The sequence below is a fragment of the Prosopis cineraria genome, unplaced genomic scaffold (genome assembly GCF_029017545.1).
Source record: "Prosopis cineraria cultivar Desert tree isolate PC_DT_omini unplaced genomic scaffold, ASM2901754v1 PC14, whole genome shotgun sequence".
Classification (NCBI taxonomy): Eukaryota; Viridiplantae; Streptophyta; class Magnoliopsida; order Fabales; family Fabaceae; genus Prosopis; species Prosopis cineraria.
In genome coordinates, this window is record NW_026555345.1 from 25,456,660 (window position 1) to 25,519,346 (window position 62,687).

Below are 62,687 nucleotides of genomic sequence, written 5' to 3' on the forward strand. Positions count from 1 at the left end.
ATGAACCTGCAGGCAACTAGTTTGCAAGAAACAAACTGCACGCATGCAAGGCACACTATTTTATTCAACATTAAGACTCACTTGCATACAGAAACAAAGCTGGAAGACAGCTTTGCTTAATTGGACGAGACTAGACGATAACATGCATGCTGCCTAATCAGCTTATTCGTAATTGGGTGCATGCCATGAAGAGATTTAGATACATTAATTGGAGGAAGAACAGGGCTCATAGCAGAAAGTGGTGATATCATAGCAACTGCATGAAGGAGGCCATGTCAGCAAACAGAAGCAACTCTTACAAGCAGAGTGGCAGGTGGTTCCCACATCATTGCACTGGCATTGAGGTGGGTTTGATTTTGTGCAGATGCACTTGTTGCAGCAGGCGCTCGTTGTTGATTTCACTATGTAATTGCCTTCGCCTTTCATCATCGCCTCCGCCAACAAAGTGTTAGGATCACGGCGAGCCTCCCCGCCGGTTGCTGCGAGGGCCATCAGGAACAGCACCAGAGCCACCTTCAGCATCACTTTCTTCTTCAGAGACATCTTATCTTTTTTCTCTTCAGCTACTGTGTTTGGAAAGCCCAGCAAAAAGAGAGGGTTCTTTATAGGGCAACTTGAGGGTTTTTCTTTCTTCTTTCTCTTTTTGATATATAATTATATGATATTCATTCCCAAAGAAATACACACGTGAAGGAAAAGGAGATCAAAATCAAAGGAAAAGGAAAACAACACCGACGGTTGAGATTAGATTTTTGAGATTTCGATAAGTAAATTTGGAAGCAAGTACTGCTCCGTGATAGCTCATTGTGCGGTTCATATGGATATAATTACTCATCACATATATCCATCTTCTCATTGTGGATCTATTTTACGAAAGAAAATCTTTATTAATTAAGACAAGTAGTTAGTGCTTTAAATTTAAAAAGGGGAAACTTAGATACTTAACAATATTTACTTAAATATATAAAATACTTGTTTCCAATTAGATGAAGACACATAGATTCTTTATATATTACTTATTCAATAAAAAAATCTTGTTATTAATATTAATAATACATTAAAATTCACTTACTGATATGATTAGATAAAAGTATATTAAGTATATAAGGCTAAGTATACTCTCTCCGTTAAAGAATATAAGACATTTTTTATTGAATCTCACTCCCTAATAAAGTAGTTACCTACTTTCAAACTAATCCTATCTTTTCATATTTACTCCCATTAAACACCCTATAATAAATATAAAATCATCATCAACAGGGGGCACTTTTGAAAAAAAAAGCAATGATTACACCTCAAAACACTAAAAATGCTTTACATTTTTTAATATCCAACTCCTTAAAAAATATCTTATATTTTTAAACGATGGAGTATAAGTTATGTTATTTAGAAAATTATCTTTTTTTGGTATTGAGATTGCAAAATAAGTTTTTCAGGGGGTAGATAAATAATCAGGTGTCCATAATTTACACACAACGCTTTGGGATGTCCCTAAAATTTCAAGATTTTTTTTAAATGCTTGTAAATATTTTAAAATAATAGAGACATCTATGGAATTTTTTATTCGAAAAATAGTGCTAGTCATTGTTTATTTAAATTTCAAACAAAAAATAAATAAAAAAAAGTCTCGCGGGATATCTTCAAAACAATGTTTTTTTGGGCTAGCCGAAACAATTTGGACGGCTGAGTTTGAGTGCCAGGACATTGTCTGCACAAAAATTGCTTTTACGCTTCAGCGTCGAAGAATAGAAATAGAATTGGGTTTTTTTTTTTAGGAAGAATGATAATTAAAGACCCTAAAAAAATTAGTGTAAAATAAAATTTTTTAAGTTGTAAATTCCTAAATTTTTAATTGTAAGAAGTCTTTGATATTTTTCAAAAAAGGCCTTTATTTGTTATTATTTTAATAAGGCATTCTTCCATTAGGAGGATTCGTTAGGGACGGTCATGGTCTTCAAATTTTTAATATTTTCATGATATTATATAAATGTTATACTTTTCAAATCTTTAATACTTATTGGTTCGTATTATATGTGTGGGCGCCTTTTTAAATTTTCAAAAATGACAATAAAATTTTCTTAAATTATATAAGTGACATATTAGTTCTTTAAAATGCCATAATTTTCCTGAAATTTCTAGAAACTTTTTTATCATTAAAAAATTAATATAAATGATCAAGTTGTCTTTAATTCAAATATCAATTGTTATTTACAAGTTTTGTTCCCAGATCAAGAATTCAATAGCAATTCTTAAGTTCGTATACAAAATCATGATATTTCTCAAATGTTGTAAATATCAATTACTATTCACAAATTTTGTTTTAAGATTTACAAATTTTCTTGTTAAAATTGTAAGAATTCAATAGTTATTTGCAAGTTTGAATTAAGGGCAATTTAGTTATTTACATTAATTCTTTAATGACAAAAAAGTTTCTAAAAACTTCAAAGAAATTATGATATTTTAAGAGATCAAAACGTTATTTATATAATTTAAAAGGATTTTATTATTATTTTTTCTTTAAATTTTGACTCTATCCCCAAGTTATATGTACTCCATTGGATCTACAACATATGACATTTTCTAAAAGTCTTATTCGATTTAAAATCTAAAAAATATTGAGTACTTTTTAGAAATATTTTTTAAATATACCCCTACTTATTGTTATTTTTTAAAACATAAATCATGCATTAAAATTTTAATCATCATTATTAAGAAATTTATATAAATGAGGATATAATTGAGAAGATGCACAATTTTTTTAAAAATAAAGATTTCACCAAACTTTTTTTTAGTATTCCAAAATAGTTATCAATATCCTATATTGTACTCCCCCCATTTAAAAATATAAGATATTTTTTGAAGAGTTAGATATTAAAAAATGTAAGACATTTTTAGTATTTTAATGTATAATTATTGTCTTTTTTTTAAAAGTGCCTCTATTGATAATGACTTTATATTTATTATAGGGTGTTTAATAGGAGTAAATATGAAAAGATAGGATTAATTTAAAAGTAGGTAATTACTTTATTGAGGAGTGAGATTTAGTTAAAAATACTTTATATTTTTTTATAAAGGAAGTAGTACAAAGAATATTTAATTGTGTAGCATGCCTGCACTCGTTTAGAATTATATATACTCCCTTCTGTGCCTAATATAAGTCAAATTATAGAGATAAAAAATTAATATAAGACAAATTTAGATTAATTAATTTTTTTTTAAATTTATTCTTGTTTATTTATTATGGTTTAAATTATCCTAAACGATTATTAATTATTAATTATAAATAGAAGTAAAAATGGATTTACTGCAAGGGCATGCAGCACGGATATTAGCTTCTTTATCGTAACGAATTTCTCTCATTTTGATAAGTTGTTTAAATAAAGTTTAAGAAAAACTATTATTAAATACAGTTAAATTGTCTTTGATGTTAGACCACATAGGTCACCCAACGTTGGCTCCCCCATTGCACCGACTCACCTATTAAAGTTCTTCATTGTTATTCTCTCCCTGTTTTTTTTTTTTGGGCCAACGTTATTCTTCGTTTTTAAACCATCCGAAGCAGATCAAATATGGAAACGCATGGCCCCGTGCTCATCTCTCTTAGGGGTGATTTGAACCTTTCGTTTCTCTTCAAATAATCTCTACCATTAACTTAAAATTATTTTTAAATATTTTTATATTATATTTATTAAAATAATAATTATAAAAAATGATAATATTAAATATGGATTATTTTTTATGCTTATTAAAGGATAAATATTATGATACTTGTCACTCCTGAGAAGATTTAGATAATTCAAATTTTATCTTTTTACTTTTTTTTATATTTATTAAAATAAAAAACATGTAAAAAATATATAAATATTTAATAAATCTGTTTATCACCAATCTAACTAATACAAATTTAATTTGAATGATCAATTTAATATTATTTTTAATAATTTTTATAAATTAACTATTCAGATGTATTCTGAATAGTACAAATATAGTTTGAAATGTTTAATTTAATATTAAAAATTTTATAATTTTAACCAATTGATTATCTAAATATACTATGAACAATCAATAAATACTATAATTTTTATTTTGATAAATATGATATAAAAATATTTAAAATATTATTTTAAATTAACGGTAGAGATTACTTGAAAAAAAAAAAGGAAGGGCCAGATCACTCTATAGGGGTGATATTAATGGGCACCAAATGCCTTGCCGATCAAACATATATTAATCAATCCTCCTCCCTCTTTGTGCGCGCGCGCGTTTTGAAGTTCGGTTGTGACGTGGTGAACAGCTAGTGAGTGCTCTCCATCATTCACGAAGTGACTCGCTGATACTATAATACCACATGATTTTATTCATGAAATTTGAATAAAGACAACCAATAAGTAAACCATACATCCTAGTATATTACCTCATCACTCAAATATAGGATACTTATCCATATCCTCCCCGTTTTTTATTATTTAAAAAATTATCACTTTAATTTATATTTTTTATAAATAAAATTACTCATTTCAATAAACATTAGTCACACATTTTTTAAATTATTTTTTATAATTTATATTAATAAAAAATAATTAATGCATGATTTTAGTTCACCTTTTTATTTTCAGACATAATTATTATAATTAACTAACTTTTTAAATTATAATATATTTTTTCTCTTATTCATAAAATTTTCTCTTATTTATAAAAACGGAGGGAGTATATATGTTTGGATTCTAGAGAAGTAATTAATTTATTTCACCAATACCATTCACTAATTAATTACATGGTCAAGTTTTTCTCACTAAGGACAAGAGGAAGAGAGAATATCTTTAAGTTATTTAATTAAGGTCATTTTTAGAAAAAAAATTAGCCGTCTAAATTTTTTAAAATTTTGATGAAGTAATTATTGGTGGCTTAAATTTGAAAGTGGAAGAAGTACTTCTCCCCCCTCCAACCCTTTTTTTATTGCACAGTGTTCTCCTTTATTTTCATGATTTTTCGGAAGAATTCCAGATTTTTTTCCCTTTTTAACGGACTCATTAGCATCAATTTATGAAAAATTCTAATTAGAGTCTATCAGCATGAGTGACAAAGGTTTTCATTATTTAAACAAGTGGTTGAAAATTTGAACCCCAACTCTCATGCATATAGCAATTTAACTGTGAAAGATCTATCCATTACTTTTAGTATTTTGAGGGAGATATTTTCTGTTATCATCAAGCTACTCCTTATACTTAATAAAAAAATTATGAAAAATGAGGCAAAAAATGCTTTTTCCCAGTTGGGGTAGATAATATTGATTTTTTTTGCTGATTTATATATTAATTAAATTGCAAAAATAATTAGTGCAAGCAACAGGGGATTAATTAAAATAGGGATCAAGAGGCTGCAAGCAATTACGAGTTTGCAAAATAGCAAACTCCACAAGCATGCAAGGCACAAGAAATTTTATTGAATCAACAAGATAGGGTTCACATACACACAGATCAAACAGAGCCTGAAGTAGCTTCAGCCTTTGCTCGCATAAGATGAAACCATTATTGACGACGACGACGACGACGGAGGCGCGTGGTGATCAGTTGGCCGTTTTAGCGGTGGAGGAGCAAGAAGGGTAGCAGAAGTTGGTGGTGTCAAGGCAGCGGCACTGTGGAGGATAACTGAGAGCGCAGAGGCAGAGGTTACAGGCGGAGTGGCAAGTTTCTCCGATGTCTCTGCATTGGCACTGAGGTGGCTCCGACTTTGTGCAGACGCAGTTGTCGCAGCATGCGGTGGTGGTGGACTTGGTGATGAAGTTCTGTTCGCCGTTCATCAGAGCCGAGGCCAGCAAGGTGCTCGGATTGAGGCGAGCCTCCGTCGTGGCGGCGAACGCCATCAGGAACAGCACCACGGCCACTTTCACGATCATCTTCTGGTTCAAACTCATCTTCTTCTCCTCTCTGCCTCTCACTCACTGTCTCGTATGCTTGTGTCTTTGCTTGTGAAGTGGTGAGCATGTACGATGGGTTATTTATAGCAAGATTTGATGGATATACAATGTCAATTTAAGTATGGCAATGTAAATACCTCGACAAGAGTTAAAAAAAAAAAATCATATAGAGTATATCAACGCATAAAATTTATATCATATTATTAAATTTTAAGTTTAATTTTGAATTTTTAAGGCATACTCCCTCCGATCCTATTTATAAGTTACATTTTAAAATGTTTATTTGGTCTTATTTATAAATCATGGTGCGACTTTTTAAGTAATATTTAAAAAATATTCTTAAAATTACTTTTCATAAGAGAGAAAAAAATAATATATATAACATTACTTTTTGGATTTATTATATAGAGACATAATTGAAATTCTATACATTTATTCCTTTATATTTTTTTTGCATTAGTATTAATGAGATTAATAGAAATAATTTATAAAGAGGACCAGATGAATATGGTAGAGCTCATTAGAAGAGTACAAACACATATGAGAGAGATGTAATTATAGGGCTGTGTTAAAGTAATGGGCATCTTAGGTATTTGAAAAATTTATAAATAATGCAATTTTGGTCCAGATTGAATCTAGCATAAATGATTAATCTCACTAGTGCAAAAAGCAATTTTCACCATAGTTAAAAACTTATTTTTATGACACAAGATGGTATGTAGTAAAAATGAGTATAGTAATGATAGAAGAATTTTCACCATAGGTCTTAGTGGAATTATAGTGAAAATGAAGTAATTACGGTGAACAACCATTTACTGCCACGGTTATTTACTACAACTGTGGCCAAAATAGCTATTTATGGGATGATTGTGGCTGTAATTGCTATTTTTTAAAAAAAGAACCAGCTTTTGTAATTATACATCGATCCGTTATTTATAAAACCTAATAAATACATAAACAATGGCTCTAGAGACTAGTATAAATATATCAAATACAAACATATCAACTGAAAGTGATCTACATTTCGAATACAAATATATATACAAAATTACGTTAATCTTGTTAATTTTAGGAAGAAACTAGATCAAATATTATATATATGTCTCAACTCTTACTTAAAATATGGCTCTAAACTTTTGAAATATTGTAAATTCAACACAATATATGCATGAATAATAATTCCAATGTAAGGCGTGCTCTAAAATTTAAATAATTATTAACGAATTATTATCTGATCAAATGAATAGAAAATACCTTTATTGATAATTTCATACATAAAAACATCTCATAATAACCACATTCTACACTTCTTAGTTGTCGAGGACACTATTAAAAAATAAAAATAATTAAATTTATAAAACCACTAATATAATATGTAAGATTCATTCTATTTATACACAGTTCAAGCTTAAGATTTTTAGGCTTACTGTCAAATTCAAAAAATAATTGATCAATTTCTTTTCGTTGTAGAGAGTTAGTTGGATATCGAACCATACCATTAATTTTTCTTTTATCAACATGTCATCTCAAGTTCTTTGCCTTATTTGTATTAATGAATAAACATTTAAATCTTGATATTATTAAAAGATACCATAACACCTTCACTAGATGCCTCTTAATAATGGAATCATTACCATCCGTACTCTTTTACTTTGTAACATAATATCCCATAGACTGGATATGCATCCAACGCTTCAAAATTATTTATATACAATATTACCCTTCAAAAGCATTATCCCTTTTAACAATTTGAGCAACTCTATGAAACTCTTATTGCTCCACTCATATCTTATTTTCAAGTTGAACAACTTTAACACCATTGTTAATTACGTATATTTTGTGCGCCCTAGATACAAAGGCATTTCTGAATCATTGCACAAGCTATAATATTTGTGTACCTTCTCGTCTGGAAAGCATTTATCTAACTACAGTCTGTAGTTACCTAATTCAAATATCAACAAATAATTTATGATTTGAATTTTTAAAAAATTTTAGAGCATAACAACTTATAAATTAAGACTCTCCAGACACTAAAACCTCTAATTCAGCCTTTTGATTTCTAATAAATCACCAATTTCAGCAACATGACAACTTAATTTCATCAAATTAAATCCAATGCATGATATTATCCACTTATCAACTCTAATCAAACACACAATTAAACTGGTAAAAATAAAAATTATATGATTCATTTTAGCCAATTCAAATATCAACAAATAATTTATGTTCTAAAATTTAAAAATTTAGTAACATAATGACTTGTAAATTGAGATTTTCTGTGCATTAAACCCCCCTCCCAATTTGATCAATTTAAGCACATCTTAATGAAATTATCAACTTCAATCAACAACCAATTCAAGCTGTCACATATAAGCTACCAATTATAAAAAAATTTTAACCATCAAATAGAAATCTAATTTATGATGATGGGTGTTCAAAAATTATCTCAACAAACAAACTAAAAAATAAAAAATAGTAAGAAAATAAAATAAAAACAATAAAATTAATTTTTGCCATAATAAATATATTAAAATTATAAAATTCATTGTGTCTGGTTTCAGACAAAATTAATCTGTCTGAAACCAGACAGATTGAAAATTAATCAGTAAATTTAATTTTAATAATATACTATTTAATTAATGAAGTGATTGTGCCTGGAGTAATTTTTTACTCTATGATTAAAAGGATAAAAACTAATAGGCTAAAAAAAAGGTCTACGATTTCAGATGAGATTAAACCCATGACCCTTTACTTATTAGAAAACTTACATGTAACTAGGTTACAGGATCATTAGCAAATTGGGTAGCTTTTTAAAAGTACATTTGAGTGTTAGGTATAAATAAAAGAGCTAAAAATGTGCATCTAACTTTCTGAATGTATTGACCATACATGCAACCCCTTCAATCTTTTTCTAGATAGCGTGTTATGAAGGGAATGGCAGATATGATTCCTGCCAAGATTTTTCCACGCGGAAAAAAGTTGGGCCATAAATTATACTCCCTCCGATCTTATTTATAAGTCATTTCTACCAACCTCATCAATACCAATACAATAAAAGTACAAGGAATAAAAATAAGTAAAATTCCAAACATGCCCCTATATAACAAATCTAAAAAGTAATGTCCTGTTACTTTTTCTCTATCATAAAGGGTAATTTTGGAAATACCTTTCAAATATTACCTAAAAAGACGCACCGTGACTTATAAATGGGATCAAATACACCTTCTAAAATTAGACTTATAAATGAGACCGGAGGGAGTATTATTTTCCAAATAGTTATTAAGCGCGTTGCGGATATGCAGACGTTGGATGGCTTTATATATATATATATATATATAACTATCTAATTAACGAATTCAATTAAAATAATTTTTAATTTTTTTTATATTTACATAAATTCAAACTCAAAATTATATACTTAAATGATTATAATCTCTTCCATTAAAGCCAACACGATTGATCGGGTTGGGCTGCTTTCAACCCAGCTCACGGTATGCAAATAATTGTACCACGATTTCTTCAGCTCTCACATCGTAGCAGACAAGGATCACGTGCAAGCATTTATATACATTACGCAAATATTATTGTTCCTTGTATTTTTTTAATATTTTAAATTTTTATATTTATATTTTTTTAATATTTAAAGTTTTTTTATAAATAAAGTATTGAAATGTTGGAGGAATCTGAAACATTAAAAAATTAAAATTTAAAATTTAAAATATTAAAAAAAGTATAAGGATTAAAAATAAAATCTGAACAAAATATAAGGGCTTAAAGTTATGTTTTTTATTATTAAATTTTGCCCAAGTTTTTTTCCACAGAATTATAGTCATTCTTACAAATAAAAATAACTGAGTGATATAATTTTATACAATTCTAAACGAAACAGTGAAACCCCACTTTTTTTAGTTTTTAAAGTACTTTTCTTTTTAATTAGGAAAACATATAATTAATTAAGTGATTAATTAAGTAAAATTCATTAATATAATTTTCTCTCTATCCTAAACTATGAGACAACTTTAGAGAAATTTTATTATCCTAAAATATAAAATAATTTAAAAAAATAAAATTTTTTTATGATAATTTTTAATAGCATCCTTTAAGTGAAACGAAAATTAAAATAATACTATAGCGTAATAATTAAATATGTGAGGATATTTTTAAAAATATATTTGTAAAGTATCATTATCATATTTTATGAATATACATAATTTTATTTTAAATTATTTTATAATTTGAGATTGAGATATTATTATAAACGTGTGATGCATGTATCCACTGCACCACACGTACGTCTGACTTCATGGATAAATCTCGTAAAATTTCATCTCTCTCTTACTGAGTTTTTTATTATAATTTTTTTTAGAGGACAGCTTATAGTTATAGGTAGGGGGCAGTTAAAAAAAAGAAAAAAAAAGCGAGACTAATTAAGTAAATATGCATTCCTGCAGTTCCCCAACCTTATATAGTTCTTTTTTATTGGACGTGCTCCCAAGCTCCGAAAGTTGTATGGCACTGCAAAATTTATTTTTTATCACTTACATATTTTTTTTTTATCAAAGACAATCTTGTTCAAGATATCATCAGAGATTAAATGTGAGCATTTTTTTTAACAGGAATTTAAATATTTATTCACCAAGTCTTGAGGAACCGATCTATTCTTTTATTTGAATGCTTTGATATGGAAAAGCAAAGGTTAGCAGGAGAGAAACCAAACTTTGATAACTAATTACATATTGTAATAATTGAATCAATCGGTCCCACTTACTAAAGGTTCAATGACACATATAATTGCATTTTATATACCTTATTCACCCAAATTTAGATGCGGGCCTCTTGTCCATAATACTAAAAAAAGTCTAATTAATTAGGAATTAATAATTGTAAATGGTAAGGAGTTATGAGGAATTTAACACCCTCAAATAATACTGGGGTTCGAATCTTATGAATAGAAAAATTACTAATCCAATATTAACAGATACTGATGACTATTGACTAGCAGTAAAAAAAAAAGTAAATTGTTAAAATTATTTATTTCATAAGGACAATTGGATTAGCTGATTCTACTTATTTTGGCAAAACTAAGATCCGTAAATACTATACATACAACGTTGGCACAAAAAAAAGGGTATAAATAAAAATGGAACTCACTCGAAGAAATTCAGATGAAGCCGGTCCCCAGTTGATAATTGCAAGGAGAAAATGATAAAAAGTGGTCCAGACTCAGTGTCCAGACCAAGTATACATGTGTTAGGCTCTTGTTTTTCTATTTTTGTACGTTTTAGGTGGTCTGCTTGTATGGTTTTTCTTTGATGAAATAAACTTTTCAGTACTTATTTTTTTAAAAATTCTTTTCGCTTTATATCAAAAATAGAAAGTTCTTTTAGGCGCAATTTGCGCAGCAAAAAAGAAGGGGGAAAAAAAGACAAGTCACTTGAAGGCCTGATGTATTAATATTTTGTGAGAAATTATTATATAGATTAGGTATATCATATTATTTGTAATTATCTAATAAAATTGTACCATTACAATCAAATATATCACTATTTCTAATAATTTTATTTTTAAAATATAATATCTTTTTAATTTCTTTCTTTTTTTTCGCTCTCTCATCATTAATAACAGAATCAATTTATATTTATAATCATATAATATGGCATATTTTTATTGAATAGTCTATAAATGACATGGTACATTAGGTTTATGCTAGAATTTCTCAGTATTTACCCACTTTGTGATTGAAATCTTTTTTGTTGTAGAGAATCTTTGTACAATTATATTTTTATCAATTAAAAAGATTTGAATACTTCATTTCTACCCACATTTATAAACTAGTATTTATTTTCACTGTTCAAGAAAAATATTAAATATTTTTTATATTAAACAGTTTGGGTTATAGTAAAATTTTTCCGTTGACCTATACTGTAATCTATATTATACTAAAAATTTTGATTAGTCTTTATAATAAAAGACACCTTATAAAATTTAATTAAGTATTAATAAACTATTTCTAAAAATGTTCATATATGATTGATTTGGATGACATGTTTAATCAATCTTCCTATATTAAAGGTAAAATTAAAAGTAACTTAATAATTTAAGATTTTTAATTACTCTTCTTAATTCGATTAAAAGTGTTTGGAAAAAGTAACAATAAACTAAATAAGCACGTTGTTCACATTGATAGAAAAAAGACACGTGGAGGGTCGAGATTTAGAGGACAAAAGAATTAGGTGGCAGGAAATCATCGGCAAGGGTCGGGATTTGAATTATTTAATGGAGTTTGGAGGCAAGTGCGGCTAACCTTCAAAATATTCAAAACATCCTCTCTTGCTTTTCTGGCATGCAGACGTACATGAATGGTGGATAAGATCGGAACTCCTCGTATCTTTTTTTTTTTTTTGGGACTAATCCTCGTATCAAAGCTTCAGATAAATAAGATTGTGTTTAATTTTTCTAAAAACAAAAACATGGAGGTAGAATGGATTATTAACACATACGATACTGAACACTTTAATTATAAATTTTTTACATACATTCCCTTTATATAATTTTTTTCACAAACCTCCCTTAAAATATAAACTAACAATACATATCCCATTAATTTTTCAAAATTATACCAATCTTCTTTTTATTTTGAATCCTATATAAAATTGGTGTTTTATTTTTTTAATATAGGGCCATGAAAAAATCATGAAAGAAATAAAAAATTAAATCATGTCAAAAATCATTAAGTCTCTGTATTTTAAGGAGGTCATTGTATTTTAAAATTACCTTTAAACACCTAATAAGTAAAAAAATTAACATATTTATTCGCTTACCTAATAAAATGGCGTTTTAAATGATCCTTTAATAAAGAAAATATAAGTAATTTTAATTTATTTATTATTCAGTGCTTATTATAAATCTATAAAGGAAAATTAATTTTTTAGTCCTTCAATTTTTAAGTCACTTGTTTTTCAGTCCTTCAACTATGACTCGCTGTGACTCAGCCCCTCAACTATGACTCACCTATAACTCAATACTTCAACTTTTGAATCACTTACAAATTAATCCCTTAACTTTTATTAATTTTTTTCATGTTAATTTATATCTCACATCAATAAGCAAGAGGAGGGTATTTTAAAATAATATATGAGTATTTTTTTATCCCTCTTATTTGATAAGAAATTTTTTAAAAAAATTAAAAAATAAGGACTAAGTTATAGGTAAATTAAAAATTAAGAGACTGAATTGTAATGAGTCATAGTTGATAGACTGAATTACAAATGAGTTAAAAATTAAAAAATTAAAAGATTAATTTTTTCAATCTATAATATCCGAAACAAGTGTCCGTAGAAGATTCACTGTCAGGACACAGACTCTGGACCACTGTTTGTCATTTAATTTTCTTCGTGAAATTATCAACCGTGGACCGATGGCGATGGCCGACGCATCTTTCTTCAATCAGCTGAGTTCTGCTTTTTCAAACTTAATTTCACTTTTTTGGTAAAAAAAAACTTAATTTCACTTTTATAATCAATTAATTAATTTTCTTTTTTTAATTCTTTATTTATACCATATTTTCCAACTTTATTTACACAATCTCCATATCTTAATTTTCTAGCAATTCAAAAGTTAATTAAAATAAGCATTAACTTTCTAGTAATTTATTTTACACATTTTACAAATTTAAGGTTTAGAATGCTTGTTAACCATATTTTAATTTATATTTTATATATATATATTATTAGAATATATAAATTTTATCTTTTTGTTCTTAATGCAAGTCATTGATAGAATAAATTTTCTCCATTGAGGAACTTAAGTAAAAGGGTACAAACATTTTCAACTAATTAAGTTACTACATATTCCTTCTATTCAAAAATATAAGATATTTTTGAGAAGTTATATATTAAAAAATATAAATCATTTTTAGTCTTTTGATGTATAATCATTATCTTTTTTTTAAAAGTGTCCTTATTAATGAATGACTTTATACTTATTGTAGGGTATTTAATAAAGGTAAATATAAAAAGATTGGATCAGTTTGAAAGTAGGTAACTATTTTATTAGTAATGAGATTCTGTTAAAAATATTTTATATTTTTAAATGGAGGAAATACATAATAAGGGTTGAGATTTGAACTTGAACATATATTATTTAACTTAACTTTGATTTTTCGTGAAAATGAGCTATAAAAGTCAAGCGAGATAGAACATAATCTTTAGTTATATTTTATAAATAGGAAATTTATTTGTTTGAGCATTTCATAATTCATCAATTAATTGTTTCCGCATGTGGCTCATCTTCATGCTAAACATAGTTGAGGACAGAATTGTAGATAACAGAAAATCACAATGAAAGGTTGAAATTTTGAGGAGAAAAGATACACATTACCATGCGGAAATCAAACCCACAATGTGAAGCAAACCAAGGGGGTGAGGGTTGGTGGCTGGCTTTTATATATCTTTATTTGTGATTTCCTCTCCTCATACCCACAATTTGCTCAGTTTAAAATTGTAAAGATTGCCCTTTGGATTATTGTTGAGATCTTTTAAAAATAAACTGTTTTGTTCACTATTTTTAAATGTTATGGTTTTTTATTGGTTGTAGAATTTGTTGATTGCACAACTTTTTAGTTCTTTTAATGTCTATCAAAAATATTATATTTTCGGGAAAGTACTAAAAAATCATTTATAACTCTTTTTATCAGAAAGAAAACTACTGAACTACAAAATCAAGGTGTAGCAACAGAAATACACACATTTTCCCTTCTGATGTCATTCTTTCATCAACATATATAGTAATAGTAGCATATTGAGAGTTTCATTAAATATTGTAGCTCAGGTAAAAAGTTAATGGTTATAGTTTAAACTTGAAAATGTATAAATTTAATAAATATTCTAATTAAGTAAAATCAATTAAATTATGTATTATTATTGTTATGTAAATTTTCATTAAAAATGATAAATCATATAAAAGCATTAATTATAAATTGCAAACTGTATCATTATTTGTGGCGCGCATTCTATTTTATGTCAATTAATTCCTAATTTTGTATAATTTCAGATTTTCAATTCATAAACAGAGGACGTCACGAACATTATTATTATGATTTTTTTTTTTTTGTCGAAGCCACGGACATGAATTGCTTTGTCTGCTTTATGAATAACCTTTGCGAATCATCAGAAGTCACAACTTAAACAGATCAAGTTAAAGAGAATTTCTTTCTTTTTTTTTTGGAATGAAAGTTTAAGAGAATTTAAACACATTAGTCTTTATGTTACACCTTGTAATTATTGAAAATGATTGGTGTGATGGATGGGATTTGAAAAATACCGCGAAATATAAATTTTGAATTATTAAAATTTTTATATTATGTATTATAAAAATGTACAAGATAATTTTTTGACTCTTAATTTTTTGGGGCATTGTAGAATAGCTCAATTGATAACTTAATATGCTACTTTTTGTGGATAGATGAATTGATGCACGTGATGGACAAAGTCATTGTCACTAGGAAAATCCAAAAATTGATTATTATCATAAGGAATCTTTAATGTATCAGTTTGTACTATATAAGTGCCCATCGAAAGTGGCTGGGCCCCACACCCTTGTCTGATGTTAACATTATTTAGTCAAATTTTGGATCTTTTCTAACCAAAGTCGTATTACTCAGATCTTGTCTAACCAAAAATTGTCACGGTTAAAACTTTTAAAGATCTTTCTGAAAACACATAATTAAGTGATTGCTTTATATATTCCTCACTGTTTCATTTAATTTGCACCACACTTAAATGGCCCGGTTTAAGGATTGAATCAATTGATCCCACGTAAGCTAAAGAAGGCAACCGAACACAATATATGTATATATACATTACCTCCGTTTTTATTTATATATAAAGGATAAAGCAGAGAGAATAATTTTTTTTATCCTACTTATAAAGCATGACATTGATTTTTTTTTATCATAAAATTTTTCTTTTACCCCCATTAAATATTGGAAAGAGAAATTGCTTTATTAAAATATATATATATATATATATATGTAAAATAAATATGCATGGGAAAAGCTGAAAAATCCTGAGAAATTGCATTATTAAAATATATATATATATATATTTAACAAATATGCACGGGAAAAGCTGAAAAGTCCTATTAAATTTGTAGATAGAATTAATGAGTTTTAATATTTTTCTTAATTTTAATAAAATATATTAAAAGTAACTTATAATATGATTAAAGTGAGTGTATATAAAGAAAGAAGCATTAAAAACCATTTTAATTTTTAAAAAAATAATAACCATTCAAAGAAAGATTCCATCGTCGTCCCTGTCTAGCTAGCTGATAATATTTCCATTGTACATTTACGCACTTGGAGACCGAAAACAAAAGGGTAATTAAAGAAGTGGTCCGTGCTGAACAAAAAACCAATGCAACAATACCGTTGTTCACGAAAAATGATAAACATTATATATTATATAATCATGATAGTTGATAAAAGGAAAGCAACACGAAGAGCTGAGATCTTCAGTTGAGTACTGTGGATAAGGGATTTTGGAAGCAAGATAGAGCCTTGGTGATTGATCATTTTGTGGTTGAGTAATTATTGTTTATCACACTTGGCTGCTGATCATTGTTCTTTATTTACGTTAACTTACTATTTTTAAAGAAGTTTTGCTTAACAAAATATCACTAAAGAACAGTAATTTGTATGTTTTACTTTTTTTTAAAAAAAAAACACTTGGTCATTCAACTTAATTTGTTGGTTACCAAATCAATAGCAACTCGAGGATAATTAATATACATGCAAGCTTTATTTTCTGGGCTTTAACTTTAGTTTCGTTTAATCATATCACTTCCGGTTGTGTGATAAAATTGTTAAAAGTGAGGTTTTAACAGAAGAAAACTCATCAAGGGACTAAGAAAACTAGCTACGTGGGCCTATTACTTAGGAAGAAGTAAATGACTTTCTAATATCATTATATCTCAATTAGAATTTGAAACAAGCCGCACTATTGATATTATGAGAAATACAGATTCCAATAAATATTATGTTATATATAGAATATTATATATGATTTGAAACACCCAATAGAACATTATACTGAGTATGTTGTATATTGTTAGGAAAGGGAGCGAGATCCTGGAAACAAGTGGAGAGGACAAACAGGTCAAAATTAGTAGAAAGACATCCTATCTTAATTCAAAAGCTAGATTTAGTAAAATTGTTATGTTATAAATGTGCATGAATGTCTTCCATGCTCTTATTTACATGTAAATATAATTTTTTATTCTTAGTTTATATTTGTAAAAATATTTGCAAGGCTTTTTTTTTAAAGTTAATTAATAAGCAGTAGTATGCAATTTTTTCCCGTAGATATATTGAATGAGGCACGTGATCGACTACGTCAATGTCATTACGTGAGTCCAAAAATTGGTTTGATTATCTCGATGGTGAATAATATTTATGTACTACGTATATATCACACATGGATTGGAAAGGCATGGCTGGCACACCTTTGTCTGATGCTCCATTTTTACTTTACAGAATTTAGGTATTACTCAGTTCTTTCCTAATCAAAACAAATATATATACAAATAATATTTCGTTAAAATTACACAATTTTTTATTTTTACAAAATATCTGTGAATATTTTGAAAATAAAATAGAGATCTGAAAATTTCCCATAAAGTCAAGAGAGATTAGTTGGTCTTTATTTATTTATTTAGAGGTGTCTCAAGTGGTCAACAAAGATCAGCCTGATTAGTGTGTGACTCATCATATCTCATAAAATCATAAAGTTCAGGTCTTGCTAACAATGTAAGGGACTTATAAGTACAATATTTTTAAACGCACCCGAGATTCATAATCGAGAGAGATGTATTTTTTGCCTTGATCACTAACACTTCTCTTAGCAATATAATCACCGGTGGGATTTAGATTTAATGACTGTAGGCACCAAGTGTTTGTACCATATGAGATGTTAAAATCTATATCAACAATTCAAATAAATTCACTCATTTATTAATCTCAAATAGAGTTTGAATTTAAAATAATTGATTTGAATTTCAATGATCTAGATGATATAAGCACTCGGTGTCTGTACTAAATACATTTACTGAATTCAAATCCAATCTGATGAAGTTAGAGAATGCATATCATAAATCACATATTATGATAATTGAAGGCAACCACATATTTTATAAAAATATCTACAATGTTCATTGATGCAGTACTCGACGTCAAGGGGACCAATAACAAAGTGGTCCTTGCTGAATAATTTGGGATTTAGATTCAATAATTGTACTTAGTATAGGTATTGAGTGCCTATATTGTTTAAACTGTTAAAATTTAAATCAATGGTTTTGAATTTATACTTCAATAAAATTAATGAATAAGTAAATTTATGTGAACCGTTGATATAAATTTTAATAGCTCATATAACACAGGCACTTAATGCTTATAATAAGTACAATCACCAAATCCAAATCCCATAATTTGCCCATATAATAGAGGCCACATGAAATTAAATTGATGATAAACTTCTTCTTCTTCTTCCCAACAAAATGATAAACTTCTTCATTGTTCATATATATATATATATATATATAATAAAATCGTGACAATTGATTAAGGGAGAACAACACTCGAAGAGTTGAGATCTTGGCTTGTCTATAAATCGTGAATTTTGAAGCAAGTAGAGCTTGGTGTTGATTCATCATTTTGTGGTTTGAGACAATTAATCATCACACTGGGCTATCTGTTCATTGTGGATTTTTATTTACGTTGTCGTTAACAATGAGCTTGAGTATTTATAACTTCAATAAAAAAAATAAAGTAAAATTTAAGGTAAATAATGACCCAAAGACACCTTGTAGCCGCTAGCTTGGTTCATATTTTCCAATATTTACCATTTTAGCCTTTCCAGCTAATCTCTCATGTCTTTGGGTCTTTTAAAGGCGTATTAAAAAAATTAAAGTCCAGTTAAATTTATGGGTCTTGGATGCCACTTTCCCTTCAATTATTTAGTGTGTGTTTGGATAGCAATGAAAATCAATTTTTTAGCCCAAAATTGATTTTTTGAACAAAATTATCCAAACACCATATAAATCTAAAAATCAATTAATCAGGCAAAACGCGCGTTAATCCATAATCTCTCAAAACCAACTTCCAAAATGTTTTTCTATCGTTATTGCATTAATTACTTTGTTAGATGTCTAGCTACCCATATTACCCTCAACTTCACATGCTCTCTCTCTCATTTTTCTAATTTCTCATTTCTCTCATTCTGTCTCTTCTCTAGTGTCTTTGGTCGGCTCTTGTCTCTTAGCCTTATCGATCTACGACTTCATTGTGCCGTCTCTCCATCGTCGTCCACCTAGCCCCAACATAGTCACCGTCTGCCGTCCCTAATCTATAGCTAAAGGCAACGATCTTCAGCCATCTGTGATCTGTGTGCAGATCAATGGTCCTTGTCCTGTGCAATCCTCGTGGCATCGTCGACATTCATTCACCATCTCCAAGCTATAGCCAGTGGCAGTGATCTCCTGCCATAGTTGAAGAAGGCAGTAAGCTCCATCCGCATTCTCTTTCCTTGATCTACTCGCTCTGTCTTTGATCTGCTCATGGTCCAGCATGTTCATCTCCCATCTCCTGTGATTTGTGTTTGAGTAAAGTTTCGACTGGGTTCAGAGGTAAATGATCTTCTCTAACCATTTTGTTGAATGATCTTGGTCAGGCACAATGTCAAACCAAATGGATATTTGTGCTGGTGGACTCTATTTTCCTCTTCACTCTGTTCTGGCTGATGTGGATTTCTTCTCGTGATTGCTAGCTTAGTTGTGTGTTTTGAACCATTTACAACTCTTGATTAGTCAAACTGAACCATTACAACTCTTGTATATTTGCAAATAATAACGTGGTTGAAAGCTAATTTTTCATGCTATTTTTGTGCTGGTTTTGTGCCTAGTAGAACTCATGACTTGATATGGGAGAGCTGTTGAAAGTTGATTTAAGTTGATTTTAGCTATTGAAACCTGATTTTAGTTAAACTCTTGTACATTTGCAAATTATGGGAAAGCTATTGAAAGTTGGTTTTGTGCCTAGATGAACTCTGTGTTGGTTTTGGTCTGCGTGATCACTGATTACTGGAGGCTTATTCTCAGTATGTTTTTACATATATAGGGGTCATTTAGTTGAATTCTGTGCTATTTTAGTGTTTGTCGAAAGTTGATTTTAGCTCCTATGAAAATTGTCAAGTTTTTGTCATGTAACATTTTAATTACAATTCCTATAATTAACCTGTTAGTTTTTTATATTCTCATACAATTAATTTTTATATAGTATAATGAATAACGATAAGTCAAAAGCTTCATGGGACCGAAGAAATACTTAAATATTTATTGACATTTGTTTGGACCAAGCTCAAAAATCATAAAGAAATGGTGGTAGTTTCACCAAAGCAAGATGGTTCAGTATAATTTCTACCTTCAATGAGAGGACTGGAAAGAAATATGGCAAACAAAAATTCAAGAATAAGTGGGGTAATACGAGAAAAGAATGGGTATTGTGGGATAAGTTAGTTTCAAGTGAGACAAGATTGGGTTGGGATTACGCAAACAATATTATAGATGTTCCAGATGATTGATGGGAGAAAAAGATATTGGTATGATATTATTATGTGAGGCTTTATATTTATTCTATTTATTTGTGTATTCTATAATATTATTAGTAATTTATGTGCAGGAAAATCCATTGTACGAGAAATTCAGAAATAAAGGATTACCATTTGCCAATGAATTAATCGAGTTGTTTCAAGGTACCACCGCCAATGGACCTAGAGCATGGGCACCTTCAAATGGAGTTTTGCCTAATATTTACAATAGGAATGAAGGTGAGGACGAAGATGTGTATCAGCCAGATATGGCAAATGAGGGTACTGATTTGGAAGAAGGTTCAGGAGATAGTGATGAGATGTTAGGAACTACTACTAGAGTAAGCGGTGAATTTAATAGAGCAGTTCTGAATGCTTCTCAAGGAACCTTAAGTGGAGGAAGTGGTAAGAGGAAGAGAGGCGAAAGCAGTAATAGTAGAAAAAAGAACAAGTTACCTAATACAAGTTAAATAACATATGCAATGAGTATGATAGCTCAAGCAACAAAGAAAGAATCTCAACAGGCCAAGGAAACATCAATTCCTGAAGTGCATGTCTATAGTCAAATAATAGGAAGAAGTTGCAATTGACAAACATTGGGTTTCACTATGCATATCACTCTTCCTGTCTCGAGAGGCTAGGGTGATGTTTTTGATAATGAAGGATGATAAAGAGAGTGTTCTAGAGTGGTTGAGATGTGAATGTTACAAAAATGGTTGATTATGAGGGTTTTAAAACTTGTTATGAGCATATGATCTTACTTAAAGAGTAGTCTAACATGTTTGTATTATATTGTTGAATTTGACTTATATAGCCCCTTAAACTACTTATGTACTTTTTATATATGATAATCAAGTATTACAATGTTTTGGAAAAGTTATTAATATTTTCATAGATACATTATTTAGATGTATCTGTAATTAAAATTAAGTTGCACGTGTTATTTATGTGTTCAGCTACATGTAGCAAGAAGTACAGAAGAGTCATCTAAAAAAAGGTTAAAGAGAGCTCAAAAAGTGAGTGCTCTCATTGGGCTGTATGTAGCAAAACATTTGTGTAAAAAGCCATGAAGAAATAGTGAATATACAGGTTATTTGTGGGTAAATGAAATTTTAGAAGGACACCCAATTTGTTGCTATGAAATGTTTAGAATGGAATCACATGTGTTGCATCAATTATGTAGTAAATTGACACGGCATGGACTGAAGGATACCATGCAAATGAGAGTACAGGAGATGGTTGTTTTTTTAAATACAATTAGACATGGGTTGAGAAATAGGATGGCACAAGAAAGATTTCAACATTTAAAAGAGACTATCCATTGACATTTTCATGAAGTTTTAATGGCTTGCTTGAAACTTGCAATAGAATATATCAAACCACAAGACAGGTCCTTTCGTCACATATCAAACAAAACAAAAAATGATAAGCGATATTGGCCATTCTTCAAAAATGCCATTGGAGCAATTGATGGCACACATATTCCATATATAGTCCTTGCCAGTGAAAAATCAAATATATTGAAAGAAAAGGAATCCCTACGCAAATGTAATGGCTATGTGTGATTGGGATATGTGCTTTACTTTTATCTTGGCTGGATGGGAGGGTATTGCGCATAATGCTCGCATTTTTCAACATGTTCTGACAACTCGATTAATGAACTTTTCACATCCACCTTCAGGTGTATTTGTTTGTTCAATTTATTTGTGTTAGACATTTCAACTTATAGACATTAATAGTAATCTCTTTTCTACAAGGTAAATATTATTTGGTGGATGCCGATTATCTAATACCAAATGGATATCTTGGTCTGTATAGACGGGAATGCTACCATCTTCCTAATTTTAGAAGATCAACTAGATTTGTAAATAATAACGAGGTCTTTAATTATTTTCATTTAAATTTACGATGCATAACAAAAGAACATTTGGAGTTTGGAAGAACATGTTTGCAATTTTATGCAATATGCCTAGCTATGACTATGATATACAAGTTCAAATCGTTGTTGCATCAATGGCGATACATACTTTTATTAAAAGATACTCTAATTCTGATTCTTATTTTATGCATTATGAGAGGGAAGATCTGGAAGACCATGAAGATCAAGAAGACCATGACATTGATGAATATTTATCATTACCATCATCTATAATATCTTCTTCATCAGCTATGACTAGTATTCATGATATTAAGAATCAACTTGTATATTATCATCTTTATTAGTTGTTGTAAAATTAATGTTTCATGTTTAAAAATTAAATTTTCTTGTCTTTTGTTAAATTTATTTTAAGTAAGAGATATTTAGTTACTTATTTACATAAATTTAAATGTTAATATTAATATAATTTAGATTTTTAATTAATCATATATGTAGTTTAAATAAGATATTTTACTTCTTAAATAAAATGTAACAACTTTAATAATATTAAATACAAATTTATCAATAATTTAATTTCAAAAAGTAATATCCTTTATGATAATTTACACAGCTAAAATTGATTCTGAAGAAATTATCCAAGCATCTTCAGTTATGTTAAAATCAATTTTAGAAAAATAGCATCCAAACATATTACGTTACAACATAATCAATTATGATTAAAATCTACCACTTAATCAATTATTTTCATAATCTATGTCCAATTGAAATTCAAACGGGCAGTTAAAATTAAATTCAAAGGATGTTAAATTAAATAGCAACACAAAGTCAAAGTATAATGAAAACAAAAGATGATAGAGTAATATCAAGTCCTTGCATAAGTAACCAGCTTGCAAGAAGCAAACGGGGAAGCATGCAAGGCACAAGATAGTTTATTTCATGAGGGAAGGTTCACATACATATAGAAGCAAAGCCTACAGTAGTAACAGGCTCTGATGTTCACATAAACATGACATGATGACACCATTAATTTGAATCATCTTCATTTTGCTGCAATCTGAGGTTTAGCGGAAGTAGAGGAGCATTTATCATAGCAGAAGGTGGTAGTGTCAAAACAACGACACCTTGGAGGATAGATAGCAAGGCAGATACAAGACTTACAAGCAGAGTGACAAGTTTCTCCCCAATCATAGCACTGACATTGAGGTGGGATCGACTTTGTGCAGGCGCAGTTGTCGCAGCAGGCAGTGGTGGTGGACTTGATCATGTAGTTTGGTTCCCCATTTTCCTTCATCAGCTGAGCCAGGAAGGTGTCTGGATCGAACCGAGCTTCCACTGTCGCAGTGAAGGCAATCAGGAACAGAACCAGACCTGCCTTCATCATCGTCTTCTCACTCAAACCCATCCTCTCTCTCTCTCTGTGTTAGGCGATTTGGGTGTTGAAGTTTTGGTATGTGTGCAGAGACGAGCAAAAAGAAAGGGTTATTTCTTAGCTGATTTGATGGACCATATAATGCCAACGTGATTCACAACTACACATATTAGGGTCCACTGGTAAGGATGAGCCTCCACTGGATGAGAGCTGAGGCCTAATTTTTATAAAGTGATATTTATAAAATAAATTTTGTGCAATGCTTATATTTTATTCAAATTTAGTTTACAAAATTTCAAACGTGGGTGATTTTCATGCAAACCAGGACACATGGTGGAGATTTTTAGTTCTATGTTCATTGCATAGGAACCAACTTCAGTGCCATGTTGATGAGGGTCTAGATAATTTAATCGGAGCATCAAAATTAAATTACAACATCAAAATCAACACCAATAAAAATTAGACTTTTCTACCATATAATTAGCAAAATCTTGAAGATTATAATTATCATTATTATCAACATCAATATAATTTGATCATTCTCTCTATGGAGCCTTTTCAATGGCAAAGATATTATTCTTTAAGTTAGTCTTTATTTTTAAAAAACTGAAATTTTTTTATAAAATAATAGCGTGCTTAAAAGGGCTAGTCCTTTTATTTTTAGAACTCAAAAAATAAAATAAATGCTCGGATAATTGATTTATATGGATCTTTGTTTGTTGAGATCAAATATAAAAATGATGTAGCCATAAATATGGATAAGATAGTACTTCTATTTTTTTATCAAAAAGGGTGTATTCTCTATAGCAAGAATGGATTTTCCTTAATATCTAATATATATAATGAGTGGTAGGGTCCTTGAAGAAAGATTTTTGAATTTAAAAGAATCAGCCCGATGAGCTTGACTCTAATTGCTATCCCTACATGTGACAAAGGTACATGGTCCTTTTCAATCCAGCTATGCTTGTCCTTATAAGGTGTATGAAAATCTTCACAATAAAGATGTAGCGTGCGTTTGGATTTCACTACGTTTACATTCCAAAAGTAAGTTTTAACTTTTTGAATGTAAAATGTTGTTTGGCTTTTTTTTTCAGACAAAATGCACTTTTTAAACTGACTTTTAAATACGTTTGAAATGAAAAAATTTGCAAAGCTACTCCCACTTGCTTTCAAAACGTGATCAGTTGGATGGACATTTATTGCTGGTACCTAATTTGTTTATTGACCATGATGCCCCTCACTTTTGCAGCTGATACATATCACGCATACTCTCCTCTCGTGGTCCTCATTTATGCAGCTGATACATCAGTGTTCTTCGTCCTTTGCTACTGCTCTGTGTCCGCCGATCGTCCGCCGTTAGTCCGCCACTCGTCCGCCGCTAGTCCACCGTTTGGCCATCTCTTCTCCTTCTCTCCTTCGCCTCTCCTCCACCATCACAGATCCGGATCTCTTCCTTCCCTAAGCTTCTCCTTCCTTCATCAACGATGGGTGCATTTCACCATTAATTTCTCCCCATCTCTTTCACGGATCAAGCTCATTTTGGGACTTGGGCGGCATTTCGGAGCTGAGAGAACTCCGACCAGTAGCTTTTGCAATCTGTGGAGTGCAAAGGTGAACATTCCGACTAGCTCGTGGAACTCCAATCCTCTTCTCCGATCTGCTCCTCGATCTGCAAGGTATGATAGCCTCCAAGCTTTTTTTGTCAGATCTGGAAATGGTGCTGCTTTGTTCTGCTCTTCGATGTGATCTGTTGCTTTTCTTGTTCGGACCACCGTGAAGCTCTGTTCTGATCTGTTTCTTTTCTTTTTTGGACCACCATGAAGCCACTGTTTCGGTCTGTTTCTTTCGTTTTTCAGACCACCGTGAAGCATTTTGGTCTGTTTCTTTCATTTTTCAGACCACCGTGAAAGCATTCTGGTCTGTTTCTTTCATTTTTCAGACCACCGTGAAAGCATTCCGGTCTGTTTCTTTTCTTTTTCAGACTGGTGTGAATTTTTTTTAATTGCCTTGTTTTGATCACATGACAAGAAAATATAAGCAAGCAAGAAGATTAATTATGACTGCATATTGTAATTATTCTGTTCTGGTTTGTTTCTTTTGTTTTTCAGATCACCATGAAGCATTTTGGTATGTTTTTTTAATTTTTCAGACTGGTGTGATTTTTTTTAATTGCCTTCTTTTGATAGCTTCACATAACAAGAAAAAATAAGCAAGCAAGAACATTATTTATGACTGCATTTTGTAATTATTCTGTTGATTTGCTGATGTTCTAAAATATGACACGGTGTTTTGGAAATATATTCTGGTGACTGATCTATTGATTGTTCTATGTTGCTTTGTTTTTTTTTTTAATTTCATTTTAATAAGAATTTGAGCTAATTTATTTTTTGAAAATTGATAAAGGGATGAGAAAAGCTACAAATTTCTGGTCAAACTTGCTTATTTTAATACATACTATTGAATTATATGATTTGAATTTTTGAGTAAGTACAGAAATTATCTTATGGCTGCTTTTGCATAACTGCCTCTTTCGACAAGTATATGTGGCTAAGATAACAAGTGGTGAATTAACTATGATCGAATAATTTTTTTCTCTTTTTGTTTCCAAAAAAAGGATAGTAAAATTTTTAAGAAGGATAAAAAAGGATAGTAAAATTTTTAATATTTTAACTCTAACTCAATTATGAATTTTTACTCCTCAAATTTCATTTGTATTGAGAATGTGATATTTTGATAGTAAAAATGAGTAAAGAGAAGGCACTATGGACTACCGAAGAAACTGAATTGTTTATTAAATTAGCTCTCCAGCAAGTTAAGAAAAATGAGCGTAAAGGCTCTACCTTATCAAAGGAGGGTTGGGAGGCGCTAATGCAACAGTTCAATGCTTTGAGTTCAAGAAGTTATGATAAGAAGCAGTTGAAGAATAAATGGGACAATTTGAGGAAAGATTGGAATATATGGGACAAGCTATTAAACAAAGAGACCGGTTTGGGATAGGATAGTGAAAAGAATACTGTTTCAGCACCAGAGGAGTGGTGGAGTCAAAAGATTAAGGTATACAATTATACATGACATGCTAAACATTTCATATTTTATTTTATAGATATACTAGACTCAGTTCTTGTAAATGTGCAGGAGAATCCTGAGTATAGGAAATTCAGGCATAGACCACTTCCATATGCACAAGAATTGACACAGTTGTTCCAGCCAGTTGCAGCACAGGGCACTTACATGTGGACACCTGCGGCTGATGATCCACAAGATGTGTACAGGCCTCAGTTGGATTTGACCGAAGGATCAGGAGACAGTGATGATATAAGAAACATTAATGGAGGAGCTCTCCCAGGAATTGGGCAGGTTAACTTGAATAATGCATATAGTAGTGGTACTAATTCAGGGAGCAAGCGAAAGAGAGGTGAAAGTGGTCAAAACAAAAAGGGAAAACGTCTTGCAACGGTGATGGTTGATTCAGTGAGTCGATTGGTGTCCACACAAGAGGATAGGGTTTCAACATTGAAGTCAATTCTTAATTCCATAGAGGGTGGAACAAAACCAGTTGACTAAAATGTGTTGGAGGTTGCAAAGGAACTTTATGGAATCGAGGAGATTGCTTATGATGAGGTGCTTCTTGGACAGTGTGCTGTGGCCTTGCTAGACAAGACCGCAAGGGACATGTATATTAGGCTTAGGGACAACAGAAGAGCATTAGTGGCCTATTTGAGGTGCTTGGGCAAAAAATGAAATTAGATCATCTTAGCTTGCCTTCTAATGTTTTAAAATTTAGCTAGTGTCGTTCATGTTGTTAATTTATTTTGAAACTGACTGTGTTATTTGACTCTTGTGTTATGTGTTTCTTACATTAAGTCATGGACAAATAGTGTAATGGTTGTTTAATTATGCTATGCAGTTTTTATGGATGACAATACGCAATCTCGCTTATTACAATTACTTGTACATGCGGAAGACGATGAGATTGAGGCTATTACTGCAATAATATCCAATTACTCAATAACTTTATTGAAAGAGCCTTGTAGAACCAGTTCGCAATCAGGTCATGCATGGGTGCAAGAAATTTTGTAAGGGCATACTCAACGTTGTTATGATATGTTTCGTATGGAAAAAGATATTTTTTTTCAACTTTGTGACGAACTAGTGCAACATGACCTACGTCCAACCAGAAGAACAGGGATTCATGAAATGGTCGGTATGTTCATAAATATTGTTGGACATGGAGTGGGGAATAGGATGGCACAAGAACGATTTTAACATTCAGCAGAGACTGTTCGCAGGCATTTTAGAAATGTATTACATGCTTGTGAGAAGCTAGCAAAGGAATATATCCAACCAAAAGATCGCACTTTTCAAGATATTCATCCAAAAATTTTAGGTGATCCACGATATTGGCCATTCTTTAAAGATGCCATAGGAGCAATTGATGGCACACATATCCCGTGTGTGGTTATTGTTGAAGAGCAAGGGAAATATATTGGAAGGAAAGGTATTCCAACACAAAATATAATAGCCGCATGTGATTGGGATATGTGCTTCACTTATGTCATGGCTGGATGGGAAGGGACTGCTCATGATGCTCGTTTGTTTGACTCTGCTCTCACAAGGCCAGACATGAAATTTCCGCATCCACCCCAAGGTATATTTCATATTTATCTAATTTAAACAATTATTTTAATATTTTTTGGGATCTTATAATTTCTATTTTTTATTGGTAGGTAAATATTATTTGTTAGATGCTGGCTATCCAACTCCACGTGGATATTTAGGTCCTTATAGATCTCATAGGTACCACCTCCCAGATTTTAGGCGTTCATCTGGATTTGGAAATAATAATGAGATTTTTAATTATTATCATTCAAGCTTAAGGACCACGATTAAAAGGACTTTCAGGGTTTGGAAAAATAGATTCACAATCTTACGACATATGCCTAGCTATCCATTTGTGCAGCAAGTTCATATTGTTGGTGCAACAATGGCTATACATAATTTTATTAGAAGAAAATCTGTAATTGATTCTGACTTCAGGCATTTTGAGGATGAAAATATGGTTAACACTATCGATGATACTGATGAGCCTGCATTTTTATCAACAATTCCAAGTGCAATTTCAAGCATAGTTTCTGATAGAGAAATGAATAGGGTTTGAGATTCTATTAGAAATCAGATTGTATATTATAGATCGAACCATTAATCATGTAACTATTCAATATTAATGAATGTTTAACTATTTATTACATAATTTTTTTCCAAAATTAAATTTTATTTTTTTAATTCTTAATATTTAACATTTTAAATTTTATGTCATTTTAAATTTGATTCACCTTTTTTTTAATATATTACATTTGTATAATAAAAATTATAAATTATCATAAATCAATGTCCTTTTTGGTCATTACATATTAAAAAGTACATTTGAAAAGCATAAATTTTTATTAATCCAAACAACTTTCAGTTTGCCAAACTGACTTTTGAAAAAATATATCCAAACACAAATTTCGTTACAACAACTGACTTTCACGAAACTGACTTTTGCCAAATGAATTTTTATCAAACTGACTTTTGACAAACTGAAAACCAAACGCACACATAGACTCCATTTGGGTAGCTTTTTATTTTTGGATGAAAATAAGTACTATTAAATTAGAAAACTGCACAACCCCCAAAGAGTTAACTCCTTTCACGATCCACCCTCCCAATGTTGATGGTAAAAGGAAGCAAAACAATCAGTCCTGAGATGACCTGTACTAAACATGTCTTTAATAAAAGCGCTATTATCATTACAAAGGAAGTTAAAGGAGACGGTCCAATTTCTAAGAAAAAAGCTCTTCACTTCAAGAAGAAGATCATGCAAAGGGCTGTTTTTTGATGTATCCCTGCTTAAGCAATTAAAAGTACTGGCACAATGGCAATCAACCTCAATCGTTTTAACACCATCGTTCCAGCATTTTTCCAGTCCCACCAGTATAGTTCGGAGAACCACTGAGTCTCTTGGAGAATTTTCTATCTTCATTCAGTAGCCCAACTTAGAGAATTGACCTTGCTTTCTTATCATAGCAGCACCCATTTGACTTCCTTGCAGCACCATTTGCTCTGCTACCTCAATCCTTACTAGGTTAATATTATAGCAGCTTTTGATAAAGCTTCTAACATTATATGATTGATTAGAAGAAATATTCAAGCTTTAGATTATAATTAAACTTTTTACTATGTATGTTTGTAGTTGATATATATTTATTTTGGACTGTATTAATTTATTTTTAATTTATATTTTTAATGATTTAGAAGGAGTTTTACTGTTATTAGTATAATTAGTTTTTAAGGAGAAAATATGATTTGCTATGACACAAAAAAAACAATGAAAAGAAGTAAATTTATGATTTTCAAAATTAGAAAAAATGTATATAAAAAACATTATTGGTGGGTTGGTAGAAATATAATCCATACAAGATGCGGATTTTATCAACCCATTGTGGGTCAGCTGACCCATATTTCCAGCTGTAGGTATAATTTCAACACTAACTGTATGCATGTGACAAATGTACATGGTCCTTTTCAATCTAGCTATGCTTATCCTTATAAGAAATTGAGATGAAAGTACATCCAAGAAGTAGATTTTGAAAGTAGCTTCTGGCCCAAAAAAAAAAAAATCCTGAAGGTGGGTGAATGGACTTTATCTCAACGTGGCTAGGGTAATTGTTTTTCCCCTTATCAGAAGGACAAGCACTAATAATTTAAAATTACAAATAAGATTAAACCGGTGACCTTCTATTTAAAAAAAATTAATCATTTAATCTTTATAATTTTGATTCAATTATAATTCAATCCCTCAATTTTGATTTGTTATAACTTAGTTCTTGAAATTTCATAAATCAATCTCTAAGTTTTACCTCTTACAATTTAATCCCTGAAATTTTAACTTCTTAAATATTGTCCTTATATTTTAAAAAATAAAATTATAAAGACTAAAAATATTTTAAAATTTATTACTAATTTTTAAATTATTAAACCCTTTTAATATTTATAAATATTATGAATGTTAAAAGTTGAAAATATTTTTAATCTTTAGAATTTTATTTTTTAAAATATAGAGATCAATATTTAAGAAGTTGAAACTTCAAAGACTAAATTGCAAGAGGCAAAGTTCAGTGACTGATTTATAATTGAGTCAAAACTTTAGAGATTGAATTATAATGAGTTAAAATTAATAAATTGAGTTACAATTGGGTCAAAACTACAAGGACCAAATGATTAATTTTTTCTTTTATTTATTAAAAAACTTTCATGTAACTAACTAGGTTATAGTATCGTCGGCAATTGGGTGGCTTTTTAAAAGTACACTTGAGTGTTAGGCATTAATAAGAGAGTTAAAACATGTGTTTCTAACTTTTTGAATATATTGAACATATATGCTATCAATTCAATCGTTTTCTAGATCGCGTGCTATAAAGAGAATGGCAAATAATTTTTTTACGGTTCCTGCCACGTTTTTCCACGTGGAAAAGGTTAATAATGCCAAACTTAAAGCGGAAAAAAGTTGGGCCATAAATTATACTTTCTTCCCCCCTAAATTATAAAATAATTTTAGACAAAATCTTACATACCAATATAATAAAGTTTATTAAATACACTTTACACGCTTACTTCTTCAAGATAAAAATATAAATTTTTAAAAATATCTTTCATTTAATACTTCATTGATGAAAAAATATTAAGTAGAGAAAATATATGAGAAGTGTATTATTAAAAAAGTATCATTAATAAAATTTTATTTTTATTAAAGTGTCTTATATTTTAAAACGTTAAATTTATTTTAAAAGTGTCTTATAATTTGTGATGGAGGAAGCATTATTTTCCAAATAGCTATTAAGCAGGTTGCGGACGTGCAGAAGTTGGATGGCTTTATATATATATATATATATATAAAACCATCTAATTAACGATTTCAATTAAAATGTATTTTTAAATTTTTGTTATATTCACATAAATTTAAATTCAAAATTATATGCTTAAATAATTGTAATCTCGCTCATTAAAGCCAACACTGTAGATAAGCTTGGGTTGCTTTCAACCCAGGTCATTGTATGCGGATAATTGTACCCCGATTTCTTCAGCTCTCACATCGTAACAGACAAGGATCACGTGCAAGCATTTGTACACATTACACAAACATTAAATTGTGTCCATGTTTTTCCGCAGAATTATAGTCATTATTAAAAATAAAAATAATTGAGTGATATAATTTATGTTCTTTCCTTTCTGATTAGGAAAACACATAATTAATTTAGTGATTAATTAAGTAACATTCCTTAAATTAATACTCTCTCTATCCTAAATTACATGAAAACTTTGGAGGAATTTTATTATTTTAAAATATAAGATAATGATTTTTTTTTAATATTGTCCTTCAAGTAAAGAGAAAATTGAAATGACATTAACGTGTAATGATTAAATATGTAAGAACATGTTTGAAGCTTTACAGTTTTGTTTTAAAAAAGTATATTTGTAAAGTATTATTATTATATTTTATTGGTATGCATAATCTCATTTTAAATTATCTCATAATTTGATATTGAGACAGTAATATAAACTTGTGATGCATATATCCACTGCATCGCACGTCTGACTTCATGGATAAATCTCAGTAAAATTTCATCTCTCTCTTACTGAGTTTTTCCCCCCTCCAAATTCATATAATACTCAATAAAGTCTAATTAATTAGGAATTAATAATTGTAAATGGTAAGGAGTTATGAGGAATTTAACACCCTTTAAATAATAATGGGGTTCGAATCTTATGAATAGAAAAATTACTACTCCAATATTAACAGATACTGATGACCTGTAGTGAAAAAAGTAAATTGTTAAAATTATTATTTCATAAGGATAATTGGATTAGCTAATTCTACTTATTTTGGAAAAAATAATATCTGTAAATAGTATACATAGAACGTTGGCAAAAAAAAAAGGTATAAATAAATAATTGAAAAATGAGATATATAAACTAATTGTAAAACAAAATTGACAATTAAAATTACAAAATCGTACTCACTCGAAGAAATTCAGATGAATTTGGTCCCCAATTGACAATTGCAAGAAGAAAATGATAAAAAGTGGTCCAGACCAAGTATACATGTGTTAGGCTTTTGTTTTTCTCTTTGTATACGTTTTAGCTGGTAGTTGGCTTTGCTTGTATGGTTTTTCTTTGATGAAATAAACTTTTCAGCACTTATTAAAAAATTCTTTTAGCTTTGTATGAAAAAAGAAAGTTTTTTTAGCTGCAATATGCGCAGGAAAAAAGGGAAAAAAGAAAAGAAAAGAAAAAAAGACAAGTCACTTGAAGAAAGATGTATTAATATTTTTTGAAAAATTCTTGCATATCATTTGTAAATTACTCTCTCCGTTTTAAATTATAAGACACTTTTAGAAAAGATTCAACATCTCAAATATAAGACATTTTGATAAAAAATAAAATTTTATTAATGATACTTTTCAATATCACCTTTCTCATATATACTCTCTCTTCAATATTCTTTTATTGGTATGTGAGATTTTATCTAAAAGTATCTTATAATTTGAGATAGAGGGAATAATGTTTATTTGCATTGTTCAAGAAAGATATTAAATAGTTTGTGTTAAAGTAAAATTTGGCCGTTAACCTATATTATAATATACTCCCTTTATTAAAAAATATAAGGTATTTTTAATCAAAATCTCACCATTCAATAAAGTAATTACTTATCTTTAAATTAATCATATCTTTTTATATTTACCTCTATTTAATAGGGGTGTTTCATCCTAAAAAAATAAAGTCTTATATTTAGTAGGGGCACTTTTTAAAAAAAAAATGTAATGATTACACTTTGAAAGACTAAAAATATTTTATATTTTTAATATTCAATCCTTTAAAAAATATTTTATTTTTTAACGAAGGGGATATATTATAGTAAAAATTTTGTTTAGTCTTTACAATAGAAGACACCTTATAAAATTTAAGTAAGCATTAAAAAATTATTTTTAAAAATGTTCATTTCTGATTCGTTGGAATGACATATTTAATCACTCTTCCTATGTTAAAGGTAAAATTGATAATTTAAGAATTTTAGAACCTGTTTGGTTTCTATTCTCATTTTTTTGTTTTTAAAAATTATTTTACAATATAGTTTTTAAAATTATTTTTCAAAACAAAACAAAAGAAAAATATGTTTGGTTATGTTAATTTAAAAAAAATCAAATTAAAAAATCGTTTTGATAGTAATGGTCATTAGCAGTTAATGATAATTATTGTTTAAGATAACTATAGTTTTTAATATAAAATGTAATGTATTTTGAAACAAGAAACATAAAATGAAAATAATTTTAAGATGTTTCTATTTTTTATTTTCCAAAACAAAAAGTGAAAATAATTTTAAAAATAACTAAATTCAAAAAAACTTCTGTAAACAAATTTTTTAATTTTTTAGTTTTTAAAAATAAAAAATTGTTTAAAAAAAAAATCAAACAGGCTCTTAATTACTCTTTTTACTTCGCCTGATTTGGTTATAAGTGTCAGGAAAAGGTAACAATAAACTAAATTAGCACGTTGTTCACATTGATGCAAAGGCAAGACACGTGGAGGGTCGAGATTTAGAGCACAAAAGATTTAGGTGGCAGGAAATCAGGGGCAAGGATTGGGATTTTGAATCATGTAATGGACTTTGGAAGCAAGCGCAGCTGACGTACATGATTGGTGGATAAGATCGGATCTCTTCGTATCAAAAGTTTCACATAAATAAGATTGTCTTTAATTTTTTAAAAAACAAAACAAAGAGGTAGAATGAATTAATAACACATACGGTCCTGAACACTTTGTAAATTTTTTACATACATTCTCTTTATATAATTTTTTTAAAATTTACACAAACCTCCCTTAAAATACGAACTAACAACACATATCCCATTGATTTTTCAAGATTATACCAACCTTCTCTTCTATTTTGAATCCTATATAAAATAGGCGTTTTAAATGATCCTTTGATAAAGGAAATATAAATAATTTTAATTTATTTAGGATTTAGTGCTTACTATAAATCTATAATATCCCAAACAAGTGTCCGTAGGATTTAGTGCTTACTCTGGACCACTGTTTGTCATTTAATTTTCTTCGTGCAATTATCGACTGGGGACCAATGGCCGACGCATCTTTCTTCAATCAACTCAGTTCTCCTTTTTCAAACTTAATTTCACTTTTCTGGTAAAAAAACTTAATTTCACTTTTATAATCAATTAATTAATTTTCATTTTTTTTTTCAATTCGTTATTTATACCATTTTTTGCCAACTTTATTTACACCATCTCCATATCTTAATTTTCTAGCAATCCAAAAGTTGATTAAAAAAAGCGTTAATTTTTAATACTGTTAGTTTTTAAAAAATAAATTTTTCTAATAATTCTTATATTTTTTAAAATTAAACTGAATATGTTAATATTTTAAAATATTTTATTAATATTTAGAAGTTTGAAATTTCTCGAGGGATTAATATTATAATTGTCGATTGTAGAGATATCTTTAAAAAATATATACGTAGTTAAAAAACTAGAAAGATGTTTGATAAAATTAAGAAACTAAAATGAAAATTTGGTGATAAATATTAATATTTAAAGATAAGATTAAGAGTAATTACATAAAACTGGCATCCTTCAGGCCATCTAGGTTCTTATTCGGAGATGGCGCTTGAATTCTTGTCCTTTTTTTTTTTTGTGGACCTTTAATGAATTCTTGTCTCTTGCTCCCCAGTTAATCTAGAGAATCAATTTATTTCTTATTCACATAAGCATATTAACTCCATTGACATAAATTCTTCATTTACACTGGTGTCATTTAAATTAATGAACTTGGTTTGAATTTAAAATTTTAAATATTGTCAAAGATTTGGTTAAAGTATAAATTTTGTCTTTTAACTTTATACAAAATTTTATTTTGGTCCTTTAACTTTATAAAATATCTTTTTAATCCTTTAACCCTAATAATATTAGTTTTATCCCAAAAAATTTGTATACCGAACTTTTAAATATTGACAAAATATTTTTAATTGTGTCTATTAAGTTTAATTTTTTTTAAATTAACAGTGATTGACATAAAAAATAATCATTTAAAACTAATGATGTTAGGGTTAAAGAACTAAAAAAATACTTTACAAAATAAAAGGATCAAATTAAAATTTTATATAAAGTTAGAGAACTAAAAGTATACTTTAATCTAAAAGATTTTAAAGAAAAAAGAGATATGAGCTGATATTTAAAGTTAAAACAAAAAATTGAAAGTGATGAGTTTATTTTTATTTTTTAATTGATAAGAGATGGAAATAAGAGATGAGAGAAAATGTGAGATTGGTATAGATATCAACAGTGAAAACGCAAAAAAAAAAGGAACTGAAATTTTAAATAATTTGAGTATACAGGGACAAATGAATTATTGTAGGAATTGAATTTTAATTTTTTTATATATTTTTATATATTGAAATGAAAGATTTGATTTAAATCTAAATCTAAATCTTCTTCAATTCAAAAACACAAATTTATTTCTGTCTAACGAGAAACACGGGAGAAAATCCAACTCATTCTTTATGAGATGAAATGATTGCCCTTTGTAGTTCACTAAGAAATTGTGTACAGTTTAATTATTTTTTTAACAAAGTTTTACAGTAGCATTATTATTTATCTGTTAAGAAATTTTCATATATATTGGTGCACCACCTCATTCGTGCTTAATCTAAACATAACGTGCAATGTTGCACCAATTTAATTAAATAAAATTTTATATATTATTATTTTAAATAATTTTATTTTTAAAATGGAGTACATCTCTCATTTCTTAACACAGATAATAACTTCTCGTAAAGAAATCCGTGCTTGATGTTACACCACGTGGATCAGCCTAATCATTCGTTATTGTTCATGTAAGTTTTATTTCTTAATGGAGTAATCAGTGACAAGGAATAAATTTTGCCCGTACGTAATGGCAAGAAGCCTCGGTGATTGATCATTTCGTGGTTGAGATTATTACTTGTCACATTTAGTATTAAAAAGTCAATTGTGGGTTGATATGAGGAGAAGTAACTAAGTCTCCCAATGAATAGAATTAAACTGGAAATCAAAAAATGGAGTTTAATGAAGTTTGGAAGCAAGTGCAGCTAAGCTAACCTTCAAAATATCCAAATGTCCTCTCTTGACTCTTGCTTTTCTGGCATGCATACGTACATGATTGGTGGACAAGATCGGATCTCCTCGTATCCTTTTTTTTTTTTTCTTTGGGACGAATCCTCGTTTCAAAACTTTAGATAAATAAGATTGTCTTTATTTTTTCTAAAAGCAAGAACATAGAGGTAGAATGAATTCTTAACACATACGATACTTAACAATTTAATTATAAATTTTTTACATGCATTCTCTTTATATAATTTTTTTTAATTTACACAAACCTCCCTTAAAATACAAACTAACAACACATATCCCATTAATTTTTCAAAATTATACTCCCTCCATTAAAAATATAAGATAGTTTTTTAAGAGTTGGATGTTTAAAAAATAAGGCATTTTTAATTTTTTAAAATGCAATCATTGCCTTTTTTTAAAGTGCTCTATTAATAATTATTTTATATTTATTATAGGATGTTTAATATGACTAAATCTGAAAAGATAGGATTAATATGAAAGTAAATAATTACTTTATTAAGGGTGAGATTCGATTAAAAATATTTTATATTTTTTAACGAAGGAGAAAGTACCAACCTTCTTTTTTATTTTGAATCCTTTGTAAAATAGGTGTTTCATTCTTTTAATACAGGGCCACGAAAAAACCGCAAAGAAATTAAAAGTTAAGTCATATCAACATAGTTGTCGAATTTTTGAGTTAACTTTACAAGTTTAATATTTTTATGTTTTCAACTTACAAAATCGTGTCAACTCACTCATAAACTCGGACTAGATGCAAACTCGATTAAACTTATAAATTTACCTTCAAGTTTATCGTTTTTACGTCTTTAACTTACAAAATCGTATTAACTAATTCATAAACTCGAACTAAATGCAAGTTTAATTAAACTTGTTAAACTAGTCATTATTTTTTTTAGTTGAGTTAATTAAGTATATACTATAAAGAATTCAATTCATAAAAGCTATAGAATCTAGTTCAAAGAAAAAATTGAAATGCAAAAACAAATATTAATAAAAAAGAAACCAAAAATATCAAAAATAAGTTTTCTTATTTTAAAATTTTTATGTCTTATATATGATAATTTATCTATGTATATGGGTTTAACTTTAATGATTTATATTTTTACTATATTTAAATTAAATTACAGTCATATTTTAATGGTTATTTGTTAATAAAAGTAAATTCTTACAAATTTACGATTCAAGTTTACGATACAAATTTACATTTTTGTAATGAGTTTACTTAAACCTGCAAATTTAACAATTTTACATATAAAAAATTATTAGATCTCTACATCACAAGAGAGGTTATTGTAGATAATAATATTAAAGTTATCTCTAAATATTTAATCAGTAAGAAAAGTATCACACGTATTCCCCTTTCTAATAAAATAGGCATTTTAAATGACCCTTTGATAAAGGAAATATAAATAATTTTAATTTATTTACTATATAGTGCTTACTATAAATCTATAATATCCAAAACAAGTGTCCGTAGAACATTCTCCGTCAGGACAGAGACTCTGGACCACTGTTTGTCATTTAATTTCTTCGTGCAATTATCGACTGGGGACCAATGGCCGACGCATCGCTCTTCAATCAACTCAGTTCTCCTTTTTCAAACTTAATTTCACTTTTCTGATAAAAAAAACTTAATTTCACTTTTATAATCAAATAATTAATTTTCATTTTTTTCAATTCTTTATTTATACCATTTTTTGCCAACTTTATTTACACCATCTCCATATATTAACTTTCTAGGAATCCAAAAGTTAATTAAAAAAGTGTTATTTCTAGCAATTCATTTTACACATTTTATAAATTTATGGTTCAGCATGCTCGTTAACTATATTTTATTTTATATATTATACCAGAGAACAAGTTCCTATATATTTTCTAAAAAAAATTGTGAATTATAAATATTTATTATGATAAAAACATCATATCTCTGTTTAAAATATATGAACAAGTTCCTATATAAAGTATATTTATAAAGTATTATTAGTATATTTTATTGATATGTGTAATTTTATTTTAAATTATTTTATAATTTGAGATTGAGATAGTGATATAAACATGTAATGCATATATCCACCGCATCGCACGTACGTCTGACTTCATGGATAAATGTCAGTAAAATTTCATCTCTCTCTTATTGAGTTTGTTTTTCCGCTTAATTTTTTTAGAGGAAAGCTTATAGTTATAGGTAGGGGGGAAGTTAAAAAAAAAAAAGTGAGACTAATGAAGTAAATATGTACTCCTGCAGTTCCCCAACCTTCTATATTTCTTTTTTATTGGACGTGCTCACAAGCTCCGAAAGTTGTATGGCACTGCAAAATTTATTTTTTATCACTTACATATATTTTTTTTTATCATAAACAATCTTCTTCAAGATACCATCAGAGATTAAATGTGAGCATTTTTTTTTAAACAGGATTTAAACATCTATTCACCAAGTCTTGAGGAACTGATCTATACTTTTATTTGTAAGATTTGATATGGAAAAGCAAAGGTTAGCAGGAGAGACACGAAACTTTGATAACTGATCACATATTGTAATAATTGAATCAATCGGTCCCACTTACTAAAGATTCAGTGATACATATAATTGCATTTTACATACCTTATTCACCCAAATTTAGATGTGGGCCTCTTGTCCATAATACTAAAAAAAAAAGTCTAATTAATTTGGATTTAATAATTGTAAATGGAAAGGAGTTGTGAGGAATTTAACACCCCTTAAATAATACTGGGGTTCGAATCTTATGAATAGAAAAATTACTAATCCAATATTAACAGATACCGATGACTAGTAGTAAAAAAGAGTAAATTGTTAAAATTATTTATTTTATAAGGACAATTTGATTAGCTTATTCTACTTATTTTGGCAAAACTAAGATGTGTAAATAGTATACGTACAACGTTGGCGGAAAAAAAAATGGTATAAACAAAAATAGAAATCACTCGAAGAAATTCGGATGAATCTGGTCCCCAATTGATAATTGCAAGAAGAAAATGATAAAAAGTGGTCCAGAAGGCTCAATGTCCAGACCAAGTATACATGTGTTAAGCTCTTGTTTTTCTCTTCATACGTTGTAGCTAGTGGTTGGTTCTGCTTGCATGGTTTTTCTTTGATGAAATAAAATTTTCAGTGCTTATTTAACAAAAAAATCTTTTATCTTTGTGTCAAAAAAGGAAAGTTCTTTTAGCTGCAATTTGCGCAGGAAAAAAAAAAGGAGGTTTGGGGGGAGGGGAAGTCACATGAAGACAGATGTATTAATATTTTGTGAGGAATTCTTGCACAGATGGGGCACATTACATTATTTGTAACTATACAATAAAATTGTACCAATCAAATAATTTTTTATATCATTATTTCTAATAATTTTATTTTTAAAATATGATATCTTTTTAATTTCTTTCTTTTTCTCACTATATCATTATTAATAATAGAATCAATTTATATTTATAACCATATGATATGGTAAGTTTTTATTGAATAGTCTATAAGTGATGTGGTATATTAGGTCTTTTCTGGAATTTCTCTGTATTTACCCACTCTGTGATTTAAATCTTTTTTGTTGTAAAGAATCTTTGTATATCAATTAAAAAGATTTGAATACTTCACTTCTACCCACATTTATAAACTAGTATTTATTTGCACTGTTCAAAAAAATATTAAATATTTTTTATGTTAAACAGTTTGTGTTATAGTAAAATTTTGCCGTTAACCTATACGATAATCTATATTGTACTAAAAATTTTGTTTAGTCTTTATAATAGAAGACGCCTTATACACTTTAATTAAGTATTAGTAAATTATTTCTAAAAATGTTCATATATGATTGATTTGGATGACATGTTTAACCACTCTTCCTGTATTAAAGGTACAATTAAAAGTAAGTTAATAATTTAAGAATTTTAATTACTCTTCTTAATTCGATTATAAGCGTTGGGAAAAAGTAACAATAAACTAAACAAGCATGTTGTTTACATTGATGCAAAGGCAAGACACGTGGAGGGTCAAGATTTAGAGGGCAAAAGAATTTGGTGGCAGGAAATCATGGGCAAGGGTTGGGATTTTGAATCATCTGATGGAGTTTGGAAGCAAGTGCAGCAAAGCTAACCTTCCAAATATTCAAAATGTCCTCTCTTGCTCTTCTGGCATGCAGACGTACATGATTGGTGGATAAGATCGGATCTCCCCGTGTATTTTTTTTTCTTTTTGTTTTTTTTTGGGACGAATCCTCGTATCAAAACTTCAGATAAATAAGATTGTCTTTAATTTTTCTAAAACCAGAAACACAAAGGCAGAATGAATTATTAACACATACGATACTGAACACTTTAACTATAAATTTTTTACATACATTCTCTTTATATAATTTTTTTAAAATTTACACAAACCTCCCTTAAAATACAAACTAACAACACATATCCCATTTATTTTTCAAAACTATACTTCCTTCATTTAAAAATATAAGAAATTTTTTTAAAGAGTTGAAGATTTAAAAATGTAAGACATTTTTAATTTTTTAAGGTATAATCATTGCTTATTTTTTTAAAAGTGTCCCTATTGATTTATTGTAGAATGTTTAATATGGGTTGATTTAAAAATAAATAATTACTTTATTAAATGTGAGATTCAGTTAAAAGTATTTTATATTTTTTAATAGAGAGAGTACTGACCTTTTTTATTTTTGAATCCTATATAAAATAGTGGTTTTATTTTTTTTAATACAAGCCACGAAAAACTGTAAAAAAATAAAAAGTTAAATCATATTAAAAATTATTAGATCTGTACATATTAAGAGAAGTTATTATAAATAATAATATTAAAGTTATCTCTAAATATTTAATAAGTAAGAAGATTCCACACCAATTGGCCTTTCTAATAGAATAGGCGTTTTAAATGACCCTTTGATAAAGGAAATATAAATAATTTTACTTTATTTACTATTTAGTGCTTACTATAAATCTATAATATCCGAAACAGGTGTCCGTAGAAGATTCTCTGTCACGACACAGACTGTGGACCGCTGTTTGTCATTTAATTTCTTCGTGCAATTATCGACTGGGGACCAATGGCCGACGCATTTCTCTTCAATCAACTCAGTTCTCTTTTTAAACTTAATTTCACTTTTCTGGTAAAAAAAAAACTTAATTTATTTTTATAATCAATTAATTAATTTTCATTTTTTTCAATTCTTTATTTATACCATTTTTTGCCAGCTTCATTCACACCATCTCCATATCTTTTTTTCTAGCAATCCAAAAGTTAATTAAAAAAGCATTAATTTCCTAGCAATTCATTTTACACGTTTTACAAGTTCATGGTTCAGTATGCTCGTTAACTATATTTTAAATTATGCTTTTATATATTATACCAGAGAACAAGTTTCTGTATATTTTTTTAAAAAAATTGTCAATTATAAATTTTTATTATGATGAAAACATCATATCTCTGTTTAAAATATATAAACGTTACTGTCACCTATCTTTTTTTGTTTTTTTAATGCAGGTCGCTGATAGCATGAATTTTCTCCACTGAAGAACTGAAGAAAAAGGGTACAAACCTTTTCAACTAATTAAGTTACTACACACATAATAAGGTTTGAGATTGAACTTTCAACGCTTAAGTGAATATATATTATTTAACTTAAGTTTAATTTTTCATGAAAATGAACTATAAAAGTATTTATAAATAGGAAATTTATTTGTTTGAGCATTTCCCTAAATATTGCATTTTCACAATTCATCAATTAATTGTTTGCGCACGGGGCTCACCTTCATGCTAAACATAGTTGAGGACAAAATTGAAGATAACAGAAAATCACAATGAAAGGTTTAAATTTTGAGGAGAAAAGATACACATTATCATGCGGAAATCAAAACAACAATGTGATGAAGCAAACAAAGAGGTGAGGGTTGGCTCTCCTCTTACCCACAATTTGCTCAGTTTAAAATTGTAAAGATTGCCCTTTGGATTATTGTTGAGAGATCTTTTAAAAATAAACTGTTTTGTTCACTATTTTTAAATGTTATGGTTTTTTATTAGTCGTAAAATTTGTTGATTGCACAACTTTTTGTTCTTTTAATTTCTATCAAAAATATTATATACTAAAAAATCATTGATAACTCTTTTTATCAGAAAGAAAACTACTCAACTCAACTACAAAATCAAGGTGTAGCAACAGAAATACACAAATTTTCCCTTCTAATGTCATTCTTTTATCAACATACATAGTAATAATAACATATTTAGAGTTTCATTAAACATTATAGTTCAGGTAAAAAGTTAATGGTTATAATTTAAACTTGAAAATGCATAAATTTAATGAGTATTCTAATAAAGTAAAATCAATTAAATTATGTATTATTATTGTTATGCAAATTTTCATTAAAATGATAAATGATGTAAACGCATTAATTATAAATTGCAAACTGTATTATTATTTGTGGCACGCATTTTATTTTATGTCAATTAATTCCTAATTTTGTATAATTTTAGATTTTCAATTCATAAACGGAGGACGTCACGGACATTATTATTATTATTATTATTTTGGTCGAGGTCACGGACGTGAATTGCTTTGTCTACTTATGAATAACCTTTGCGAATCATCCGAAGTGACAACTCAAACAGCTCAAGTTAAAGAGAATTGACATGAATAGCTTTGTCTGCTTATGAATAACCATTGCGAATAATCAGAAGTCACAACTTAAACAAATCAAGTTAAAGAGAATTTAAACCCATTAATCTTTATGTTACACCTTGTAATTGTTGAAAATGATTGGTGTGATGGATGGGATTTGAAAAATACCGCAAAATATAAATTTTGAATTATTAAAATTTTTATATTACTCTTTTCATTAAAAAATGTAAAGTAATTTTTGAAAAGGTAGATGTTTACAAATATAAAATATTTTTAATTTTTAGAGATATAATCATTACCTTTTTTAAAAATGCCCTTATTAATAATGACTTTATATTTATTATAGAGTATTTAATAATAATAAATATGAACAAATATGGTTAGTTTAAAAGTAAGTAATTACTTTATTGAAGATAAAATTTAGTTAAAAATATTTCATACTTTTAAATGGAGGGAGTATATGTTATAAAAATGTATGAGATAATTTTTTGACACTTAATTTTTTGGGGCGCACAAAAATTTGTATAATAGCTCAATTAATAACTTAATATGCTATTTTTTGTGGATAGATGAATTGATGCACGTGATGGGCTAAGTCACTGTCACAATGAAAATCCAAAAATTGATTTATCGTGAGGAATCTTTAATGTAGCAGTTTGCGTGGCTGGGGCCCACACCCTTGTCTGATGCTCACTTTTTCTTTCTCTTTTTAATATTATTTAGTAAATATTTAGATCTTGTCTAGCCAAAATCTTATTACTCAATTGTCTGAGCGAATTTTTTCACGGTTGAAACATCCTGGAAAGGGATTCCCTCACTTCTAAAGATCTTTCTGAAAACACATAATTAAGTGATTGCTTTATTATATTCCTCATCGTTTTATTTAATTTGCACCATATTTAAATGACTCGATTTAAAGATTGAATCAGCTGATGCCACATACGCTACAGGAGGTGACTAAACACAATATATGCACACGTACGTTCCCTCCGGCTTTATTTATATATAAAGTAGAGAGAGAGAGAACAATTTTTTTTTTTATCTTACTTATAAGGCATGAAATTGATTTCTTTTTTTTTTTTATCATTAGTTTCCCCTTCTATTCCATTAACCATTGGTGAGAGAAATTGCATTATTAAAATATATATTTAATAAATATGCATGGGAAAAGCTGAAAAAACCTATTATCTGCAGATAGAATTAATTAGTTTTACTATTTTCCTTAATTTCAATAAAATATATTAAAAATAACTTATAAATATGATTATTGGCAAAGAAAAAAGAACTTCTAAATATGATTAAAATCAGTATACATCAAGAAAGAAGCATTGAAAACCATTTTAATTTTGAAAAAATAATGACCATTCGAAGAAAGATTCCATCGTCGTCCCTATCTAGTATCTAGCTATCTGATAATATTTCCATTGTACATTCACGCACTTGGGGACCGAAAACAAAAGGGTAATTAAAGAAGTGAGTCCTTGCTGAACAAAAAACCCCGTGCAACAATACCGTTCATCACAAAGATTGATAAACATTATATATTGTACAATCATAATCATTGATTAAAGGAAAGCAACACGAAGAGTTGAGATCTTGAGTCGAGTACTGGATCGTGATTTTGGAACCAAGATAGAGCCTGGGTGATATTGATCATTTTCTGGTTGAGTAATTATTGTTCATCACACTTGGCTGCTGATCATTGTTCTTTATTTACGTTAACTTATTATTTTTAAAGAAGTTTTGCTTGACAAAATATCACTAAAGAAGAGTAATTTGTTTGTTTTACTTTTTTTAAATAAGTATTTAGTTATTCAACATAATTTGTTGGTTACCAAATGAATAGCAACTCGAGGATAATTAACATATATGCAAGCTTTAATTTCTGGGCTGTAACTTTAGTTTCGTTTAATCATATATCACTTCCGGTTGTGCGATAAAATTGTTAGAAGTGAGGTTTTAACAGAAGAAAACGCATCAAGGGACTAAGAAAACTAGCTGCGTGGGCCTATTACTTAGGAAGAAGTAAATGACATTCTAATATCATTATATTTCAATTAGAATTCGAAACAAGCTGAACTGTTGTATATTGTTAGGGAAGGGAGCGACATCCTGGAAACGAGAGGAGAGGACAAATAGGTCAAAATTAGTAGAAAGACATCCTATCTCAATTGTTATGTTATATATGGGTGTATGAATGTCTTCCATGCTCTTATTTATCAATAGCAAAACGCGGTCAAAATACATGGACTCAAAATTCTGTTTTCTCAATATTAAATTTTGCCCATGTTTTTTTCCGCAGAATTATAGTCATTCTTCAAAATAAAAATAACTGAGTGATATAATTTTATGCAATTCTAAACGAAAGAGTGAAACCTCACTTTTTTTAGCTTTTAAAGTACTTTTCTTTCTAATTAGGAAAACGTGTAATTAATTAAAAAAAATTTTTAATATAGTACTCCCTCTATATATCCTAAATTATGAGACAACTTTAGAAGAATTTTATTGTCTCAAAATATAAAATAATTTAAGAAAAGTAAAATTTTATTAATGATATTTGTTAATACTATCCTTTAAGTGAACTTAGAATTAAAATAATACTATAACGTAATAATTAAATATGTAAGGATATTTTTAAAAATTTATAATTTTATTTTAAAAAATATATTTGCAAAGTATCATTATTAGTATAATCTTATTTTAAATTATTTTATAATTTGAGATTGAGATAGTGGCCACCGCATCGCACGTACGTCTGACTTCATGGATAAATGTCTAAAATTTCATCTCTCTCTTATTGAGTTTTTTTTTTTTCGCTTAATTTTTTTAGAGGTAAGCTTATAGTTATAGGTAGGGGGAAGTTTAAAAAAAAAAAAAGTGAGACTAATGAAGTAAATATGTACTTCTGCAGTTCCCCAACCTTCTATATTTCTTTTTTATTGGACGTGCTCACAAGCTCCGAAAGTTGTATGGCACTGCAAAATTTATTTTTTATCACTTACATATATTTTTTTTATCATAAACAATCTTGTTCAAGATACCATCAGAGATTAAATGTGAGCATTTTTTTTTTAAACAGGATTTAAACATCTATTTACCAAGTCTTGAGGAACTGATCTATACTTTTATTTGTAAGCTTTGATATGGAAAAGCAAAGGTTAGCAGGAGAGACACGAAACTTTGATAACTAATCACATATTGTAATAATTGAATCAATCGGTCCCACTTACTAAAGATTCAATGATACATATAATTGCATTTTACATACCTTATTCACCCAAATTTACATGTGGGCCTCTTGTCCATAATACTAAAAAAAAAGTCTAATTAATTTGGATTTAATAATTGTAAAAGGAAAGGAGTTGTGATGAATTTAACACCCCTTAAATAATACTGGGGTTCGAATCTTATGAATAGAAAAATTACTAATCCAATATTAACAGATACTGATGACTAATAGTAAAAAAGAGTAAATTGTTAAAATTATTTATTTTATAAGGACAATTTGATTAGCTTATTCTACTTATTTTGGCAAAACCAAGATGTGTAAATAGTATACGTAAAACGTTGGCGAAAAAAAAATGGTATAAACAAAAATAGAAATCACTCGAAGAAATTCGGATGAATCTGGTCCCCAATTGATAATTGCAAGAAGAAAATGATAAAAAGTGGTCCAGAAGGCTCAATGTCCAGACCAAGTATACATGTGTTAAGCTCTTGTTTTTCTCTTCATACGTTGTAGCTAGTGGTTGGTTCTGCTTGCATGGTTTTTCTTTGATGAAATAAAATTTTCAGTGCTTATTTAACAAAAAAATCTTTTATCTTTGTGTCAAAAAAGGAAAGTTCTTTTCGCTCCAATTTGCGCAGAAAAAAAAAAAGGAGGTTTGGGGGGGCGGGGAAGTCACATGAAGACAGATGTATTAATATTTTGTGAGGAATTCTTGTGCAGATGGGGCACATTACATTATTTGTAACTATACAATAAAATTGTACCAATCAAATAATTTTTTATATCATTATTTCTAATAATTTTATTTTTAAAATATGATATCTTTTTAATTTCTTTCTTTTTCTCACTATATCATTATTAATAATAGAATCAATTTATATTTATAACCATATGATATGGTAAGTTTTTATTGAATAGTCTATAAATGATGTGGTATACTAGGTCTTTGCTGGAATTTCTCTGTATTTACCCACTCTGTGATTTAAATCTTTTTTGTTGTAAAGAATCTTTGTATATCAATTAAAAAGATTTGAATACTTCACTTCTACCCACATTTATAAACTAGTATTTATTTGCACTGTTCAAGAAAAATATTAAATATTTTTTATGTTAAACAGTTTGTGTTATAGTAAAATTTTGCCGTTAACCTATACGATAATCTATATCGTACTAAAAATTTTGTTTAGTCTTTATAATAGAAGACGCCTTATACACTTTAATTAAGTATTAGTAAATTATTTCTAAAAATGTTCATATATGATTGATTTGGATGACATGTTTAACCACTCTTCCTATATTAAAGGTACAATTAAAAGTAAGTTAATAATTTAAGAATTTTAATTACTCTTCTCGATTCGATTAAAAGCGTTTGGAAAAAGTAACAATAAACTAAGCAAGCACGTTGTTTACATTGATGCAAAGGCAAGACACGTGGAGGGTCAAGATTTAGAGGACAAAAGAATTTGGTGGCAGGAAATCATGGGCAAGGGTTGGGATTTTGAATCATCTGATGGAGTTTGGAAGCAAGTGCAACAAAGCTAACCTTCAAAATATTCAAAATGTCCTCTCTTTCTTTTCTGGCATGCAGACGTACATGATTGGTGGATAAGATCGGATCTCCCCATATATTTTTTTTTCTTTTTGTTTTTTTTGGGACGAATCCTCGTATCAAAACTTCAGATAAATAAGATTGTCTTTAATTTTTCTAAAACCAGAAACATAAAGGCAGAATGAATTATTAACACATACGATACTGAACACTTTAATTATAAATTTTTTACATACATTCTCTTTATATAATTTTTTTAAAATTTACACAAACCTCCCTTAAAATACAAACTAACAATACGTATCCCATTTATTTTTCAAAACTATACTTCCTTCATTTAAAAATATAAGACATTTTTTTAAAGAGTTGGAGATTTAAAAATATAAGGCATTTTTATTTTTTTAAGGTATAATCATTATTTTTTTTTAAAGTGTCCCTATTAATTTATTGTAGGATGTTTAATATGGGTTGATTTAAAAATAGATAATTAGTTATTAAATGTGAGATTTAATTAAAAATATTTTATATTTTTTAATAGAGAGAGTACTGATCTTTTTTATTTTGAATCCTATATAAAATAGTGGTTTTATTTTTTTTAATACAAGCCACGAAAAACTGTAAAAAAATAAAAAGTTAAATCATATTAGATATTATTAGATCTCTACATATTAAGAGAAGTTATTATAAATAATAATATTAAAGTTATCTCTAAATATTTAATAAGTAAGAAGATTACACACCAATTGGCCTTTCTAATAGAATAGGCGTTTTAAATGACCCTTTGATAAAGGAAATGTAAATAATTTTACTTTATTTACTATTTAGTGCTTATTATAAATCTATAATATCCGAAACAGGTGTCCGTAGAAGAATCTCTCTCACGACACAGACTGTGGACCGCTGTTTGTCATTTAATTTCTTCGTGCAATTATCGACTGGGGACCAATGGCCGACGCATTTCTCTTCAATCAACTCAGTTCTCTTTTTAAACTTAATTTCACTTTTCTGGTAAAAAAAAAAACTTAATTTATTTTTATAATCAATTAATTAATTTTCATTTTTTTCAATTCTTTATTTATACCATTTTTTGCCAGCTTCATTCACACCATCTCCATATCTTTTTTTTCTAGCAATCCAAAAGTTAATTAAAAACGCATTAATTACCTAGCAGTTTATTTTACACATTTTATAAGTTCATGGTTCAGCATGCTCGTTAACTATATTTTAAATTATGCTTTTATATATTATACCAGAGAACAAGTTTCTGTATATTTTTTTTAAAAAATTGTGAATTATAAATTTTTATTATGATGAAAACATCATATCTCTGTTTAAAATATATAAACGTTACTGTCACCTTTCTTTTTTTCTTTTTAATGCAGGTCGCTGATAGCATGAATTTTCTCCACTGAAGAACTGAAGAAATAGGGTACAAACCTTTTCAACTAATTAAATTACTACACACATAATAAGGTTTGAGATTGAACTTTCAACGCTTAAGTGAATATATATTGTTTAACTTAACTTTAATTTTTCATGAAAATGAACTATAAAAGTATTTATAAATAGGAAATTTATTTGTTTGAGCATTTCCGTAAATATTGCATTTTCACAATTCATCAATTAATTGTTTGCGCACGTGGCTCACCTTCATGCTAAACATAGTTGAGGACAAAATTGAAGATAACAGAAAATCACAATGAAAGGTTTAAATTTTGAGGAGAAAAGATACACATTATCATGCGGAAATCAAAACAACAATGTGATGAAGCAAACAAAGAGGTGAGGGTTGGCTCTCCTCTTACCCACAATTTGCTCAGTTTAAAATTGTAAAGATTGCCCTTTGGATTATTGTTGAGAGATCTTTTAAAAATAAACTGTTTTGTTCACTATTTTTAAATGTTATGGTTTTTTATTAGTCGTAAAATTTGTTGATTGCACAACTTTTTGTTCTCTTAATTTCTATCAAAAATATTATATACTAAAAAATCATTTATAACTCTTTTTATCAGAAAGAAAACTACTCAACTACAAAATCAAGGTGTAGCAACAGAAATACACAAATTTTCCCTTCTAATGTCATTCTTTTATCAACATATATAGTAATAATAACATATTGAGAGTTTCGTTAAATATTATAGTTCAGGTAAAAAGTTAATGGTTATAATTTAAACTTGAAAACGTATAAATTTAATAAATATTCTAATTAAGTAAAATCAATTAAATTATGTATTATTATTGTTATGTAAATTTTCATTAAAATGATAACTCATGTAAACGCATTAATTATAAATTGCAAACTGTATTATTATTTTTGGCCGAAGTCACGGACGTGAATTGCTTTGTCTACCTATGAATAACCTTTGCGAATCATCCGAAGTGACAACTTAAACAGCTCAAGTTAAAGAGAATTGACATGAATTGCTTTGTCTGCTTATAAACAACCTTTGCGAATCATCAGAAGTCACAACTTAAACAAATCAAGTTAAAGAGTTTTTTTTTTTTTTGAATGAAAGTTAAAGAGAATTTAAACCTATTAGTCTTTATGTTACACCTTGTAATTGTTGAAAATGATTGGTGTGATGGATGGGATTTGAAAAATACCGCAAAATATAAATTTTCAATTATTAAAATTTTTATATTACCCTTTCTTTTAAAAAATATAAAGTATTTTTTAAAGAGTTAGATGTTTACAAATATAAAATATTTTTAGTCTTTAAAGGTATAATTATTGTCTTCTTTTTCAAAAATGCCCTTATTGATAATAACTTTATATTTATTATAAAGTATTTAATAATAATAAATATAAAAAAATAGGATTAATTTAAAAGTAAGTAACTACTTTATTAAAATGAGATTTAATTAAAAATATTTTATATTTTTAAACGGGAGAGTATATGTTATAAAAATGTATTATAAAAATGTATGAGATAATTTTTTGACTCTTAATTTTTTGGGGCACATAAAATTTTGTATAATAGATCAATTAATAACTTAATATGCTATTTTTTGCGGATAGATGAATTGATGCACGCGATGGACTAAGTCACTGTCACAATGAAAATCCAAAAATTGATTTATCGTCAGGAATCTTTAATGTAGCAGTTTGTACTACGGATGTGCCCATCGAAAGTTGAGCTTGCGTGGCTGGGGCCCACACCCTTGTCTGATGCTCACTTTTTCTTTCTTTTTTTAATATTATTTTGTCAATATTTAGATCTTTTCTAGAGAAAATCTTATTACTCAATTGTCTAAGCGAATTTTTTCACGGTTAAAACATCCTGGAAAGGGATTCCCTCACTTCTAAAGATCTTTCTGAAAACACATAATTAAGTAATTGCTTTATCATATTCCTCATTGTTTTATTTAATTTGCACCATATTTAAATGACTCGATTTAAGGATTGAATCAGCTGATGCCACATACGCTAAAGAAGGTGACCAAACACATTATATGTACACATACGTTCCCTCCAGTTTTATTTATATATAAAGTAGAGAAGAATAATTTTTTTATCTTACTTATAAGGCATGAAATTGATTTTTTTTTTATCATTAGTTTCCCCTTCTACTCCATTAAACATTGGTGAGAGAAATTGCATTATTAAAATATATATATTTAATAAATATGCATGGGAAAAGCTGAAAAAACCTATTAAATCTGCAGATAGAATTAATTAGTTTTACTATTTTCCTTAATTTCAATAAAATATATATATGATTATTGGCAAAGAAAAAAGAACTTCTAAATATGATTAAAATAAGGATACATCAAGAAAGAAGCATTGAAAACCATTTTAATTTTGAAAAAATAATAACCATTCAAAGAAAGATTCCATCGTCGTCCCTATCTAGTGTCTAGCTATCTGATAATATTTCCATTGTACATTCACGCACTTGGGGACCGAAAACAAAAGGGTACCTAAAGAAGTGGGTCCTTGCTGAACAAAAAACCCGTGCAACAATACCGTTCATCACAAAGATTGATAAACATTATATATTATACAATCATAATCATTGATTAAAGGAAAGCAACACGAAGAGTTGAGATCTTGAGTCGAGTACTGGATAGTGATTTTTGAAGCAAGATAGAGCCTTGGATATTGATCATTTTCTGGTTGAGTAATTATTGTTCATCACACTTGGCTGCTGATCATTGTTCTTTATTTACGTTAACTTATTATTTTTAAAGAAGTTTTGCTTGACAAAATATCACTAAAGAAGAGTAATTTGTATGTTTTACTTTTTTTAAAAAAAGTATTTACTTATTCAACATAATTTGTTGGTTACCAAATGAATAGCAACTCGAGGATGATTAACATATATGCAAGCTTTAATTTATGGGCTATAACTTTAGTTTCGTTTAATCATATCACTTCCGGTTGTGTGATAAAATTGTTAAAAGTGAGGTTTTAACATAAGAAAGCGCATCAAGGGACTAAGAAAACCAGCTGCGTGGGCCTATTACTTAGGAAGAAGTAAATGACTTTCTAATATCATTATATCTCAATTAGAATTTGAAACAAGCTGTACTATTCATATTATGAGTAATACAGCTTCCTATAAATATTATGTTACTGAAGAATATTACATACGATTTGAAAAACCCAATAGAACATTATACTGAGCATATTGTATATTGTTAGGAAAGGGGTCAGCGACAACTTGAAAATGAGAAGAGAGGACAAACCGGTCAAGATTAGTGAAAAAAATATTACATCTTAATTCAAAATTTTCATTCAGTAAAATATTTGCAAAGCTTTTTTGAAAGTTAATTAATAAGTAGTATGCAACTTTTTTCCCGTAGATATATTGATTGAGGCACGTGATCGACTACGTCAATGTCATTATGTGAGTCCAAAAATTGGTTTGATTGTCTCAACGGTGAAGAATCTTTATGTACTATGTATATATCACCTTTGGATAGGATAGGCATGGCGGGGTTAAACCATACACCTTTGTCTGATGCTCCACTTTTGTTGTACAGAATTTAGGTAGTACTCCGTTATTTCCTAATCAAAACAAATATATATACAAAAAATATTTCGTTAAAATTACACAGTTTTTATTTTTACAAAATATCTGCGAATATTTTGAAAATAAAATAGAGATCTGGAAATTTCCCGTAAAATCAAAAGAGATTTAGAGGTGTCTCAAGTGGCCAACAAAGATCAGCCTGATTAGTATGTGAGTCATCATATCTCAATAAAATCATAAAGTTCAGGTCTTGCTAACAATGTAAGGGATTTATAAGTACAATATTTTTAAAAGCACTCGAGAGTCATAATTGAGAGAGATGTATTTTTTTCCTTGATCACTAACACTTCTCTTAGCAACATAACCACTGGTGGCATTTGGATTAAATGATTCTAGGTACTAAGTGGTTGTATCATTTGAAATGTTAAAATCTATATTAATAATTCAGATAAACACATTCATTCATTAATTTCAAATTGAGGTATGCATTAAAATCCATTGAAATGAATTTCAACGGTTTAAATGATGCAAGCACTCGGTGCTTGTACTAAGTACAATAACTGAATTTAAATCTAATTTAGTGAAGTTAGAGAATGCATCTCATAAATCACATATTATGATAATTGAAGGCAACCACACATTTTAATTATGATAATATCTGCAATGTACATTGATGCAGTACTCGGCGTCGGAGGGACCAATAACAAAGCGGTCCTTACTCAATAACTTGCCCATATAATAAAGGTCACATGAAATTAAATTAATGATAAACTTCTGCTTCTTCTTCCCAACAAAATGATAAACTTCTTCATTGTTCATATATATATATATATAGATAATAAAATCGTGATAATTGATTAAGGGACAACAACACTCGAAGAGTTGAGATCTCGAGTTGTCTATAAGTAGTGAATTTTGAAGCAAGTAGAGCTTGGTGTTGTTGATTCATCATTTTATGGTTTGAGACAATTAGTCATCACACTTGGCTTTCTGTTATTGTGGATTTCTATTTACGTTAAAAATAAGCTTGAGTATTTATAACTTCAATAAAAAATAAATAAAATAAAATTTAACGTCAATAAAAACAGTGCCGCTATCTTGGTTGATATTTTCCAATATTTACCATTTTAGCCTTTCCAACCAATCTCTCATGTCTTTGGGTATTTAAAAGGAAATTTTAAAAAAGTTAAAGTCCAGTTAAATTTAAGGGTCCTTGGATGCTACTTTCCCTTCAATTATTTAATATTAAATTCAAAGCAAGTTAAATAGCAATCCAAAGTCAAAGTATAAGGAAAACAAAAGATGATAGAACAGTATCAAGTCCTTGCATAAGTAACCAGCTTGCAAGAAGCAAACGGGCAAGCATGCAAGGCACAAGATAGTTTATTTCATAAGGGAAGGTTCACATACATATAGAAGCAAAGCCTACAGTAGTAACAGGCTCTGTTGTTCACATAAACATGACATGATGACACCATTAATGTGAATCATCTTCAGTTTGCTGCAATCTGAGGTTGAGCAGAAGTAGAGGAGCATTTATCATAGCAGAAGTTGGTGGTATCAAGACAACGACACTGTGGAGGAATGGAGCGAGTGCAGGCACATAACTTGCAAGCAGAGTGACAAGTTTCTCCGATGTCTCTGCAGTGGCACTGAGGAGGGTTTGACTTAGTGCAGATGCACGAGTCGCAGCACGCAGTGGTGGTGGACTTGATGAAGTAGTTTGGTTCATTATTGTCATTGAACATCTGAGCCAGGAAGTTGTTTGCATCGAAGCGAGCCTCCACAGTTGCAGTCAAGGCCATCAGGAACAGAACCAGACCTACCTTCATCATCGTCTTCTTGCTCAAACCGATCTTCTCTCTCTAAGGGGATTTGTGTGTTTAAGTTTTGATGTGCACAGAGACGAGCATAAAGAAAGGCTTATTTATAAGCCAGTTTAGGGGATCATATTACCACGTGACTCAAAATTAGGGTCCACGGTAAAGGATGAGTCTCCAATGGATGAGAGGGGAGACCGATCTTTTCGTTGTGTTAGATGATATTTTCCAGGAGAGATGTTGTACAAGTTTATTTTATAATTATTGTAAAAAGAAGTAAATTATAATTTTTTTGGTAAAGGGTAAATTATAATCTTTAATATCATAATATTTTCGTGTTGCTGAATTTTTTATTTGTATGAAATATTTTTTTTTAATTTTAATTTCGTTTACAAAAGTATAACTTTTTACGTGGGTGATTTTCATGCAAGCCAGGACACATGGTGGATATTTTTAGTTATATGTTCATTGTATACGTACTGTTATTTATTTAAATTTTTTCTTAAATATTTTAAATATCAAATATTTCATCTGCAATTAAAACTTTTAAATTTATAATTGTTTGAATTGATAATTTCAATTTTTTAAAATATTTTATTGAGAACTTAAGTATCATTAATTTAATCTTGTAGAACATAACAATCATTTTTGCAATAAAATTCTAATTTTTATGAAAGATGCGAATTGTAATAGTTATTATGATGAAAAAAAACTACTTTTTATGCTTTGTTAAAGGCATATAAATTATATCTTTTAAAATACATACTCTTCTAATCTTATTTATTGGGCAAAAAGACAGTATTTGTTTTGATCTTATTATAAAACATCTAAATAATTACTATATTTATATTTACTTTTTTGTCCCTGTTAAATGGTAGAATATTTTATTTTTAAAGTGTGTATATTTAATAAAAGTAAAGTTAGAAACTTATTAAATTTTTAGATAAAGTTAATAAGATTTAAAATTTTTTTAGTTCTAATTAAAATATTAGAAGTAACTTATAAATAAAACATGATGATCACTTTATCTTATAATTTTCACTAATTTTTCAAAAAAAAAAACCTATTCTCTAATTATTTGCACATGGCTTGCTTCATGGATGAGGACAATGTAGATAACAGGAAATCATAACGAAAGGTTGAGATTTTGAGGACAAAAGATTTATGTTGTTACGCGGAAATCCGTTTTGTGATAAGATTCGATCTATTGTTCATGTGGTTTTACAATTTATTTCAAAAGATTTTTGAAATAATGTAGAAGAGAATAAAGTCGGATAATCAAATGCGCCCGATTGCTTGAAATGGATAGAGGCTCGATTCTCTTAAATAAAGTTGAGAATTAAATCTTTATTTGAAAATAATAATTACATTGTTATATGTAAAAATAGATATTAGTATTTTATATTTGAAACGGGTAAACCATTAATTTGTTGCAGCAAGTTTCCAAAATCTCCGCTTCACATATGCTTACTATAACCATGCTGATGTTAAGCTTGTTCGAAAATGTGATATTCTATATAAATTAGGCAGAAAAAAATCATCACTCACTTCCAATTTTTGAGTTTTTTCACAGTGATTATATACAAAAATCGTGCACGCTTCCTTACTTATTTTTCCCTTGTATTACTAGGATAGAAAAAGGATTTGGTGATTTCTTGAGCAAATTTGGTATAGGCCTCTCTATTGATGCTGAAATTTGGGGTGTTATCTCCAGGCTGTGTAAATAAGTTTCGGAGCCTAAGTCAAAATTATTCGAAAGATCTAATGTATTGTCATTTATCTATTTTTATGTCATTTTTCTCCTCTTTTGAGCAGCAAAATCAGATATTAAAATTTTGTAATCAAGTCATTCTAACATTTCACTTTCAATCAATAATATGGCTAATCATTTTAATTTATTTTATAAAATTATTGATATTAAAGCTCACCCCAATAAAGATCTTGAGCTTGCAAGCAAAGAGTCTGCAAGAAAGCAAATCACTTGAATGCAAGACATATATATTTTATTTCATTAGGAAGATAGATATACGTTACAACATTATTTAATATGCAAAATGAATAGGTTTTGCATACATATATATAAGATTATAGATACATGAGTGATGAAAGCATGCGGGTGACTGATGAATAGGTACTAGTCAGCAGGTTTAGCATATCAAGGGGAGCATTTATGATAGCAGAAGTTAATAAAGTTGAGAGTTAACTCTTGTACATGAAAATAATATTTAATAAATACATTGTTATTTGTAAAAAAAAAAATTAAGTTTTTAATCCTTCAACTTTTAATTCATTTATAATTCAATCCTTCAATTATGACTCGCTGCAATTCATATTTTTAACTTTTGATTCACCTATAATTCGGTCTTTATTTTTTAATTTTTTTAAAAATTTTTTATCAAATAAGAGGGATAAAAAATGCTCATATATTATTTTAAAATACCCTCCTCTTGCTGAGATATAAGCTAAAATAAAAAAAATTAATAAAAATTTAAGGACTAATTTATAAGTGATTCAAAAGTTGAGGGACTGAGTCATAGGCAAGTTATAATTGAGAGAGCGGGTTATAATTGAGAGACTGAGTTACAAGTGAATTAAAAGTTGAAGGACTAAAAGATTAATTTTTCATTTATAAAAATAGGTATTAGTATTTATATATGAAACTGTGGTGTAGATTAAGTAAACCATGAATTTATTGCAGCAGTTTTTCCAAAATCTCTGCTTCACATATTACTATCATACAACCACAGATTCATTTCAGCATTTGGTGGGACTTTTGGGTAATAAGAATGGTCATGGCTTATGGGAGACTTAGCAGTGAATGATTTTCCCAAGAATCTTTAACGCCGTATGTGTACTAAGTATTTATCACACGTGGATAGGCATAGCTGGGTGGAACCCCACACCTTTGTCTGATGCTCCATTTTCATTTTACAGTTGCTCAATTCTTTCCTGATCAAAACAATGTTACAGAGAATATTTCACTTCAATTTCCCAATTTCTTATTTTTAGAAAATATGATCTGTGAATAATTTGAAAATAAATAGAGGACTGGAAATTCCCCTAAAAAGAGTCAAGAGAGATTATTTAGTTTTTAATTTTAGAGGTGTCTATGTAAGTGGCCAAAACAAATTAATGGCTGCCTTAATGGGTAAAGAAGTGACTCATATTCTACCGATGTGAGGATCTGTTGATGATCTGTAAGCATAATCTTTTTGTATGCTCATAGATCCTTAAAGTACGTCCTAGACTTGATCTCAACTTAATTATGGAAGAAAATATTCCTTTTGTGTCTGCGAGAATAAGTAAGAGAGTCCAATCTGGTAAGCTGTTCACTGCTTCTCAGCAATCAATCTGGTGGAGTTAGAGAATCCAATCTCATAAAATCACATATTATGACAATTGAAGGCAACCACACATATTATGATAATATTGGCAATTTACGTTGATGCACTCTTAAAGAAGTTGATGGATAATTTGCCCATACAATAGAGTACACATGAAAGTTGATGATAAATTAAACTTTTTGTTCTGCTAACAAAATAATAAACTTCATTATTCATATATTATAAAATCGTGATAAGTGAGTAAGGGAGAACAACACACGAAGAGTTGAGATATCTCATGTCTTTGGGTCTATTAAAGGCGTTTTGAAAAATAATTGAAGAGTCCTGTTAACTTTATGGTCCTCGGACACTACTTTCCCTTCAATATAATCATTTAATATTAAATTCAAAGCAAGTTAAATTAAATAGCGAACCAAAGTCGAAGTATAATGAAAACAAAAGATGATAGAATAATATCAAGTCCTCGCATAAGTAACCAGCTTGCAAGAAGCAAACGGGGAAGCATGCAAGGCACAAGATAGTTTATTTCATAAGGGAAGGTTCACATACATATAGAAAGCAAAGCCTGCAGTAGTAACAGGCTCTGTTGTTCACATAAACATGACATGATGACACCATTAATATGAATCATCTTCAGTTTGCTGCAATCTGAGGTTGAGCAGAAGTAGAGGAGCATTTATCATAGCAGAAGGTGGTGGTATCAAAACAACGACACCTTGGAGGGTAGATTAGATAGCAGAAACAAGCCTTACAAGCAGAGTGACAAGTTTCTCCCCAGTCAAAGCACTGACATTGAGGTGGGTTCGACTTTGTGCAGGCGCAGTTGTCGCAGCAGGCAGTGGTGGTGGACTTGATCATGTAGTTTGGTTCCCCATTCTCCTTCATCAGCTGAGCCAGGAAGGTGTCTGGATCGAACCGAGCTTCCACCGTCGCAGTGAAGGCCATCAGGAACAGAACCAGACCTGCCTTCATCATCGTCTTCTTGCCCAAACCCATCTTCTCTCTCTCTTTCTCTCTCTAAGGGGATTTGGGTGTTGAAAATTTTGATGTGTGTACAAAGACGAGCAAAAAGAAAGGCTTATTTAATAGCCGATTTGATGGATCATAGAATGCCACGTTATTCACAACTACACAGATTAGGGTCCACTGTTAAGGATGAGCCTCCACCGGGTGAGAGCTAATTTTTATAAAGTGATATTTATAAAATATATTTTATGCAACGCTTGTGTTTTATTTAAATTTGTTTACAAAATTACAAACGTGGGTGATTTTCATGCAAACCAGGACACATGGTGGAGATTTTTAGTTATATGTTCATTGCATAGGAACCAATTTCAACGCCATCTTGATGAGGATCCTGATAATTTATTGGAACATCAAAATCAAATAATAACCTCAAAATCAGCATAAAAAAAATTAGACTTTTCTGGCATATAATCAGCAAAATCTTAAAGATTATCATTATCATTATTATATATCAATATCAATATAATTTGATTTGTTTTCTTCTGAAGCCTTTTCATTGACAAATATATTAAATTTTTAGTTAGTCTTTATTTTTTAGACTTAATTTTTTTAAAACAATAATAATGAAGAGCCAGCTCTTTTATTTTTACAACCATTAGGTTGACCCTTTTAAGTTATAATTATTAATTTTTTTAAATAATAGCCTAGCCCTTGCTATTTTTAGACTTAAAAAGGTTAGTCAAATGAACTCGATCCTAATTACCGACCCTACATATTATAAAGGTACATGATCCTTTTCAATCCAACTATACGCTTGTCCTTATAAGGAGTATGAAAATATTCATAATAAGGATGTAGACTCCGTTTGGGTGACTTTTTTTTGGATGAAAAGAAGTATTATTAAATTAGAAAACTGTACAATCCCCCAAAGGGTTAATTAACTCCTTTCACAGTTCCCCCTCCCATTATATGGTAAAAGGAAGCAAAAGAATCAGTCTTAAGATGACCTATACTAAACGTTTCTTTAATAAAAGTGCTATTATCATTACAAAGAAAGTTAAAGGAGACGGTCCAATTTCTAAGAGCAAAGCTCTTCATTTTAAGAAGAGTAGTTATATTAACACATTTACTTTTATATCTATTTATTTATAACTTTTATTTATATCGTATTTCTTACTTTATTTTTAAAAAAATAATTATCTTAACATATTTTAATTAAAGTAAAAAAATAATAATTTAATATTATACTGGACTTGTCTGTTGTTGCTGTTCTTATAGCCAAGAGATCGGTCACTTGTAATTGCTATCACAATGTGTTATACACTTGTAGTTGTGATTGATGTAATTTAATAATTGACTTTAAAATGTTGTAATTTATGTACATGTATTTTTTATTTAAACTAAATAAATTATATAATTTAAAATTTTATGAATACTATTATTCAAATCTTTTTCTAACATTGCTCCATTTATTGGGATGACAGGGACATTTCCATCTCATCCTGCTTCCTAATAAAATAAGATGACTATCAAAATAGAATGAGATACGAGATAAAAATCAGACTCAATCTATTTTTTAAAAGTGTTCTTATCCCATCCTATCCTCTGAACATGCCTACAGCTAACGTCGACAATATTCGAAAATGTCCCTCTCTTGGTTTTCTGGCATGCAAACGTACATGATTGGTGGATAAGATCGGATCTTCTCGTGTCAAAAAATTCAAATAAATAAGGCATTCATTAATGCAAAACTAGACCTGTGACGTGCCAATCACAGTTTTCCCATTGTAGCAAAGCAAATTTTGTTGCTGATATTGGTTGCCAAAAACAAAATTCATTGGAGGCGTCCACTTAATTATATACTTTTCAGTCTCAATTAAGAATAAATTTTAAAATCCCATTTAATCCTAAACAAAAAATAAGGATGTAGTAGTTATTTTTTTTCAATATTATGGATCTTAATTTCTTGACCGCACCAAGTTATATTTCCTAAACATTCTTTAGTGTGATAATTAATTTTAGTGATGGGAAGAATTCAAAAATCAAATATTTTTGTACAAATTTAAAAATATTAACTACCTTTTTATAAAAATTGTGAGAAGTTAATTAATTTTACCTATAATTAGAATCTAACTAATTATGTATCTCTACAGCTTGAAAATATAAGTAGTTTTTAGAAAAAATTCAGATATCAATAAAATATTCATTCCCAATAAAAATATATATTAACTTTTTTTGCACCCCTAATCCCAATTATGCAATTACTAATACATACTATGATAAGTGAGAGATAATTTATATAAATTTTTAGGCTAATAAACGCAAGGAATAAAATGAAAAAAAGTTACATATACTATGTTACCCATATTTTGACTTAAGATTAGCAAAGGGAAAATGTTTGTATTTTACATTGGAGGGAGAAACATTTTATAATCTCGTAGATCAAAGAAAACAGTTGTTTCTCTATTAGCACGTTTTGTGGTGATTTAAACTCTATATTTTTAAATAAATTTTTTGCAAAGAAAAACATCATTAAAGACAAGTATTTTGGTTTTACATTTTTCCACAAAAATTTATGTACTTTATTTTTTGTGGTGGAAAGTGTATATGTGTAAGAAGAGAGATAGAGATAGAATGAATTGATAACGCATACGATACGTGAACACTATATACAATTTTTACGTACTTCATCTCTTTATATAATTTTGAAATTCACACAAACGTCCCTTAAAATAAAAACTAATAACACATATCCCATTAATTTTTCAGAATTATAAACCTTCTTTTTAATTTTAAAACCTACATAGAATAGGAAATAGGCGTTTTAGATGATCCTATGATAAGGAAATATAAATAATTTTAATTTTTTTAATATTATAATATCCGAAACAAGTGTACGAAGAAGATTCTTTGTCAGGAAATAGACCCTGGACCACTGTTTGTCATTTACTTTTCTTCATGCAATTATCGACTGGGAGCCAATGTCCATCGCATTCTTCTTCAATCAACTGAGTTCTCTTTTTTCTAGCTTAATGGGAAATATGATAATAAGGATTTTATAAAAATATTAATAACAATTATAAATTTAAATTATTAAATATCAATATAGACTATAATTTTTATTTATAATAAATTATTTTT

The 62,687-nt window shown here is 28.8% G+C and overlaps 7 protein-coding genes across 7 annotated transcripts in view; 2 read left to right on the forward strand and 5 right to left on the reverse strand.

Annotated features, from left to right (window-relative positions):
- LOC129291971 (Bowman-Birk type proteinase inhibitor-like) overlaps positions 1 to 610 on the reverse strand; it is a 624-nt gene extending 14 nt beyond the window's left edge. Inside the window, exon 1 of the mRNA XM_054929460.1 lies at positions 1 to 610. This exon is cut by the window's left edge and continues 14 nt beyond it. Coding sequence (XP_054785435.1) covers positions 205 to 543 — 339 coding nt within the window. The 5' untranslated portion in view covers positions 544 to 610 and the 3' untranslated portion in view covers positions 1 to 204.
- A 4,811-nt stretch (positions 611 to 5,421) lies between these two features.
- On the reverse strand, positions 5,422 to 5,965 carry LOC129292010 (Bowman-Birk type proteinase inhibitor-like). The gene has a single exon (XM_054929502.1). The coding sequence runs from the start codon at positions 5,912 to 5,914 to the stop codon at positions 5,567 to 5,569; it is 348 nt and encodes a 115-aa protein (XP_054785477.1). The 5' UTR covers positions 5,915 to 5,965; the 3' UTR covers positions 5,422 to 5,566.
- Positions 5,966 to 20,344: 14,379 nt separating this feature from the next.
- Positions 20,345 to 21,026, forward strand: LOC129292400 (uncharacterized). Its single transcript, XM_054929958.1, has 2 exons — positions 20,345 to 20,377; positions 20,649 to 21,026. The coding sequence occupies exons 1-2, from the start codon at positions 20,345 to 20,347 to the stop codon at positions 21,024 to 21,026; spliced, it is 411 nt and encodes a 136-aa protein (XP_054785933.1).
- Positions 21,027 to 23,268: 2,242 nt separating this feature from the next.
- On the reverse strand, positions 23,269 to 23,926 carry LOC129293745 (Bowman-Birk type proteinase inhibitor-like). The gene has a single exon (XM_054931839.1). The coding sequence runs from the start codon at positions 23,835 to 23,837 to the stop codon at positions 23,475 to 23,477; it is 363 nt and encodes a 120-aa protein (XP_054787814.1). The 5' UTR covers positions 23,838 to 23,926; the 3' UTR covers positions 23,269 to 23,474.
- Positions 23,927 to 27,263: 3,337 nt separating this feature from the next.
- On the forward strand, positions 27,264 to 28,962 carry LOC129292401 (uncharacterized). Its single transcript, XM_054929959.1, has 6 exons — positions 27,264 to 27,275; positions 27,390 to 27,534; positions 27,712 to 27,855; positions 27,958 to 28,008; positions 28,222 to 28,452; positions 28,532 to 28,962. The coding sequence occupies exons 1-6, from the start codon at positions 27,264 to 27,266 to the stop codon at positions 28,960 to 28,962; spliced, it is 1,014 nt and encodes a 337-aa protein (XP_054785934.1).
- Positions 28,963 to 54,719: 25,757 nt separating this feature from the next.
- On the reverse strand, positions 54,720 to 55,324 carry LOC129293512 (Bowman-Birk type wound-induced trypsin inhibitor-like). The gene has a single exon (XM_054931519.1). It carries the CDS (start codon positions 55,249 to 55,251, stop codon positions 54,910 to 54,912), a length of 342 nt encoding a protein of 113 aa, XP_054787494.1. The 5' UTR covers positions 55,252 to 55,324; the 3' UTR covers positions 54,720 to 54,909.
- Positions 55,325 to 59,022: 3,698 nt separating this feature from the next.
- On the reverse strand, positions 59,023 to 59,643 carry LOC129293577 (Bowman-Birk type proteinase inhibitor-like). The gene has a single exon (XM_054931610.1). It carries the CDS (start codon positions 59,574 to 59,576, stop codon positions 59,214 to 59,216), a length of 363 nt encoding a protein of 120 aa, XP_054787585.1. The 5' UTR covers positions 59,577 to 59,643; the 3' UTR covers positions 59,023 to 59,213.
- Positions 59,644 to 62,687: the final 3,044 nt, after the last annotated feature.

Excerpts from the sequence above, each read along its gene's own strand:
- LOC129292400 (XM_054929958.1), top strand. The coding sequence starts at position 20,345 with ATGGTGGTAGTTTCACCAAAGCAAGATGGTTCA. Across the intron at positions 20,378-20,648 it reads CACCAAAGCAAGATGGTTCA|GAAAATCCATTGTACGAGAA; the intron begins GTATAATTTCTA and ends ATTTATGTGCAG.
- LOC129293745 (XM_054931839.1), bottom strand. The coding sequence starts at position 23,837 with ATGGGTTTGAGTGAGAAGACGATGATGAAGGCAGGTCTGGTTCTGTTC.
- LOC129293512 (XM_054931519.1), bottom strand. The coding sequence starts at position 55,251 with ATGATGAAGGTAGGTCTGGTTCTGTTCCTGATGGCCTTGACTGCAACT.
- LOC129292401 (XM_054929959.1), top strand. Across the intron at positions 27,856-27,957 it reads TAGAACCAGTTCGCAATCAG|TGCAACATGACCTACGTCCA; the intron begins GTCATGCATGGG and ends GTGACGAACTAG. Across the intron at positions 28,009-28,221 it reads AGGGATTCATGAAATGGTCG|ATGCCATAGGAGCAATTGAT; the intron begins GTATGTTCATAA and ends CATTCTTTAAAG.
- LOC129292010 (XM_054929502.1), bottom strand. The coding sequence starts at position 5,914 with ATGAGTTTGAACCAGAAGATGATCGTGAAAGTGGCCGTGGTGCTGTTC.
- LOC129293577 (XM_054931610.1), bottom strand. The coding sequence starts at position 59,576 with ATGGGTTTGGGCAAGAAGACGATGATGAAGGCAGGTCTGGTTCTGTTC.